Below are 72089 nucleotides of genomic sequence, written 5' to 3'. Positions count from 1 at the left end.
TACATTATCCCTAAATATAATTCAAACAAATTATATATTCAATTCAATATCGTGGACCTTATTTGTGGAAAAAGTTTCCTAATATTGCAAAAACGAAAAAAGTTAGAACACAACAGTTTAAAAATGAATCGAAACAGGTGTTATTACTTATGGATTTTAACATATCCGATTTTAAATGCTTCTTTTAAACTAAAAGTCAATCATATAAAATATGTCTGAGAACTTATCAACTTTTTTTTTTCATTATTTCAGTTAAGGTGTTTCCTCTAATCTTAAAAGTTATTGTTGAAATCTAATCTGAGTTCTTGAATATGTTTCGTTTTTTTTAAACTATTAATGAATTGTTATTTATTTTACTTTTATTTAAATTGGTTTTAAAATATACATAAATATTACGGTTTTTGTAAATTAAGTACTCTTTTATTTTGAATTTTTCGATCTTTATTTAAATATTACTTTATTCCAAATTGTTATATATTCCATATGTTCCACTACTAAATAATAATGATTTTCGTGCATGGTGTATAAAACTCTTTTGTTCGTTTTGTTTTATTTTTGTTTTTCGATGTATACAATAAAATTAAAATTAACGGTACTGCAGATTGTTTCATACCTCTAAAAGACCACAAAGAGAACTTCCAAGATAAACCAACTGTTAGACTTAAGGTGGTTCATCACAAAAAAAAATTTTTTTTGAAAAAATTTATTTTTTTGCTTTTAATTGCAAACAAACTATTATTTGCAGCAACTCATAAAAAAAAATTTCAAAAATTTTGTAATCTTGCTCAATTTTTTTTTACTTATTTAACAAAAATAGGTACATTTTGAGGAAAAATCATAGCAAACCTCAAACCTAATAACTCAAGAAAACCTAGTTCATTTTGAATAAAAATTTTCAAACCTTTTCTATACATATAGTACTAGAGGATGAGCGAAAAAAAAATTGAATTAATGAAGATAAAACTCATTTTTGATTCATTTTTGTGAATATTTTATTAAAAGTTGTTATTTTTTCGATTTTTTTTTGCATTTTAGTATAACAGTCACATAAGTATACAACAAAATAAAAAACTGCTTCGCTCATCCTCTAGATATTATTATTAGGAACATTTCCTGAAATTTTCAAGTGAATTAATAAATTTTTGACCGAGTTATGATGTTTGAAGTGAAGAAAAACGAAGAAAAATTCGATGTGTCATAAAAACCATTTTAAAAATAAAATTTCTTAAAAAGCTCCTGCAGAATAACTTTTTGTAACCTGATTTGAATCTTTAATGTCAATAAGTCCTTTTTTAATAGTTCTTATGGTTTTTCTGCGTTGTTTTGCAACATCAGTCGATTTTTTGTCTAAAGTTTTAACTCTTGAACTATCTCTGCCATATGAAAGTTTAAAAAAAGGTTGACTACATAAAATTCCATATTGTTTAAAGACTAAGTCTACACCAAAAGATCCTTCATTAAACTCCAGTATAGCTGAATAAACACCAAGTTCTAATATGGTTCTACTAACATAGATATTTTTTGGACATTTGTTCCAAATTATATGATTCAGTGCCTCATTTCAATTCTGAGTTTGACCGTGCAAACACTTTTTTAACAACTCATCGGAAGACAATTCTAAAAAAACTGGGCGAAGTATTAGGTGGATCCACATTGCAAAATTAATATTTGGTCTATATGTCCCATTTGTTTCCAGTTTCTTGTACTTGCACCAACTCGCACTATCTGTTGGGCAAAATTGGTGGCGGTATTTATCATCATCAAATTCAGTGCAATGCCATAATATTGCCAAAATCGACTTCATACTGTAGATTGCATTTTTATTGCTACGCATGGCCATTCCATAGTAATTCTGCATTGAATTAATATTTTTTTTGGTTAATTTTCCTTTCCCCGATAAAGGCGTCAATGTTTCTTTATATTCTTTGACCAGATTTCGTAGTCTTGTCCCAAGGCGCTTCTGGACATGACCTACGCACTCTAACTTTTCTGGAATGATACTATATTTCTCATATGGGTTACTTTTAACTACTTCTTTATATGATGAGGTATCACCATCTCCAAGGTATTGATTATAAATTAAACCATGCTTTTCAATTGAACGCCGAAACATTTCAATTGCGCCTACTGCTTCCATTGAGCAAGAAGATTTTGTATGATTTATGGAACATTTTCCACTTGATAAATGATCACGACTTTTTTTATCATAGTCAAAATTAATATTATTTTTTTTCAATGCATCATAAGTTGCACATTTTTTGCAATGCTTTGACAAGACATGTATGTCGATACATTTTCCTGCATTTATTGCTGTGACTATTCCATTCATCGAATTAAATCCATGTTTCTGCGATGTACCATCTACTGATACACAACATAATGGATATGGGTTAGTAAGCTCAAACAAATTTTCTTTTATCTGATGAGTAGCTTTTTGCATACTTTGTTCTGCAGCATTTTGAGGTATTCCATGAGAAAGTGGGACAAATTTTTAAGGTTTGTAACCCACCATCTCAGATTTCGTTCATACTTTGTAAAAATGGTCTTCTTTATAACATAGACTACCTTGCAAAATTTTAGAACTGGTATTGAATAGGTTTTGGAGATATTGTTATTTTAAAATCAGCAGTTTTTAGCAATTTTTTTTGTTCGGCGGCTATTTTGATTTCACTATAGTTTTTGTTTTACAAGTTACTGTTCAACTAAGCATGTAATTAAGCTGAAAATTAGCACCAGTATAGTTTTTAAGACGAGGAATCAGAATATGATATTGGTTTTTAATGAAAACAATTAGAAGTTTATCAATATTCGGATTGTACTTCACCTAGAGCTATTTTCGAAATTTTAACAAGGACAGAAAGGAGGTCTGGTAACCATGGTAGCATTAATTTTTTGAGAATTTTTTTATGTTTTTATTAAAATAGATATATTAAAGAGTTTTTTGGTACAAAATCGAGAGGTGGGTTTTTTAAGGATTTTTATAAATAATTAAACAAATTATAATGAAAAAGTATATTTGGATGTTACTTATTTAGAAATTGCTTATTTTGAAAACGTCAATTATAAGAAAAAAAAAACCCATTAACAATACTTAAAATAAAAAATTCATAATAAATGTAATATATTGAGTCAAAATAATCACACAAATACATGTTTTAAATAAAAAACTAGTCAATAAAAAAGCAGAACTTGCATCTGAATAATTCATAAATTGCTTATAAAAGAAAACTGGTGTAATATGATTGAGTTAGTTTAAAGATTGGATTTTGGGCAAATCATCTGTGTCTATCTGGTATATGCGCTCTGTTCTTGGAGATAATGGTTTTATTATCATAATTAAAATATGGGGCTTAGGAACCCAACAACAATCATCTCTACTTGGCCAGTGAAATGAAGTGTTAGGTAAATGAGGATGCATGAATTTTACAAGGGCATCGTCATTTTTTACATCAACTTCAAATACCAAACCAACCCAGTTAAACATATCATATTTGCAGATATCATATTTTCCTGCAATGATTTCTTGAAGATATTGATTTGAGCCAGTAAGGTTGAATGTTAGATTAAATTTCTCCTGCTAAGAGACTCTTTTGACATTTATGCTTGTTGCAACCTGCGGAATAAATTGGTGGAAATTTCTTGTACCAGGTAAAGTCTTTGCATCATTCAATCGGAGAGTCAATGATTTACGGACTGATAAAATATCTTTGCCTTTTAAAAAAAAGAAATGGATGCCAAATATGTTATCTTTTGAAAAATTGAACATTTCTTCAGCATTCTGAATTTGTAAGTTAATTGGACATTGAAGACTAACACTTGAAACAATTGTTTTAACTGTTCCACCCCTGCCATCACATGGCAACTTTCTATGTGATGATGCAAAGAAATTTCATTCACATTGCATCCCAAAATCTTCAACATGATGGCATAAATTTAAAAAATGTTTGCAATTTTTGTACTGGCCAGCACAACCATCAGAGAAATAGTGGATTTTATTGGTATTGGGAAACATTTCTTGTACAAATTGGACAGTTCTTTTTACTATACAATAATTAAATCCAACATCATTTGTTAAGTCATCAGATTTAAAACATAAAGACGTTGGTTGACTTTTAGTAGCACCCTCATTGTTTTTTTTATAAATAACTACAGGATATAGTGTGCATTGCTGTTGGTTCCAGTGGTATCTCTGGATTTCGTCTTGTATGACAAATTTAAAGTTTTCTGCAAAATCAACCAAAATAATAATTTCATTTATGGTTATAGATGACTTTAATGTGTTTAAATATTTACTTTGTGCTTTAGCAATATAAGAGTGAGATGTTATGCTATCAAGTTTTTCACTAAGACTTTCAATGAATTCGCTTACTGTAGATGTGTAAATTAGAAGCTCTGCTCTATCTGTTGTACTCCACTGTTTGTATTCAATTATTTCATCTTCATCAACTTTGTCATTATCTTCAAATGATCCTTCATTTTGCAATAGATTTGCAGTTATATAATTTATAATATTTTGAATTCCAGGGCAACGATTACATCTATGGACCAATCATTCCCTTGACTCTCTGTTTCAAACAATCTTCTCAATAAGTTCTTGGTAATTCTTCTCCAGTTTAACTGCGCTAAGCATAAGCTTTAGGTTTTGGTGTATTACACATATACAAACAGCATGGGTTCCTTTATGACCAGCATAAATACACCATTTTGGCTTTAACTGAGCAAATTTAGAAAATCCTATTTTGGATTGAGGGTGCTCTAGTTTGAATTCAATAAATAATTCCTTTAAATTGCAACGAAGTAATCGCTTTGATACATGTTTATTTTTGGATACACTTACAAAATCTTTTACACCTGTCAACTGCCGACTAATCATTACATTAGAAGCTTTCCACCTTATCAATGGTATCTAATTCAATTCTAACAATGTTAGTTTTTTCCGGAAGTGTTAATATTTCTTTTTCAAATTTAAGTTTTCTTGCTTTAGTTATGGTTGACTTTGATATATTAAATACTTCAGCTGTTTTCCTAAAAGACCATGAATCTGGAACCAATGTTAAAATCTGAATCTTTTCTCTTCTATTTGCTGTTTTAAATTTTTCTTGCATTGAAAGTATCAATCTATCAGGATCTTCAGCTTTCTTTTAATGTTCAACATTGGGCTCCTAAGTAACATCATTTTTCAGGTCTGTTGCGTTAACATTGAGGATAACTGATAGCTTTTTTGACATAACATCAGTAGCTTGCATTAATTTTCTTTTACCTAGAGAAATTTTAGCATGTTGTGGAACCCCATGAAATTTTACTGGTGATACATATAATTTATCAAAACTGGTTTTTATAAGTTCTTTTTCTTGTGCGATTTCTATGTCTTTATCAAAAAATGTTTGTTCCAGAAAATTATCTTCACCATTGTGGTCCTGTAAAGTAGACCAATCATCTATTTTTTTACCACTTCTTTTCGACATGAAGGACGCATTTTAAAACCAGGTGTTGTTTCAATACCAATTGAACACATACCTTTTGCCAGTTGAATATCAATTTCTTGCAAACCACCTATAAATATATTATAAATGAATAAAATTTGCCAAAATTAGGAAATAATAGTTTAGATAATATAATAATGTTAGAAATAAACTAAAAAAATTAAAATTTTTTAAACTAATTGAAAGTGTACTAGATGTATTTTTTGCAAAAAGATAGCACAATAAATTAAAAACATATAAATTTACCTTTTACATTAGTTTTATGCCTTTTAAATGGGTCGATGCAATTTTTTTGGGAATTAGCAAACCGGTTAAGTAAAATTTGCTCATGGTGTAAACAGATTTTAACATTAACGTTTAATATTGATAGCCCAGATCTCCATAATAATAAATTTCTGTTTTTCTCTGAATAGCTTGATAAATCTTTCAATCCAATTGATTTCATGTGCACCATTTTATGACATTGGTCATTTTATAAAATACCAACTGTACACAAAATCTTGTTCATTTTATTTTTTTCAATTTTTTATTTAGCTATAAATAAACACAAAATACACAGACATGTACATTTATTAAAAATGGAAAAAACTTTTATCATTAGTATTTTTAAATATGATAATATTTATTTATTATTTACATAATATTTATTATTTTTATTTAATATTTATTTATTATTTATATAATATTTATATAATATTTATTTATTATTATGATATATATTATTTATTTTTTACTTTTATTTTACTTCAATTTTTTTTTAATTTAATGATTAGCTACAGAGAACAAACAACAGCTGGTAAAATATCAGACTAATACTAAGTTTTTGCGTTTTAATATTGAGTGTTTCTTCTGTTTTAGTGAAAGACGACATTATGTGACATTAATTAAAAAGCAAAAATTTATTTTAAAAAGAAATATTTATTTGAATTAAAGTTTCTTTAAATAATAGGTTAAAAAGTTTTCTTTTGTATAATATTTGATGACTAATGAAAATTGTCAATGTCAATTTTCAAAAAATTATGAACACAGACTTATAAAACTCATTTTTTCACATATTACTCATATGTTTTTACAAAAAATTTCAAAAAACCCACCTCTAAATTTTGCATTAAAACACTCATTAAAATATCTACTTTAATAAAAACAAAAAAAAATTTACAAAAAATTAATGCTACCATGTTTACCAGACCTCCTTTCCATCTTTGTTAAAATTTCAAAAATATCTGTAGGTGAAGTACAATCCCAATTTTGATATAGTTCTTAATATTTTCATTAAAAAAAATGTCATATTCTGATTCCTCGTCCTATAAACTATACTGGTGCTAATTTTCAGCTTAATTACATGCTTAGTTGAACAGTAACTTGTAAAACAAAAACTATAGTAAAATCAAAATGGCCGCCGAACATAAAAAATTGCTAAAAACTGCTGATTTTAAAATAGCAATATCTCCAAAACCTATTCGATACCAGTGCTAAAATTTTGCAAGGTAGTCTATGTTATATAGGTGACCATTTTTACAAAGTGTGAAGAAAATCTGAGATGGTGGGTTACATGCCTGTCCCACTTTCTCATGGAATACCTCTTTTCATAAGCTCCATGTAAAGATTCTGAAATGGAATTATACATTTTGTGCTGAATTGAAAACATATTCATACATCGTGAAAAATTGACTAATGATTTGTATCCCCTACCAATTTCTCGAAAAGAAGCTACAGCTCGAATATTTATTTCAAATTTTATTCGACCTTGAACTTTATTGATATTAACACATTCAGTGGATGTATAAGTTTCTTTATTAAATTTGCATGTATTACAAGTCAAGCTTAACTTATGTGCATATCCCATTCTAGATGAAAGCTTGTCAACCAAACTAATATCACTTGAGCTACATTCTGGACAACAGAAACAGTCTTTTAAAAATAACTTCAATAGTTTAAGGTTCATAATAATATTGTAATTCTCATTATCATAACAACATGAGTGCAATCTGGATTTAATGTTAGCTCCTCTAAGGCTATTGAATTTAGAAGTGTTATCCTTTTCAGAAAGTGAGTTGTTTTCTTTCTTTTTATAAAACATGTTACGACGTTTTTTTCCTCGTGATACATTCTTACTATTTCCCATTTAAAAGCTTTAAAAATAAACTGTAAAACAATATGAAAATCACAGAAAACTATTTAATACAAGTAAAAACTTTACTCTAACAAGCACACTGTTAAACAACATTTTTGTTTTCAAATATCCCATAATGCAGTTTAAGATTAGTTATATTTCACATAACAGATTCAGAAAAATATATATCATTGAAAGACCTAATATAACATAATCTTAGCAATGAAGTAGATAGGTTTGGGTTTATCCAAAACGGTAACTAAGGCGTTGCTAAGGACTTATTTGTTTATGCACCTACTAAAAGGTTAAATATCACAAAAAATATAAAACAAAAGGTATATTCTTTTTCAAAAAATCAAATGTGACTAAAATTTTCTATCAGATATGATAATATTATTTTTTCTCAAAAAAAAAAATTTATTAACTTTTTTTTTGTGATGAACCACCTTAATAATCCTGCTAAAATTGAGATTCGAAGAATTTCGAAATCTATTTTGTCCAACATTAATTCTGAGCTGAGAAAGAAGCTATTTTTGAACCAATGGCAAAACACTTAAAATGTTATACATTGGTTTCAAACCATAAAAGAAAAACAATTGATATTAATGAGTTTTATCCATCAATAAATGAAAACCTACTAAAAAACGCAATAACTTTTGCAGAGCAACATCTAACAATAAATATTGAACAAAAGAGTTTTATACACCATGCAAGAAAATAATTATTATTTAGCAGTGGAACTGCTTGGATTAAGAAAAAGGGAGGATTATTCGATGTCACTATGGGGGCTTTTAAAGGCACAGAGATTTGCGAATTAGTTGGGATTTTTATTTTGCATCAAATCTCGCAGTTTAATGATTAAAGCAATTTCGGTATATATCGAGATGATGGACTAGCTATGTTTTGGAACAAAAGTGGTCAGAAAATGGAGAGGATAAAAAAATTTTGTACAAATTTTTAAAAATAACAATCTTCTTATCTCTATTAAATGCCATTTCAAAATAATTAACTATCTCTATTTAACGCTAAACATATTAGTTCTAATCATCCACCGAGTATAATAAAAAGTATTCCCAAGACTATTGAATTAAGATTATCAGCAGCATCATCAAATGAATCAATTTTTAAAGAAAGTATTCCTCCTTTTCAAGAAGCCTTGAAAAAATTAGGGTAAAATTGCGAACTTGCATACCATCCAAGTAAAAAATCAACAAACGGCAACCATAAACGCAAGATAATTTGGTATAATCCTCCTTTCAGTGCAAATGTTGTAACAAAAATAGGTAAATGTTTTATGAACCTTATCGACCGCCACTTTCCAGATAACCACAGACTTCGTAAAATATTTAATAGATCGCAACCAAAATAAGTTGCTCCTGCATGCCAAACATAATATCCATTATCAACTCTCACAATAAAAGCATTTTACATAAGGAGGAAAAAACTAATGAAACGAAGTGCATCTGCATCGACAAATCCAAATGACCAATGAACAACCATTGTCTTTGCAACAACATCGTTTATGAGGCCACCATCTATTCAAACAATCCGGAATATAAAGAAAAAGTGTATTTTGGACTCAGCGAAACATTTTTTAAAGTTCGGTATGCAAACCACTTAAAATCTTTTAATGCAATTAGATATAAGAATGATACAGAGTTATCAAAAGAGGTATGGAAATTAAAAAAAAAAACTTTACACCTTTTGTCAGATGGAAGATTGTTAAACAATGCAAACCATAGAACCCAGCATCAAGAGTTTGCAACCTCTGTTTGAACGAGAAGTTTGAAATACAAGGAGTAAAATAATCTCGAAATGTAGGCACAAAAATAAGTTCTTTATTTCCTCATTTGATACCAAAGATTGATCCTTGGTAGTTTACGACACGTTTACGTCACGTTATACTTTCAAAACATTGAAAATTTTGTTTCCATGGAGTCATTAGAACTCATGCCACCAGAATTCTAATTGTAATTTTAACGTTTAATTTTTAATTTTATAATATATGGCTGATAATTGCCGTTAGGCAGGAAAATTAAAGTTCCATAATAAAACTTTTTCTTTTTAGTTTTTAATTATATATATATATATATATATATATATATATATATATATATATATATATATATATATATATATATATATATATATATATATATATATATATATATATATATATATATATATATACATATATATATATATATATATATATATATATATATATATATATATATATATATATATATATATATATATATATATATATATATATATATATATATATGTATGTATATATATGTATATATATATGTATATCAGATATATATGTATAAACCATTGAAGAATCATTTAACAACATTTTTTTATTTAAACAATAAATATTAACATTTTTTTGTATAACAGTTTAATGAATGATTCGAAACTTTTCCATAAGCGCACATTCTGAAATGCTCCTTCCGTAAGGAACTGTTTCGCAAGTATTCTTTCGAAATAATTTGTTTCGCAAGTTTCTTTTCAAAAAGATTTATTTCTGAATTATTATTTTTAATTTTTTTTGTATGATGCTTTACGGAAGGTGAATTTGCGCATGTACAATTTCCGCAATAGCAATTTGAAATACGGAAGATAAAAATGCGAAATTTTCGTAAGTTTTTGTTTAAGGCGAACAACCTTAGTTTATACATATATATCTGGTATATATATATATATATATATATATATATATATATATATATATATATATATATATACATATATATATATATATATATATATATATATATATATATATATATATATATATATATATATGTAAATTATGTTAGTGTATTTTACAAATAGAGTGCTCAATGTTCTTAAAGAACAGAGCAATAATAAATAAATAAATAAATAAATTTATTTATTTATTTATTTATTATTTATATATATATATATATATATATATATATATATATTAATATATATATATTTATTTATATATATATATATATAAATAAATTATTTATTTATATATATATATATATACATATATATATGTATGTATATATATATATTTATATATATATATATATATATATATATATATATATATATATATATGTATATATATATATATATATATATATATATATATATATATATATATATGTATATGTATATATATATATATATATATATATATATATATATATATATATATATATATATATATATATATATATATATATATATATATATATATACAGTGACCTAAAAGATTAAAAATGTTAGGATGCAGGGGGTGGGGGCTGAAACAGAAATTAAAGGGGCCTAACTCAACTTTCAGCGCTTGTATAGTCCTGGTGAGCTTCTATGATAAAATTGTTTCCAGGGGCGAAGACCCGGAAAAGGGTTATATTGTACGTGTCCTCTTTTTTGCTACAAAATGTTGCAAATAATTTTTAACTGCTCTCCAAAATATCTAGAGCTTTAAAACTTTCAGCAGTTGTATAGTCCCAATAACGCTGGGATGTTGAAAATTAAAACACTTTCCAGGGCCAACGATACAAGGGGCAAAAATGCCCTTCCAACCTTCCCACCCTGATATTTTTTTTTATAAATGAAAACATTTTAGAAAAAATTATTGAAAAGTCTTTTAGAATTTTTTTAAATTTACTTGGTGTTATTGACGTAATAAAAGCGAAAGCGCATATAACAGGGCACCTTAAAAATAAAAAAAATTGAAACTGACTAAACATAAAATTATTCTATTGGAAACAAGTGAGAGCTATTTTCAGGCATTTTTTTATATAATTAAGTTTTAGCATTCATCACTTAAACTAGGTCTTTTTTTGATTTCAACAAAGGCATTGTTTTCAGATTACGCAACTGCATTCGTATGTAAACGTTGTTCAAGTTATCTTCACTATTTAATTCTTATCTATAAAATAACATTTTTAAAAGCATATTTTATGGAAGTCTTGATTTTTTTATAAAAGTTTAAAACTGAAACTAATCAATATCATATAAGAATTAATATTTTAATTACTTAGTTAATGATATGTATTTGATTCATAAAACTTAAATAAATAACACAGGTCAACAAAAAAATTTTTTTTTTTCTGGTGCCGAGCAAGCAATTTGTTTTTTGTATAGCATTTCTCATTTTGATTTCAAATATGCAACTCTTTTTTTACCATCAGGTCAAGTTGTAAAGACATTTAGGTTCAAATCTTAAGTATTTAGGGTAAAGTCCCTAATATTGTCGAAAAAAAAGTTATTCAAAAGTATGTCAACCTGGGTCTCAAAAGAAGCGTATTTTCATAGAGATTTTAAAAATGTTATTCATTTGTAATAAAAATAAGTATTTTGTGTATTTTTGGTGAATAACATTCTGTTGAATTTTTTTAAGAGTTTTTAGCATTTTTTCACATAATTTTTTTGTCAATAAATTTTAAGGAAAAATATTTATGTTTCTAAAATCTCTATATTTTTTTTTGTTGACCTGTGTAATAATTAAATATATTTATTGTGCAGCGTTTCGTAAGTTTTTTTCCGTTAGTAACTATTTCACAAGTTGCGGTGCATAAGAGTTTCGTTTCGAAAGAAATTTGGGTTTTATCATTATTTCAAAAAATAAAACCTTAAAATACTACTATGATGCAATACTGAAAAAAAAGTTTTATTATGAACATTTTGGTATATAAAAATTTAATTTTTTACAGTTATATCCGTTTGGCCAACAAAAGTTTTTTATAGACTTCAAAAAGTCGTTTACCAAAAAAACCTCGTTTCGCTAATGCGACTTCCGTAAGTGCTACTTTCGCATGTAGCAAAATAGAATTATTTTGTAATTCAACTTGCGAAAGGCTACATTTTGTAAGTAGTACTTGCGAAATGAACATCGATGGTTTTTTTGTGTGGTAAAATTCGGTAAGAAACAAAAAATTCCTGATTCTCAATATCTTTCCGAAAGAATTTTATTTTTCCGGAACTGCACGAATACTTCCGGTTAACAACTCTACTTTTGTCTGAACTAGCTTACGAGCGCCAAAAAAAATTTGAAAAACTGGCATAAGTGCGCCAAAAGAATTTGAAACATTGGCATAGGATTCGCACTTTTGCCAAATCGCGCTTACGACAATCTCTGAAACTGCTTCGCTCTTATGCCAGTTCGCACATACGCTAATCTTTGTAAATTCTTTCGGCGCACTAATACCGATTCGCAATTATGCCAATGTTTGCGTTATCTTTTGTTGGATTTATGCTAGTTCGCGCTTATAAAAATTGCACTTACTCAGCCACCAGATAAAAAAGACAATCGTATATGACATTCCCAATCTGAGTTTAAACGAAGCTTTAAACTCAGTGAAAATATCATTTTTAATAAGCTTGGTACAAATCTATCTATCTTAACTTCTAAAACTACCTCAGAAATACAAGGTATACTTAAGCTGTTTGTTTTTGTAATCTTTAGAATAATTTAAGAAGTATAACTTTTATACTAAATTATGATTAAAACACTTTGATGTATAACAACTAAGCGTCATAATCAAACAATAAATTTCAACAAGCACTCGGCAGCCGTATATTCGGTGCAATAGCCGATTATTTGGTACTCAGCAAACACATAGTTCGTGACATCTTTATTTAAACCGTTGATTACTGTTAATCTAGTTACCTTGTCAGAGGTTTGATTAATTTTTTTGAAAAACCGTGATCTTTTTTTTTGTTCAATAAAAACAATTAATTAAAAAACAAAAATATTCCATGAATGTAAAAAGCGTTGCTACAAATGCTATTTGTCTCTAAATAACTAAAAACTAAAATATAAAAATTGATTATTTGCCCACATTGCTTTAGCAAAAAAAGGCGGTAAAGGTGCTTAAACTCCTTAACTTGAATGGAGTATGGTTGTAGTAATATTGTCAAACATACTTTAAACTGTAAAAAACGTTTACCGAAAACATATTAATAATACTTTTAAATTTAATTGCAATTAATTTTAACATAAAAGCCAAATATTTACGCGTTATAAATCCGACAAGTAATCTAGTTGCTAAAATATAAATATGAACGAAAAATACATTTCACGAGTTTTTTGTTTTTTAACTTATTAAAGTAAAAATTATTTGAGCATAGAATTAATACTAAAACTTGTTTAACTTTAACATTTCTCTTTTTTTATATGATAAAAAGTATACAAAAAGTATTTTAATTCAAGTTAAGAATGCGCATTTCAAATATTGGTAACCTACTACCTATTTTTAAAAGCGTGAAAAACCGTAAATGTTTAAATTATTAAAAGCACAACAACAAAAAGTAACAAGTGATATAAGTTGTAAAATATAGCTCAGAATACTTCCGGGTTATAACATCTACTCTAAACCTCAACTTATGTTAGTTACAAATTGAATAAAAATAAACTTAGCATTTAAGTAATAATATATAACGACAGAGAAATCCAGTCAAGCTTGAAACATCTTTAATATTTATTTAAAAAATTCTTTAAAACTCAACGTACAAAAGTTCAATTCTAATCTATAATAAAAGTTTTAAAAATTTCACAAAAAAAATTAAAAAAAAAATCAATAAAAATTTATAAAATATTTCCACTTTTTGAAATTATCACCACTTTTCAAAGAGCCATGAAGTTATATAATTTATTATTTTGTTGGAGCTTTCTTTAAGACATATCTATTCATTTCAATCATGCGGTTAAATACTTCAGTAAACTCTTTTACCCACAACGCATTATCACGTGCAAATCGAGCTGCTTGTCGGTGAGCAGCTGAATGCTTACATTGTACTGTTTGCGAAGCTGGAGAACATAAAACAGATCCACTTTTATCAATCGGTTCAATAATCCAAGAATTAGCCATATCTGAGTTTAAAAGCAATGATGTCCTGTTAGACTCTGGCAACCGGTCATTGGGTATTGGGCTGTCTGGTTCTTGCCATTGCTTTTGTGTACCGTTGATGGTTACTTGGATCCACGGAACAACATCTATAATTTCTCTGTAGTAAGCATTGTCAAGAACGCTAGTTGGAGCTAGTGTGAATGGTCCCTGAGTAACTGTTGAAAATTGTTCGTCGACCCAGCTTCCAACAAAACCAGAGTTTTCCAGCTTGCATCGTCCGAGCGTGTGTGCTCCTAAAATGGTTACTGCTTCATTAACGCTAAATTTAAATTCGTCCTTAAAGAATTTAAACGTTTTTCTGGTTCCATCGGTGCCTTTTGGTGGATCAACACTTTGAACTTGATTAGGGGAGGTTTCGCAATCTCCTCTTCCAACTTTGAAGTCTTTTAGTCCTAAGTATTTAACTGGAGCATCAAATGTTGACCTTGTGAGAGCAACAACAGCGGCTAAAGCGTAGAAATCTGCTCTAGATATTTTCCCTTTATGTGAAGCGTCGTATAATGCATTAAGACGGTCGGTTATTGTTTTTAGTCCAGCGTTACCTCTGTTTGTATGATCTATGCATCCATCGCATTTGTATTTACCAATGCAATCGTGAAAAGCCAGACGTACACAGCCAGCAATCATTGGCAAGTCTCTATTTACTTTAAAAGATTCAATCAAATTGAGCAAGTCGGTTTTAGCTTTATTATAATCTTTAAAAGTGGGAAAAATTTGAACCGCCTCCATGCACGAAAACACCAACGCAAAATACTGAAGACCAAGTAAAAACAGCATGACTAAACGCAACAAGCATAAATCATTATTTAATTTATTATGCTAAACTATATTAAAAATGTAATATTTATGCTATAACTTGCGATAGACAAATTACAACATAATTTAACATAATTATAACATAAATTAACATAATAAGTAATGATATGTAATAGTAAAATAAAAAGAATGCATGTAAGAAATGTTGCAGAAAATTACAAATATTGAATTACCTATTTGAAATCGTGTTTTAGAACGACAATGACTTGTAACAGATACTTGCTATAGTAGTTGAAGTATTTTAGATTCGGTAGAAATTTGAGTGACTACTGCAACAAATAAATTATATATAAATTAAAAAGGAAGCATATTAAAAATTATTTTAATAACTACTATCATTAAATAGTCTATCCGTCATTGATGTTATGAAATTGTTTTATTTATTTTATATATAAGTTCAGTATTGCAGTCTTCTAACTACTTTCTATTATACTTTAATTACATACGTATTTTACAATTAGTATTTATAAATACTATTTCACACCCATGATGTTTTGGATAAGTTGTCACCTTAATAGAGTCAAACTTCACATTAGTTTTATGTCGATAAAATGGCAAAGGAAATTGTTTGTTTTACAATAAACTTCATTTTAAACTAGTTCCATTAATATGTTGACATAAAAATTTACGTGTAAAATTTATTCTCGTTTAAAGTGATAAAATATTGAAATGCCCTAGTTGCGAAATAATATTTTAAACACTATTGTGAAATGCGTATGTAATCGAAATTAAATTAAATGTTGTTCTAAGACTGTCAATACTAATATATATAATTATAGACAAAATAGATGTAGCAATTTTATAATGTCAGTGTGCAATAGACCGGTTTTTACTAAAAAAAAAGTTTTTTTTCAGAGTATTAAGGTGCTCTAAAATGTTCTTACAACTCGGGGACGCAGAAAAAGTTTTAACGATTAAGTTAGCGCTAATTTTCTTACAAGGTTGCTAATATCGCAGGCAACAAAACTAGGACTTTTTGGTTTTAAGGCGATCGGATTCAGTCACGATTGTATAGCTATTTATTTACAAAAGATAGTGACTTAACGTTATATTAATACACTGAACCTATATCTAAATGTTTTGCTTTGTTTTTATTTGTTTTTTTAACAAAATTAAATTAACCATACTTTCTTTGCTTAGCAACAAATGAAAAAAAAAGTTAAAACTTGTGGAAGAATGTGCTCGTTGTTAATAAGTTCACACTTTTTGCTTAAAAGGCCTTTTTTTATGTTAAAAAAATATCTATTTTTATAAATATCTAACGCATTTCACGTTAATAACAATCATATTTCTAAACCATGTTTAAAATATTTTTTTTCTCTTGTCGAATAAAGTTTTTACAACTGAGGAAATACCATTTTAATAAGTCTTTTCTCTCGGAGACCGTCTTTTCCTTCAATATGGGACAAAATTTTAGTTGAATCAAATTTTTAGTTTATTTTATTTGTGTTTTTTTATCTTTTTAGTTACCGTTCAACTATATAAATATTAAAAAACAGACGTTTATTCTTTTTGCGAGTTCTGTAAACTTGCGTCATTAAATTTCTCCCAAACTAGTTATAACTAACAACTGATTTGAAAATATAAAATATATTTTACAATAGCTATTGTTTCTTACTAAAACATAACTACAGTTAAAATTTCTTAACAAAGACTGTTTTTTTGAAGTCCAACCCAACTAGGATGTTTAGAAGTACAGTGTTTGGTCTTCCCCATACAAACGACTTGTACAGACGTGGAACTGATTTGCGAACTGCAAAAAATTTCTGAATGGTAATGGCAGCGTTAACAGAATTACCACTTGTGTAACTACTTTTTTTAATGCTGTTAACCCTTTTTATATGGTATATTATATTCTTTTTTTAATGAAAACAAGTTACGTATGAAAGGTTCAATAGATAAAATTTATTAGAAACTACCATTTTACTTGAATTTTTTATTGAAAACGGTAGACTTATCAAAAATACTCACTTTCTTGTTGCCAATTCGTTATTACTTAATTTAGCGAGATTGACAAAACGAAACGTGGCAATTTATAGTTATGGAAGACATTCACTTACTTTTTAACTTACCGTTGCCATCTCGTTATAACGATAAATAAAAAATCTAATCTCGCTTCATTTCAAGACCAAACGAGATTTTATTATAAAACCTCTAATTCTTTTGCTGTACCAAATTTAGTGAACAGCTCGCACTTAAAATTCATTAAAATTTGAGTTCAAGAGCAATATTGAGACAGAGTGGGACACTTATATGTCTATGAATAGATTAAAAACAGAGAAATGGTGCAATGCATTATAATGGTGGAAAAATAAGAAGGATATTTTTCATTTAAGTTGGTTATGCATATCCATTTCCTATACAATCTCTAAAAGGGTCTTCTCAGCAGGCGGGCAAATCGTTACAATTAAACGAACAAGTTTCAACCCGAGTCTTTTTGCATGTAGGTTTACATCCAGCAGAACTTCGATCGGGTGAAACTCGTTAATAGTAATAAAATAAAAAATTTACAAAAAATAATAAAATAAATCGTAATTTCGCGGTGGGATAGTATATATCTTTGAAACACTTTTTTAAGTTTTTAGGAAAGGTAAACAAATTACTTGTAATTTCTCAATAGAATAGTTTATTTTTTATAGTTTATTACGTTACGTTTATAGTTTATTACGTTAAGTAATCGTTACGTTGAGTAAACTGGGGTTAGAGTAATCGGTTTAGCTTCACATTCAAATATTTTTTTAAAGAAGAAATATTTAATGTTTATTTTTTTTGTTTTTATTTTAAAGAGAACTTTTTACATTATATAAATATTTAATTTTTATAAAATTAAGAAAAAATATTTTGAAAATCTTTGAAAAAATCGATTTTTATGAAGAAAAAAAACGTTTGCTTTTCCCCTTATAATTGAGGAAAAGTAAACCAGTTAATTTTTAATAAGATATTTTTAAGATATAAAGAAAATCAAAACTAAATAAGTATATTAAGAAAATCAAGCAAAATTAATTAAAAATAAAATGAAAACTAATCTTTTTTGAAGTTAAGTTTACAAATTTATTTTAATCTAATTTTAAAAAGTTTAAAATCTATTTTAATCAAATATACGAAAAAAAACTATTTATTAATTTAAAAAAAGAGTCCTTTCATCAGCAGAAGTAGGTTTGTGGCATTTTTTCATGCAAAAAAACTCTTCACCAATTTTGTATTTTTTGGGTAAACACGATCGACAAACCCAAGACTTGCAACTAAAAGCTTCACATTTGTGCCACATTTTGTTGTGAGTTGGCAATGCTTCTTCTAAAACTCTGCGACACTTTTTGCACCTCTTGATGTCTTTGTCTTGTCTCGGTTTTTTTGAACGTTGCACTTGCTGATTTTCACCTGAAGCTTTGCTGAAGTGAATTTTGCGTTTCTTTGATTGTTTTGACTTTTTAGCCTCATCGTCTTGCTTTAGTTTCTCGAGCACCTTAAATGTACTTAGACACTGGCCTTCAACTCTCGGAATGCTGACTCTTATGGGTTTTTTTTGCGTGTCAATATGGTTGCGTTGTAAAAGATTTTTCTAATTGCCTTTGAGTATTTCTGTAAAGTGTTGCAACATTTGATACGTTTGAGCAGGAGTCACTGATGTTGTTGTTAAATTTTAAAATTGACGAATCGTTGGAGTTTGATGCTGACTGATGTTAGATCATGATAAAGGCTAGAATGATAAGGATGAAGCAGGCTCGGTTGAGGATGATGAAATAGTCTTGCACGGAGATGATGAACAAGCTCAATTGAGGATGATGAAGCATATGATGCAGGCTGAAATGGTACTTGAAATGTTTAAGCAATTTGTAATTTTTTATATAAATAGCAATGGCTGCCATTTTTATTTACGTTTTAAATAATTAATAACTATTAATTAGTTTGCCCCCACTTGTCTTAATACATAAGTGTGAGCAATTAGCATGTTTACTCTTCCCCCGAAAAACATTTATATTGGTTTTTGCTCATAACTTTTTTCCGGAACTAGCAAATTCAAATTTGAAGAGAGAATTTTGATCGTCATAAAATTTTCTACAAAACGGTCTTTTTTGTTTTGTAAAATTTAATTTTAATTTTGGGAGTTTGGAAGTTGATTTTTTAGGAAAAAAAAATTTTTTTTTACGATGGCGAGAATTTTGAGGTTTGCTAAGGCGAAATTAAATTTTTTTAAATAATTTTCACACCTTTAGATAGAGCACAAAATTCTCTAAAAAACCATGCCTCGCATTTTTAAAGATTTTTTGGTTTAGCTTTCAATAAATGCGAAAAAAAAAAATATTGCTAAACAGTTCACTATTTTTTTCATTTACTCTTACCACAGTTTACTCTACTTATTAAACACTTTTTTAACATGACATTTAAGTAACTGTCATGTCAAAAAAGTGACATGACTTCGAGTAGTTTCAGTATATTTCCCGATACTAGCATAAAAAGCATAATAAAACGTTGATTTTTTCATAAAATAAAGTTTACGAAAATTGAATGAAGATAAACTTATATGAAATTTTCGAAAAATTCATAGAAGTTTAGAGAATAAATCTAGTTTGTTTCTGTTCGGTATTTTTCGAAATTATGATACCGTAAATAGCTTAAAAATAATCAGTAAATAATTAAACTAGATTGACAAATTTACATTATAATGAGCGGTTTATTTATTTAAAGAGGGATTTTCCCATTTAATATGGAGTGTTTCTTTGATTTTCAATCTGTTTTTGTTAAGAGCACGCTCCTAACAAATTTATAATAATATCCATATATAATATAATATCCAAACAAGTTGGATACTGCAGAATCCAAAGTTTTAGAACAACTATAGTTAGTTATATATTAAATATTGTTTGTCACTTGTAAGATGCTCATAAATCCTTGTTGTTAAGTGTCTGGAGGTTTCTCTAATATAACTGGCATTACATCCAGCACAAGAAAATTTGTTGGATTTGTGCAGCTGAGGATCTTTTATACCAAAACTGTTTTGTAATTTGTTGGTTGTGAAAATTGAATTAATTATGATATAAGTGATACAATATTTTTTATTGATTATTTTAATTTTAGATTCATTAAAATTTGAGTAAAATCCAATAAATGGAAGTTTATAATATCTTATGTTAGGATTATCAAAACTATTTATAACAGATGGGTTTAACTTGTTATCAAGAAGTAATTCTATTTCAGTGTAAATTATCTTTAGTGGATATTGGTTATATTTATAAAACAATTACTGATTTTTTATGTCCTGATCAAATCCACGCTGTGTGTTGTTGATTTTATATGTTCTTTCAATAAAACAACGTATAAGACTTACTTTATAATAATAGAGAACAAAACTGGATAATTTTTGTAAAAGGCCTGTTTATGTTTTTTTTTTTAATAAACTGATTCAGAGTTTGTTGAATTATAAACAGCAATACTAAAGTGGATTATTGAGTTATAAACAGTATTGCTGTTTATAATTCAACAAACTCTGAATTATAAACAGCAATACTATCATACATATAACGTTTATAGAAAATCGGTATGGAGGAAGAGTAATTACAAACCCATTTTTGTTCGTAAAACCCAATAAAAATATTAGCTAAAAACCCATGGCAACGCCATCCAATTAATCATAATATTTTTGTTAAATGAGAAATGAGAACTGAATATTGAGATTTGAACTGAGCTTTAGAAAAACATTTTAAATACGTTTCACCTTTAAAGTATAAATTAGAAGCTATATTTATAGTTTCTTTAAGTGGAATATTAGAAAATAAGCTTTAAACATCATAGGAAAATATACATTTGTTAGTTATATCAACTTGTTTTAAGTTCTCAACAACAAAAAAAGAACTAAAAAAAAAAATTGCTAATCAAAAGTATTGCTATTAATACTTTTTATTAGCAATTTTTGCTCAAGAAATATATATATATATATATATATATATATATATATATATATATATATATATATATATATATATATATGTATATATTTTATACTGCTGTTTAGGAGAGCAGAGTCAGATTAAAATAGCCTGCTGCCAGGGGCTTCAGTACATACATTAACTGACAAATAGCCTGACTCGCAGTGGAGTGCTGCTACGTCGACTGAGGGTTTGGGATGGGTCAGCAATCTTTTCATTCATTATTCTTCGTTTTCTTCTTCTTTTTCTAAAAAAGCCGTATCGATTTAGAAAAGCAAAAAAAAATGAGCAAATGCTCACATAAATATGCTATAGTAGTTATGTATATATATATATATATATATATATATATATATATATATATATATATATATATATATATATATATATATATTTATGTATATATATGTATATATATATATATATATATATATATATATATATATATATATATATATATATATATATATATATATATATATATATATATATATATATATATATATATATATATATATATATATACTCTTGCATGGTCGTCTTTAAGTTTTTACCATAAAATGTTAGATATAGGTTTTTTTCAATTTTAAAGACCAAAAGGACCTTTTTTTTTCTTTTTTTTTTTAATTGTTTGAAAGACTGCCAGCCCAAACCAAACTCTTAGTCGATGTAGCAGCACTTCGCTGCGAGTCAGGCTATAGGATGTCGATATAGCAACACTCCGCGCATGTTTTACAGTCTTTTAATTTGTGGTTTTGTAGTTTAACTACTTTATATATATATATATATATATATATATATATATATATATATATATATATATATATATATATATATATGCTGAAATCGTTGTTTTTGTATTAGTTGATTAGGTTTGATTGTTTACGACTGCTACGTTATGACTTTTATTTATGTGTAAATAAGCTCTGATACAGATGTAGGTAAACTAATTTGTTTCTCTTTAGCATTTATAAGTAACTTAGTTTAAGAACTTCCTATTACAAAAAAAATGGTCAATTAACCGCCTTCCTTTATGGCAGAGAAAACAAATATTTTTTAACAGACAGTCCGGGGGCATGATGTAGGGGTAAGATAGCGAGCTCGTTGTCTTACCCCGTGTTTCAAAATTTATTAAACTAACAATGATTATGAGGTGTTGTGTAGATCCAGTAGCTGTTGTATCAAGTATTAGTTAACTATTATATTGCAATTTACGAAAGAGAGCAACCACCTCGTAAAAGATTCGATACCAATCAGTTAAAGATAATTTCAAAAATTGTATTTGAAAGAGTTCAGTTAGGAATAGAATAAGGCAATAGAATTCGAGTTTCTTAAATATAAAATTAACTATGAACAATATACAAATGAGCTAAAAAATTTATTTAAATTAAATGTATCTTTTATTTATTTGGTTTTAAGTTTCATTAATTTAGTTAATTAAAACTTAGTCATAATTGTTTAATAATGATATATTGTATGGATAATTACATTTCAGAAATGGATAAACACTATAAAAAGAAAACTTCAAGAGGTAAATTGAGTAAAAAAGCTACAGCCTCTGTTCAAGAAAGTATTAAAAAAAACGTATGCACTGCTTGGGTGCTGCAAATGCGTTTAAAAAATTATTATGAAAATTATTATAAAAAAAATTTGAACCTTTCAATTAATTGACCTAATCTTTTAGTTTAAATCCTGTTATTAAATCTGTATTTAAATATGTAAAATCAGAGTCCTGAATTTTTTTTTCATTAATCTGCTAAATTTTATTTCAGGAGAAACCGGTTCATGCAGGAAGATTTAGAGAAGTCTTTAATACTGTGCAACAGGAAGATTGAAAATCCTACATAACAGCAATGGACAAAATGTGATTTGGATTAACAAAGAAACAGTGTAGAAAACTAGTTTTTGACATTACTGAGGAATATGGTATTTTTCATCCGTTCAAAAAGGATACAAAGATGGCAGGAGAAGATTGACTGGCTAATTTTACAAAGAAACATTTAGTGTACACGAACAAGTAGCTACATTAATTGTCAAAGCAAGGGGATTCAATAAACCAAGCGTAGACAATTTTTTCAACATTCAAAAGGAAGTAACGTGAAAAGTATTAACTCTCTGCTTCTTCAATCTACAATGCAGATGTGTCAGGTCTGTTCACTGTGTATAATAAGATAGAGCCCCACCAGGAACTGAAGGCCACTGTAGTGATAACGGCTGGAGTAACGAGGAAACCTTTTTATTATTTCTGAAGCACTCTTACAAGTGAATCCAAGCAAAGAGTATCCTGCTCCATTGATTATTGACAATCACAAAACTCACATAACTTTAGAGGCTACATTATATTACAGAAATAAAAACATCATCATGGTTGGGTTGCCGCCTTACACATCTCATTGTCTGCAATTATTTGTTTTTATTTTTTCTATTTTTTGATAAAAGCTTATCTTTGGAACATTTTTCCAAAAAAAGGAGATTCGCAAGTCTTTTTTTTTTCAAAATTATAATTTCCTAAATAAAAAATAAAAAAATTATAATTTCCTAAATAAAAATTGAGAGTTCTAAATATACTTATATTACTATTTTTAGTCTATCTTGAGAAAGAAATAATGAACTAGATAAAAAAAAAACAGAATGTTATCTACTAAAAACTGCATCTAAAACATGAACATTTTTTTTTCATAATACTTTAGTTTTGAAAAAAGTAGGAAATAATTTTTGAACTTTTTTTTTTACGCGATCATACCATTCGTATAAATACACGCCTGATTCAATTGGAAATTGAATTGTATAAATATGAATATTTTATCATTTATATATTGTTATTTATTTATGTGTTTAGCCACTTGAAGTGTCATGGCTCATTAAAGACCTACTGTAGCCAAGCATGGGATATCTTTAAAGTCGCTCATTCAGGACAACCTATTAAAGACAAAAATATTGTTGATCTTTTGAGCACCTCTTAGTTGGAAAATACAGTTAGAAATAACAGTTACAGTTGGATATGTTGTTAATGGGCGATTCCACCGTTACCTACGGGACATTTTAATTTTCTTAATGCCAACCTTTTAGTTATATATTTTTTATCTTAAAAATCAAATTAGTTAGCGTTACTTAGGGGGATAGAAATAAACGTTACTTTCGGGACGAAGCTTATTAGTAACCATAACAAACAGATTTTTTAATATGAAAAGTTAAAAAACTATCAAATAGTTTCTATACATCAACAATACATTACACATACATATATGTCTATAGACATATTTCTAAATATTACACCTGTATATGTTATCTATAAACATATTACATATGTCTAGACCTGCAATATATATTTATGAAAAAACTTTGTGTGTTTGATATTCATCATAAGCATCAAGAAAGATAATTTATCATCTATTGTTTTTTTCGTTGCATATACTTCTTCAATCCAATTTTAGGATTAGCTGTAGTATTCTAAAAAAATGATTAAAAATAAATAAAATTAAAGTCTAAAGCCTATTTTATTGTCTGTTTTGTGTGCATCCTAATTTTATACATTTTATAAAAATTCAAAAAACTAATTACAAAATGCATAAAAACCTGCATTCCCATTAATTTTGTTTTTTTGTTGTTTATTTTTCAACTTTGATTTTTGGAGTTGTTGCTTCTGACTCAGAGGAATATCGTTTTGTTTGTAGGCAATCATCCAAAAAAAAATTTGATTTCTGAAATATCTCTTGTAGATTTAATTCACTGCTTCTTTAATGAATATGGTCAGATAAAATTAAAAAAATTTGAAAATATGGGTTAGTATTTGAAACTACATGATAAAAATCTTCAGCATTGTTAATAATAGCCTTTCTGGTTAAAATCTGAAAAGAAGCAATTCTTTTAACAACTACTCCTAAGTCATCTATAGGTCTCTTTCCATGACTAGCTGCACTATAGTTCCATTTGATGGCAACCCGATATATTTTTGGGAGCTTTTAAGTACCTGCAATAATAAATCGGTTCTTGAATTGGCTTGATGGACCATCTGTCTAAACTCTAAACTCAAAAGCATCATTAGGTAGGCTTTGATTTTATCTTTAATTTATCAAGATATATTAATGATTTTCGTTTATCGTGAGTAGTACAATTACTAACAATTGCATGACAATTTTTTGTATTTTGAAACCAAGTCACAGAATCAAAGATAGTTACTTGCTGTTGATTCCAGTGTGCATTTTGAACCTCATCTTGAGAAAAAAATTTGTAACTTTCTGCGTAATCCATTTGTATCACTGTTATTCCACTTACCTCTTTTGTTCTGTTTTTGTCAGATTCTAAACATTTGTGCTGTTGTCTTTTAACAAAACTATGAGTTAAAAAGCTAGACATCAATAATACAGATGATTGTACAAGTGAACTACTGAAGTGCTTTGAACTAACAGCTTCATCCTTCCACTGTCATCTTGCCACTGTTTCCACTCAACAATTTTTTCCGAAGTATCACTATTAAAATGCAATTGATACTTTTTTTTGAAACCACATTCTTCATGCTGACACTCACTAAACCAACATGCTGGGTCATCTGGGCATTGAAGGCAAGAGTCTGCAAATTTGTTAAAATAAACAGATGTATTTGCACTGCAAACAAAAAGCTTTTTCAGTGAAAGAATTACATTTTGATGATAGATGCACGTGCATAAGTTAGCTGGTGTTTGTTGACTAAAGAGAACATGTAATAGCCTTAAACTTACAAGTTTACTTCTACTTCTTCTTTTTCTTTCGGCATTTCCCGTTTGGGGGTTGCCACAGCGGATCAAACTCCTCCATCTAGCCCTGTCATGAGTGTCCTCCACTGACACACCAGCCACTCTCATATCCTCCACCACTGCATCCATAAACCTCCTTTTAGGTCTACCTCTCCTTACCTGGATGTTCCATCCCCAAATCCTTCCTGCCAATATAGCTCTCCTGTCTCCTCTGTACATGTCCAAACCATCTCAATCTCGATTCTCTAAATTTACCTCCAAAACATGTTACATGTGCTGATCCTCTAATAAACTCATTTCTGATCCTATCTTTCTTTGTCACTCCAAATGAGAATCTTAACATCTTCATCTCAGACACCTCTATCTCCCTCACTTGTCTCTTTGTCAGTGCCACTGTCTCCAGTCCATACAACACAACAGATCTCACTACTGTCCTATAGATCTTACCCTTCAATATAGCCGACACCCTTTTATCACAGATCACACCAGACACTTTGTGCCATCCACACCACCCTGCCTGCACTCTCTTCTTTATCTCTCTTTCACTTCCTCCATTACTCTGCACCCTCGACCCTAAGTAGGTAAACTCGCTGACCTTCACCAAATCAACTCCTTGTAACTGGACCTGTCCACCGTCTGCCTTCTCATTCACACACATGTACTCTGTTTTACTCCTGCTCACTCTCATTCTCCTGCTTTCCAAAGCATACCTCCATCTTTCCAAGTTTACCTCTACTTGCTCCCTACTCTCACTACAGATCACAATGTCATCAGCAAACATCATAGTCCAAGGGGACTCCTATCTAACTTCGTCCGTCAGTCTGTCCATGACAATTGCAAACAGGAAGAGACTCAGGGCTAATCCCTGATGTAGTCCTACCTCCACTTTAAACCTGTCTGTCATTCCTACTGCAATTCTTACTGCTGTCACACTGTTCTCATACTTATCCTGCACCAACCTCACATACCTTTTCGCTACTTTTGACCTCCTCATACAATACCACAGCTCCTGTCTCGGAACTCTATCATATTCTCTAAGTCCACAAACACACAATGTAACTCCTTCTGTCCTTCTCTATACTTCTCCATTAACACTCTTAGAGTAAACATAGCATCTGCGGTGCACTTAGCTGGCATGAAACCATACTGCTGCTCACAGATCTCTACTTTTCCTCTAAGCCAAGCTTCCACTACTCTTTCTCAGATTTTTAGGCTGTGACTGATCAACTTTATTCCCCTGTAATTACTACAGCTATGAACGCCGCCCTTAATCTTGAAAATTGGCACCATTATGCTATGTCTCCACTCCTCAGGCATCTTCTGACCTTCAAAGATTTTGTTAAATAACCCTGTCAAAAACTCACTGCTATCTCTCCCAAACATTTCCATGCCTCCACTGGAATATCATCCTTCATACTGGAATATCACCAACACTTCATTCTTCGAATTGCAGTCCTTTCTTCCCCCTTTCTCACCTCGGGAACCTCCTGATTCACAACCTCTGTTTCTTCTAACCTTCCTTCTCTATCATTCTCTTTATTCATCAGTTCCTCAAAATACTCCTTCCACCTTCCCAAGACACTCTCCTCACTAGACAACACATTTGCATCTTTATCCTTAATCATCCTAACCTGCTGCACATCCTGCCCATCACGGTTTCTCTGTCTGGCCAATCTCTACAGATCCTTTTTCCCTTCCTTAGTGTTCAACTTTTCATACAGAATACTATATGCCTGTTCTTTGGCTTTTGCCACTGCTATCTTTGTCATGCCACACATCTCCTTGTACTTCTGTCTACTTACTTCATCTTGCTGAAAATGCCAATTCCCTTTCCTATTAAACTTTCCTGAACTTCCTTATTCCACCACCACGTCTCCTTGTCTATCTTCTTCTGTCCTGATGTCACACCAAGTATCTTTTTAGCCACATCCCTCACTGTATTTGACGTCGCATTCCAGATATCCAGAACACCACCACCCAGTGCTTGTCTCACCTTATCCCGGAACTTTACCCAACAGTCCTCATCCTTTACCTTCCACCACCTGATCATAGGTTCTGCTCTCACTTTCTTCTTCTTCTTCACCTTCAAAATTTTTTTCTACTAATCTTAATCTTGTTCACCTCCAAATTTAACTCTACTAATCTTGATATTTTCATTTTCTGCTATAAACAAGGCATGAATTTCATTTAGGCTCATGTACATGTGTTTTTTTTTAATATGCTCTTTATTTCCATTATTTCTGAAAAGCAACTCTATCTTTTATTCCAGGAGACATACGGCTAATAGCATCATTTTTTATAAAATTCAAAGACTTTTGCTTGATTTCTTCATTTAAGAAAGTTGCTCTTCTTTACCCAATAGAACTTTCTACAATTTTGCAATTTAGTTCAACAGCTAATTTTAGAACAACTGCTTTTTACTTTGAGGGGCTATTAGGTAAAATTGTTTTTATTTTATTTGCAACTCTTGACAGAGAATGACAAGTACTATATGACTGCCTGTAGCAAATAGTTTCATTAATTTTATTTGAAGTTTCTTTTCTCCACAAAGCTTTTTTTTCCCTTTCTTTAACCTTTCTTTCTGTATCAACTTTATGTTTTTTATCTTTTGGCAACTTTCTGTATTCTTCCCATTTTTTTTCTCTCGGTGTTTCTTAACATATTCTTTATTTTTTTCACTTGCTAAAATAGGATTCAATCGTCTCCGGACCAAAACAAACAATGTCTGAAGGCTCTAAGGAAATGCTTCAACTATCAGATTTTTAGTTTTAAATATAGAAAAAGTAGTTTATTGTGATTTTTATAATTCTTTCCCATATTGGATACTTTTTACAAAGCAAAAACTTAGTAAAAATGACATATTTGTTACTTACAGGACAGTCATATTGTTGGAAAACTAAAATAAATATTATATATTGTCAAAAAAATGAAGCTTATTAAAGTTTTATATATTTTTAAACTTCAAATATAAAGTATTAAATTTGTGGTAGTTTATTTTAAAAAAAACAGTTCCTCTTAATGCTATACGCTTTAATGAATAAGCAACTTATTTACAACTTAATTATATAAATTAAAGCACAACTTTAATTCGCAATTAAAAATACAAAACAAACACAAATAATGTTAACAAATCAAAATAAAGAATCTTTAAGCATACAGTAACACAAAGATAACTTGAGTTTTGATGGTAATTGAAATTTATTTTTGTAAAAGTAACTCATTCGGAATCGCTTAGTTAGTATTGAAAATCATAAAACTCACTTAACTTTAGAGGCTACATTATATTGCAGAAAGAAAAACATTATCATGGCTAGGTTGCCGCCCCACATATCACATTGTCTTCAGCCACTTGAAATTTCATAGCTCATTAAAGACCTACTGTAGCAAACCATGGGATATCTTTAAAGTTGCTTATCCAGGACAACCTATTAAAGACAAATATATTGTTGATCTTTTGAGCACTGCTTAAATGGAAAGACAGTTCGAAATAACAGTTACAGTTGGAAATGTTGTTAATGGGCTGTTAATGTGGGATCGAGCCTTATAATCCACTTATGTTTAGAAAACATGTCTTTGTTTCAAAAAAAAGTTAACAGTCAAGTTAAAAGGAAAAGTCACAATAAGAGGATGAGACTTAATTGAATGACGAGTAAGACAATAACGAATTTTAGTAGATGGCACAAGAGACGCTAGCTAGTTATGTAGTTATGCTAACGTGCGTTGGAATATTAAAATAAAAGTCGTGTATTGTGTTTACATTTTACAATGGCCACTGTCGCTTTAAAAAGTAAAACAAAATCAATCAAAGAAAAGAACTCTGATTTAAGGGAAATTGGATTTAAGGGAAACTAAATGAAATACGGCGTTCCAAAAAATACACTGTTAACATAGATCAAGCATAAAGAAAAAATTTTCTAACCTATGAAGATGCAAGGAAACAGTTTAAAACATATGAAAATTAAAGAAGGAACATTTTCAAATTTAGATCTTGTTTTCAAATAGCCTTTAAATGTAACGAATAGAAACGTAGCAGTATCAGCATCAATTCTAAAAAAAAAAGCGAGAGAACTTGCTGAAAAGATTAATATTAAAGTATTCTTACCGTTTGATTGTTGGCTTGATTGTTGGAAAAACTGATGTAATATTTTTTTTTTAAGACGGTATGTGGAGATAGTAACTCTTGTACAGCTGATATGACCACGTCATGGAAGGAAACAAATCTCCTTACAATTTTATCCAGGTATAAACTTGATGAAATTTATAATGCTAATAAATTTGTATTATTTTTTTGTATGCAACCTATCTGATGCTTGTATAGGAAAAGCACAGTAAAATTCGTCTTACTGGGATGGCAGCTGCAAATGCAGCGAGTTATAAAATTTCTATGTTTGTAATAGGTAAATCAAAATCACCTCGTTGCTTCAAAGGAGTTAAGCACTTACCTTGCAGATACAGAAATCAAAAGCTGGATGGATAGCTTACTGCTCGAGGAGTGGATACGGGAAATGGATACAAAGTTCACAAAAGAAAAAAAGAAAATAGCGTTTTAATAGATAACTGCCCAGCACTCTCGACGATTTATAATCTAAAATCTCTTGAGCTCATTTTTTTACACCCTGTACCACGTAAAAATTTCAACCAAAGGGCGTGAAACTCTCTTTGAAAGTTTATTACAGAATTTTGCATTACAAAGACTAGTTGTAGCAATTGATAAAAGAGAAGATCTTCCTAATTTTTTCAATTTTTGATGCAATGAAAATGCTAGATCTTGCACGGCAAAAAGTGAAATTGTTTTGAAAAATCAGGAGTTTCGGAAGATCAGCAGAAATCTTCCAATTTGGATGAAGACAACAACCCATTTAAAGAGCTTCAAAATCAGATAGAAAACTTAATAGTTTTTACCATCCAGTTACAACAGCTGAAGATGTCATTTCTGCAGATGCAAACTTAAAAAGATAATAATGATGATAATGCGATTAATCCAGTTTGCCCAAAAGTTACTGATACTCGGAAAGCACAGAAAGTTTTTTATGACTATATGCTCTTCAGTCTAAGTAGTGAAGATTTTCAACAAAAGCTCAATGCAGTCTCAATGATATTTAATAGAGACGTTTCATCAAAACTAAAACAGGGTGACATTAGAACATTTTTAAATTTATAATGTATTGTTTTTACCTTTGATATCAAAACTTTTGATTACTCAAATTGTTTTTACTTATCGGCAAAAGCTTGTGTTTGGGAATGCGATAGCTCGAACATTCTTTAACTCGAACTGTTTTCTTGTTCCCTTGGAGATTTGAGATATTGGGGGTTCACTATAGCTAAAACCTATTTATATATTAAAGATACCGAATACAATATCCAAAAAATACTAGTTAATTTACTATCCGGTCTCGGAATATACGGGACTCTATGAAATACATGGGATACTACTTTGTACCTTTTTTTAAAGTTCTCACGTTTTTTTATAGTTAATACAGGCGTTTGAATAAGTCTTTACTTAAAAATTTGATTCCATACTTGTTTTTAAATAATCAGCGAAAACGGCTAATATTGCAATAAAATGTTTTAATGGTCGCTGTTGTAATTACGTAATGATCACAAGTATATCTGTTTTTTTTATTTAAACTCACCCGTGCTCAAAGGGGCAGAACAAAGTTAGCAAAACTATAAGGAACCTTTTAATAAACACATCAAGATTTTCGGGAATAGAGAATTTATTTTTTTAAAATTTTCAATCAAAAATTTAAAGAGTTTTGCACAAAAGTTTTCTATTACGTAATCAAAAAAAAAATTTCATTTTTATTGTTTGATTTTTTTTTTTTTTTTTTGCTTTTAGTATACTTTATTAAAATTACATCTAAAAATTTTTTTTTCTCTCTTTTGATATTTCGGTATTGATTTTTACTCCATAAACTCCTTGTCTTTATTTAAAATAAAAATTAACTTTAAAGTAAAATTCATGAAAAAGATGGTCCAACCATGTACATATTTGTTGTAATGAGAAATTGGTCGTGTCCATCTATCTGAAGAAAGGTTTATATATATTGATTTTATTAATTTATTAGAAATTTTATGATTTACCGCTATGTGAAGTTGAGGTAATATTGTTTTAGAAAAATATTTTCTATTCGGCAAACCTGGATTTTTAACTAAATTAAATGGCTGGTTGTCTAAGGCCATCATCAACCCAATTTAATGATGAATAATTGAGACATAGAGTGGTTAATGCTCCATACTTTTTTGATTTTAAATATTCATCGTTTGAAGTATGCTTAGAAGTTTTTAAAACAACTTCATCTCTTTCTGTAGTACCAATTGAAAAAACTTTTGGTATGACTTTATTGATAGGCTGAGCTGCTTTTTTCTATTTGTTTTTTTTTTCGTTCTATATGATATTCTTTTTAATATGGCTATGCAGAGGTGTTGTACTAAAATAATTTTGCTGAGTCTCCATAATTGCACGTTTAATCTTTTTTTTTTTTTTTTTACAGATATTACAGTTTTCATAAACATCAATTGTATCCTATATATCAGATTAAGCTCTTCGTTATTACTTTTGTCTGAAGTATAAAACTATACGTGTTCACAACTGACATTAAATATATCTAAATATTAATCCTCTAGTTAACGTTTAATGTTTAACGTTGTTTCACTTTTGTCTTTAAAGTAGTTTGAATTAGTGACTAGGCTTTTCTGAACTTAAAAGAACTTGGTCATTGGAGAAAGATCTAGAAAGCGAATTAAAATTTTTTAACTTTTAGAATTTAATTACTATTTATTAGTTTAGAAATATTAAATAAATTATATTAAACTTTTAAAGATTGACTATCAACTGTTTTTTTTTTTTGTTTGTTTATTTGTTTAGTTGACAACATTTTCAATCGTTTGTTTCAGAAAATAATATCAAGAAAATATCGGAAAAAACGCTTGGTTATAGATTGTTTTTATACTTATACATAAAAATTAATATCTGTAATGTGCTAAGTTTCTCAATATTTAGAACCATCATACTTTTCATCACTGGGACCGGGTTTACTAACCTATTTAAATAAATAATTGCTTTGCATGCATGGTTTTGCAGACTTTGCAATTTTAGCAATTTGGTTTTATGGGTGCTGCCCCATACAATATTTGCGTACAAAAGCTGACTTTGAACAAGACTAAAATAAAGCACATTACGTGATTTACTATCGAGAAAAGGTTAGACTCATAAAAAACATCTATTACAGAGGACACCATTGTTTCAAGAAGACCAATATGGTTTGTCTATGACAAATTTTCATCAAAAAGTACTCCCAAAATTTTTTTATATTTTTCATGTTTAATTTTATTTTTATTATTAAGCAATTTAGGAAGCTTTAACGGAATATTAATTAATTGTTTGTTTTTTTATGAAAAAGAGTAAAGCTAGTTTTTTCAGAATTTGGAGTTCAATATTTATAGTTTCAAGCAAAGTCTTTGCATCAGGATGATTAAAAAATAAATTTGTATTGTCAGCATACATAATTGTAGATATATTTTGGGAAGCTTTATGCATATCGTTCATATATATTAAAAATAAATAATAAAATAATATATAGTTTTATTGAATAAACTATAAAACTATATAATGGCATTGAAGTTACTTATCAAACCGAACACAAATTGTTTTAAATTATAGCTATAACCAAACCCATTTTTTATATATATGGTATATTTCCTGTGTGTTCCCCAAAGTTCTATCTTGGGTCACTTTTGTTCTTAATCTTTTTAAATGACTTGAATAAAACCTCAAACGAGTATTATGTTTGCCGACGACAACATTTTATTCCTGACTAATAATGACATATCAAAACACTTTTCTACAATAAATGATGAACTTAAAAAAATTTTCAAAATTGCAGAAAGTAATCCTTTATACGGGTTATGGTTGGTCCGTTCATAATTAATTTATAGTGGCCGTTTTCCACAATTTAAAGTTGCGAAACCTCAACTAATACCCTTTAGACCGCGATCCGTGATATTAAAAGGTTATCAGAAAACAGTTTTTTTGACCTCCCTCTCAGAACTACTTTATTTTTTTCTAATTTGCGTTTTAAAGTATACTGATTCTGAATTTGAAAAGTTCCTAAGTTTTCCTCCTACAGTTTTCGAGAAATATACGATATATGAGTGAATCAATTTTTATCGTGTAAGTTAAAATGGTGATCTAAAAACTGTTTTTAGCAGCTATAATTGCATAAATACTAAATTGTACATAAATATATGAAATATTTTTAATATAAAACCAATTATACGTTCATTTACAAAGGTATATAAGAGTGAATCGATTTTTATAGTATAAGTCTAAAAGTTAATTTGAAATATCGTTTTAACAACTGATAAACTATTGTTCATTTAACTTTATTAAATTTATTTTTATTATTTTACAAACATAAAAGTTTACAATAATTGATTATCTATATCAGAATCAGAATCACTTGAAATTATTCCATTGTAAGCTGTCTTCGGCGAATTTCGAATTATTGTTGCTGCATTCAATGCATTGACATAAATCACCACACGTTTTATTTTAATACAAAACGTAATCACGTTTTGTATTAAAATAAGCCTACAATTAATAAAATTTAATACGCTATCGGGAGCAATTTCATTTGACAGCAATTTTATTTTAAATTTGTCGCCATCCATTGTCTAAACATGTTCCAACACTTGGCGTATTCAATAGAGGTATAGTGGCATGTTTTCAGATATAAGCTTGATAATTGCATCTGAGTGTTGTACTAATGCATCTGAAGTTGGAGGCAATTGCTCTTTACTATGTTTACCACTCTTGAAGAGTTCATATCTCAACTCATTAACTGAAGAAAGTATGTCATTACCATAAAGGTGACACAAAAGTTTCTCTATTTTAGTAAATAAATCTGATGCCATAAAGTGATTTTCACCGAGCTCTGCTAACATACCTTCATACTAAGTTTTTTTTGTAAGACCTTAAGTACTGAAGCTTTTCCTTTACCATATAATGAATTTGTAGTGTCGCATCCTAAAAGGAAAATACATTCAATTTTACAGTGTTTCAAATGTTTATATTATGGAAGTAAAACTTAAAAAAAAAGAATAGGAAATCTTGTCATAAAAGGTAGATTAATTAAGTTAACCAATTAATCTGTAAAAGAATGAAAGCCAGCTACAGCATTTACAAAAGATCTTCCCCAACAATGAGCTACTTTCCTTACATTAATTATACGTTTGTTGATTTCCGGTTGTAAATAATACATTAACAGTAAAATGTTTGAAAGTATGTAAAACAATGACAAATACATCAGTGTCAGGACCCCAAATAACATCATTTTGGTGAAATAAAACTGCATGATAACAGTGAGCCATTAATTGAGTATCTATTTCTTCATGATCAATTTTAAGAGAGATTATTTCAGATAATACCACATTATTTGCTGATAACATAAATTGATAACATTTATCTTCATTGGTTAAATAAACACTTTTATTTGAAAAATAAAATGTATTTAATGAACTCCAATGAGTAAATAAAAAAATTTTAAATTTCTTCTTTTTTTTTGCCAGTTGAAAAGAACTTCTTCCATTGACAAGGTATAAGCTGTAGTTTATTTGATATACAAATAATCGAAGCTCCAAGAGCAATTCTCTTTATTCGCTCTATATTTTAAAAACTATGATTAAAACACCTATCTAAAACAAAGTCAACACGCTGACACCCATAACAGCTGAACAGATTAATAATTTTTTTTAGTGGTGAATTAGCTGATATATTCAGCTAATTCACAAATTTTGACTCTAACTTGCAGTGTTTGTAACAGTGCCATTGCATCCACTAGTAAAGCTCCACTTTCAACAATTGGCAACACCAGTGAATCTTTAACAGGCTCTTCAAGAATTTATAACAAGTTTTTTTTTGATGTTTTTACTAAAGTTCCATTTACGGTGGCAAACATTGAGGGATGAGGTCGTAGAGGATAGTTTAAAACTTCCTTCATGTCAATTTCTCTGCTTTTTGCCAGCAAGATAACTTAGCAAACAAATTTGTGGTGTTCTTTATTTCCGCCATTTCCACTTTTTTATTTTTAGCATGCACTTTATTGAGCATTTGGAAAATGTAAGTAACATTGTTTTTTAATTGGAGAAAATATGTCTGGCTCTTTGCAAATAATATTTTTGTTAATAAAATTCTCAGCTTTTTGTTTTCCTATTTCCCAAAAACTAAGCATATCTCTTGAAATGTTTTCTGTGGCAACTTGCCCACTTGCTAACTGTAGAAGCTTTTTTCTATCATCGTCAAAAGGGTTTACCATTGTATTAATAGTCTAAAAAATAATATAAAAAAACTTGCCGCGGTAACGTTTTTTTAAAACGAAGCTTTTCAAGGTAAGGATTTCTTAGAACTTAAACACATCTAATTTTGATGAAACTTTCCTTATTTGTTAAGAAAAGGACGAGGTATCTAATGGAATCTGGACGTTTTTTAACATTTATACAAAAAATTTTAGTTAACAGCGTTTAAAAACTTCAAGGTTGATTTATATAGAAAAAAATTTTTTTTGAAAAACGTTCAGGTAGAAATGGCAAGTTTAGCCTTTCCTTTATTTAAAACAAGTATTTATTTAAGTTTACCTAAAGAATTGGTACTAAGGATTTGCATATATAAATTATGTGTATATATATGCTTTTCTTCGCGTATTTAATGACATTATCTATTTTAACTTAATTTTTAAAATTTTAATCAAATGAAAATAAATCTTATACTTTTTCCCAGGTAAAAAGTCTTCATTCTTCAAGAAAGTTAAAATCTTGATTTTTACTATTTTAACTACAGGTTGCTCTTATTTAAATTGTTTTTTTAAAAAACAAAAACCTAAAAACATTATTCAACAGAAGCTCACAAAAAAACGAGACCAGACGAGACGACCAAACGGTACATACTAATGCACTACACCATCACACCTGTAGACATCAACAGTCTCTAAAATCAGTTTATCAAATATTTGTTCTTTATTATATACTTTTGTTCGTAATCTTTTTTTGACCTTATCCTTGTAAATTTATTCAGATTTGTGTTATTACGTGTGAATGAGACCGCATATTTGTGAGAAGCAAAAGAGCGCGAAAAAATTTTTCACAAAATTACGTATTAGCGTATTTTTAAAACAAATGTATTCTTGGTTTGTATGTACTGAACTATACCACTAGATAAGTTTAGACATATCACAATCTCATAAGGTTTTTTGTTTCTTTTTTGTTTCTATCTAGTTTTCTTGATCTGACGTCGCTAAGTTAGTTTGTTGTGGTTTGCACTATACAGTGTTCACTAACGTTCGTTAGGTCGTTTTGTCAACAATATTGTTTTTAAACGTTACGTTTTTCAGTGGTTATAAGCTATTAGTATAAAATCGCATTTATTGTCTCATCTGTTTATTTTTTTGACTATTCTCTGCCTACTGATTATATGTCTGTATTTTTTTATCTCTGGCCAATCATTTTTTAATTTATCTGAGTCTGTTTTGTGTGATAGCTTTTGTCTCTACTAATCAGGCAAGATTTATATTTCTCATACTATTGGAGTCACCAGATTTTCTACCATATTTTCAACTAACTACTTTTATACTAACGACAAACATTCTGAGTTTCGATGATTATGAGTGATATTCACTTATTATATTTATAAGACACATTTCAGCCATAAAAGAAACGGTAAGTTACTCATAATTATTAATTTCTATTTTCTATTTGCTTTGTGTTATTTCTATACATTAAATTGTTTATTTTTATACATACGCATACATGCATGTGTACACGTTTGTCTTTTCTAATGTAAGTGTACATGATATTTATATGTATCAACATATTTGCTTATATTTACACCACGCGCATCCCTTACCACCCTCATGAGATCTCTAAGAATGTTGGAGCTGTATTAAAAACTGGGATAGGGATTGGGATTTTTGGCTTTTGTAGTGTAGTCCTGTTATATTGCAATATTGACTAGCATGACGTAGAGTGCAGGCGGTGAAATCTGTTGCAAGGACACGCCCCTGACGAGTGGCGTTAGTGCAGGTCTCGGGCTCTCCGAAACGTCATTGGTGATCGCAGTGCATTCCTGAGGAGGGGGATCACCATTATCCACTACTTAATTCTGATTGGTTACCATGGCACCAACATTTCTTTACCTCTTACACCCACGTATTACAGCGCTTTGTGAGCTTTATATTATGAATTTGTTACATTAACGACATTTATATACTTTTATCTCACACAGGTGATTATCAGTTTTCAGTTGGTTATCTAGAGTTTAGACCATATATAGTAGCACATTTACTAGCCTATTTTTTCTTTTTATATTGCTCGTACTCATATTTTTTATCATTTTACTTTATATTTTGTTATCTACTTATTTTATTGTTTTTATATGGTGCGATAATTTTAGCCATAGTTGCCTTTAATGAACCAGCGGATCGATATTGACTTGTTTACTCATAGACCATTGTTTTATCATTTGTTTAGTATGACTAGAGCGTGAGTTATTGTTCACCTAATCCCTGAGTCCTAAAATTTTCTTCCTCCTACAAAATAGTCTTTACATTCATTTATGATTCTCACCCAATGACATCATCTACAATCTACTTCTATTTTCACATCTCCCAGATCTACGTGACTGGACGGCTCCGTTGGTCACTTTTTGCGACCATTGTGTCGCATAAACAAACAAATTTATTCTTTGTGGCTGGTGAGCCCCGACTTCTTCCAATGTACACTACAACGACAAAACGGACATTAGGCTATCCCGCTGGATGTGGTTACGGCGCTCAATAACCTAATGGCTACGCTAACACTCACGCACACGTTCATTCGGAAGCTCCACAATGCACATCGGATCAGCGCTCGCTGACTATGTGCTCGGATCTAAAATCTCACTCCATAGCACATCATTCCACACCAGCACGGGGCAGTAGCTCTTTTGACTAAGAGCGATGGCTTGTGGCCTACGGTGACTAATGTGTGCATTCGATCAATTGAAATCCATTCTGTAGGTCTTACGTCTGGCTCTGATGTGCTAGCCCATAAGCGCAAGGAGTGAGTGTGTTTAGCTTTCTATTCACCCGATTTGAAAGTGAACGAAAACATAACGAGACCAGACGAGACGACCAAACGGTACATACTAATGCACTACACCATCACACCTGTAGACATCAACAGTCTCTAAAATCAGTATATCAAATATTTGTTCTTTGTTGCATATGTTCAACACTCAGAGTGACTAGAGCGTTAGTTGTTCCTCCCCATACCCCCTTATCGTCTATTCTTCGTTTTTCTACTTCACGAAAGTCTTGCCACACATTTTATATTTTCTTATGATTTTTATTTTTTATTCAATGACACCACCTACAATCTGTTTTTATTTTCACATCTCCAAGGTCTACGTAACTGGACGGCTCCGTTGGTCACTTTTTGCGACCATTGTGTCGCATAAACAAACAAAAATGGATTTCTTTTTACATTTATTTGCCTATTTTTGTTTGTTGGTTAAATAATATGAACTCTAGTAATAATTATTTTAATTCCCTTATTTTAGGTGTTGATATAAACAATAGTCTCAACAAAATGGTTGCTCCATCTTTGAGTCAAAAATGTAAGTCAAAATTATAAATTAGGAATACTGTAGCACAAATTTTTTTCACTTTAATAATTCTATTTATTGAAAGCAAAGTGTAATGATCCACCCCTTATTTTTCTTTATGTCACTTTAATTAAGTTTACATTTAACTTTAACATCCAACGCTGTTTTGGATCTAAATATTAATGGAGGCATTGTATCCATCAATTATCCAGATTTGGTTTTAACCAATCACCATTTTTTACATATTTGTAAAGAAAAAGATAAATTTACTTTGACATGGCCGCAGCTTTTAGTATTTTTTACATCCTTGTTTAAATATCTTATATCTAGAGTTATGCTGATTAAGTGCCTTCAAAAGGTAAAAGATTTGATTGCAAAATTAAATCGTGCTAAAAATTGTGTAGTTTAACAAAGTATTTTTTAAGCTCTGTTTTCTCTTTGAATGTTGAATTTTTTGATGTTGATTTGTATCTTTTGATGCTTGTTCTACCCCTAATTCTATCCACAATAGTGAAATTGTTCCAAATCAAGTTACTGATTTTGTATCTGCTGATGTAAACTTTTTTCTCCATTTGATTTTGATCACCAGATAACATATATTTGATTTTGATCACCAGATAACATAGGTAGTTTTTTTATTTTTGGATTTTTTATATATTGGAAACTGGGAGGTTCTCTTCATTAAGCGTTTCAAGAAAAAAATTATCAGAACCATTTTCTAAAGGGATGTGTACAATAGAAGTTGGGGTAACAGAGTATGAAAAATCATCATTGGCAATCTGCAAGTTTAAGTCAGAAGATACAAAATCAGAAACATAATTTGGAACAATTTCACTATTGTGGATAGAAGTAGGGGTAGAACAAGCATCAGAAGGCAACATCATCAAAATCAATCAACATCATAAAATGCAACATTCAAAGACTAAACAGAGCTTGAAAAATTATTTGCTAAGTCACACAAAAATTTTTTTTTAACATCTTTATTTCCAACTAGGAGACAAGCAGCCACTATTAGAATTAGAAGATACTGGAAGAGCCAAGACGAAGTTTATATAGCAAGATAACAATTAACACATGACTTGAAAGAATGCAAATTATATGAATCAGTAAAACGAGATAAATGAAGCGAATTCCAAAGAACTGATGTGCTATGAAACTCTGAAAGTGTTGCTATTCATCAATATAAGAATATCAATAGTATTGCAAAGACATTGTAAAGGCTTTGATAGATACAACATGAAGAAGACTTATGGGTAAGTCCATCATGCCAGACTTTATAGAAAGTTTTTGATGTCCAGAGCAGTAGAATTTGTCTTGCCCTCTTTATCTAATGCGATGTAGAATCCTTATGTAATAACAGTTTGTAAGTCAGCTCTAAAATAAAATTCTTGTTTCGACTTTGCATTTCGCTAGAATAATAGCATTTCTTTTCTTGAGGTTGATGGATTTTCCGCTTTCAAAATTCATTTTCAGAAGTCAATTTCACTGCTCTTTCAACTGTTTGTGAGTGGCACGGAAAGTTAAGAGCCTTTCCTTGATTATGAATCAACTTTAAAAGCTCCTCATTTGATATATTTTCGATACAAGGGGGCTCAAAACAGTCTATATCATACACATTTATTAATTTTGACCAGTTTTTGCATTTACAATCAATTATTGGAATAGAATTAATACCCAAAATGTAATACAAGAATGTTTGAACTTGACTTAGGTATTTTTGTTCCGAATAGGCTCAAAATCTGTTTTTTCTTCATATATACGAAAACATGTAATAAACGATCTTATTGAACATATGTACGAAAGATAGTTCATTGCACGTTATCATTTGGACGTCTGTCAGTATTTCCAATATGAACCAAAATCGTACTTAAAATGTACGTCCAATTTAGACCAAAAATGAACGTCCAATTTAAATATTTTAAATTGTGCGTTTAGATTTGGACGTAATTCAGTATTTCCAATCTGAACCGAAATTGATCTAGAATTGTACGTTCCATCCGGACGTACAATGTATGTACAATGACGTTAAATAGTGTATTACTACCCCGCGGGCACGGGTATGTACATACCCGTGCCCAGGTGGTAGTAATACACTATTTAAATATTATTCGCGAATCATCTCAAATCATTTGCATTAGTTAAGTATGGAAATGACACAGAACTATCTAAGGAAATATGGAGTTTAAAAAACAAAAACATCAAGCTAATTATAAAATGGAAAATTGTCAATCTAGCAAAACAAAAATGCCACCTTTGTCTCTAAGAAAAATATGTTATTTTATCAAAAAATGAACAAAACCTACTAAATAAAAAAAAAAAACGAAAATGTATCACAGTGTCAACATTCAAAAAAATTTTATTATCTTTATTTTAATCAGGAGACTAGTAAACTATAACGGCTTTTTGTATTTTGATTTTGTTTTAAGTAGATTTGTTTAGGTATCCATAATCCAAATTATTTTTGAAAAACAGAAGGCAATTTTCAATAAACTTGTTGGGCTATTTTAATCTATTTTTAATTAGGACTCTGCAAAGAAAACTTTTTATCTATTTTGTTTTGTTTATTGTGAAGGTTTGCACTACGTAATTTATGAGCGATCCCCTATAACGTCAGAAGTCATTCAACAACAATCTTTATGTTTTTGAACGGTTTGTTTACGCTTTTTTTGTTTTAGCGACATTTCTTTCAAAAAGCGACGCTTTTTATTTTATTAATGCTTTCGGGCATAAATTTTTAAGTCACGCTAATCAGGTCAATAAAATCATCTAAATAAACATATATATATACATATATATATATATATATATATATATATATATATATATATATATATATATATATATATATATATATATATATATATATATATATATATATATATATATATATATATATATATATATACAGTATCGGACAAAACGAGTGCGACCAAATAATGCTAATTTAGTTTCTTTATATAAAAGTGCTGCATTTTTTCAATTTAGAGAAATAACAATGTAACTGTTTAGAGACAAAGTTCTTCAAGTTTTATTCATCACAAAGTTCATTATTTGTACACGAAAATTAATAAATTAATCAAAAGTATTAAAAAAAGTTGATTTTCTTTCGGACAAAACAAGTGCAACTCGACAAAATGTTGACCAAGCTGTATTTCGCTATCAATATTTCGTGGCGAATCCATTGTTGTCGATCACAGCCTTGCATCTTCGAGGCATAGATTCGATCAGGTGATCAATGAAACTTTGTGGAATCGCTGCCCAGGCCTTTTGGATTTGTTTAAACAGTTGATTCTTATTACGAACACCTTCACGATTAATTTTGCCATTGACGATCTCCAACAGGTTCTCGATAGGGTTGAGATCCGGAGATTGAGGCGGCCAATCTATCACCGATAGGTGGTTGTCTTGATACCACTGCTTGACTACTTTTGCAGTGTGTTTCGGAACGTTGCCTTGCTGAAAAACCCATTTTATTGTCATATTCTATTCAGCATGAGGTAACATAACATCTTTCAGGATATTTTTATACATGAAACGGTCCATTATTCCATCGTTTCGATGTATTGGACCTAGACCGTTAGCAGAAAAACACCACCAGACCATTACATTGCCTCCACCATGCTTCACAGTCTTATGGCAGTAACGTAAATCGAGGCGTTTTCCGGCCGGTCGACGTACACGGCAAATGCCATCGCTTCCAATGAACTTCGATTCATCACTGAACAAGACAGTTCGCCATTTCGGCACATTCCAGTCAATATGAGATGTAACAAACAGGAGTCTTTTCTTCTGGTTTTTTAGTGAAATTAGCGGTTTCTTTGCAGGACGTCGAGAAAACAATCCGGCTTCAACAGCACGTCGTCTGGTTGTTCGGTCCGATACAGGCAGCTTTAATTGCTTTTGTATCTCGACTGATGATATCCAGGGACCCTTCTTGACGGATCTGACGATCATAGAATCCTCTCTAGAAGTGGTGGAACGGGGTCTTCCACCTTTGTTATCTGCTGCTAACTTCCCCGTAGAACGATATTTGGAACATAGTCTTGATACGGTCCAATTTTTCACGCGATATTTATCACAAATACTTTTTTGTGACATTCCACTTAAGTAATCGCCAATGATTTTCTTTCTTAGTTCCAATCCAAGACTGTCGGGAGCCATTTTTGCACTTGAAATCATAAAAATAATAAAAATAAATAATCACGCTTCTCAAGGCTTACCGTGTTACATTTACCTTGTGATGATACAATAATGCTCTGTGGAACACAACGTCTTGGTTGGATGTGGACTGTATTGATGTAATGAAACACTTGTTGTATTTCACTTCTTGTATTGATGTTCTTCGATAAAACTCTTTGATAAAACTCACTTCGATAAACTGTCTTGATAAAACTGACTGATTGACTTTCATATACTGACTGAATTACATGTCGATTTACATGTCTCTTATATAGCAAAATGAACCTGTGTGAACCTGTTCTGGAAGATTCTAGATGCTTCTTTTCGATGCTTCTGGAAGCTTCTGGATGCGTCTGGATGCTTCTGAATGTTTCTATATATATATATATATATATATATATATATATATATATATATATATATATATATATATATATATATATATATATATATATATATATATATATATATATATATATATATATATATATATATGTATATGTATATATATATATGTATATATATATATATATATATATATATATATATATATATATATATATATATACATATATATATATATATGTATATGTATATATATATATATATATATATATATATATGTATATATATATAAATATTTATAAGTTAAAACTAAGCAATAAAAACGCTCAATTTATTTTAAACATTATTCGCAAATTAGCGATCACCAAATCAGGGGCGTTTTTGTATTTTATTTAGAAATCAGTTGGTACTTTTTAAGGATTCACCCCTTCATATTATTCCTAAATTCATCCCTGCATGAGCTACAGACAAATCTTAAAAGCGTAACGACATTTTTATAAACACATTTTAAATTGCAAAGTTATGTTGATTGTTGAATCGTCAGACTATTTTATTGTCCATTTACTATTTTCTTCACGATTTTTTTTGCAACGTTGACAGATAACAAATTTATTAATAATCATTGACGCATATACATATGGTTTAGTTATTTTAAGTTATCTTTAGTGTTATTCATGTTATTTATATTAATTAATTCTTGCTTATTTAATGACATTTTAGAAGTATATATTATGAATACCGTTATTTAGTTATTTATAAAAAATTTTATATGCATTTGATACTTATGAATATCAATAGATAAATAGCACCTAGTTACTTAGTTAATTAAACATTTTTGATATGACACATTTTTACTATACTTCCTTCTCATTTTTAATATAATTTACTTTCTATATTAGTCACCCAAATTTAAACAGAATCTAAAATACTTCAAATACTATAACAATTATCGATTATAAGCTATTGTTGTTCTATAGTACAATTTCAAATAGGTAATTCAATACTTTTATTTTTTTAAACCTTTTTTTCATATAAACATTTTTTACTTTATTTTTATCTATCATTACTTGTAAATACAGGTTTTATTCTATTTTATTTTTTTCTCTATAAAAACCACCAGTTTATTGCATATTATAGCATATGTACTATATTTATATCAAAAGCTATTTTGTATAGTTTAACATAATAATTTAAATAACAAATTTCAATTGTTGCATTCTAAATTCTTACATGCATTCTTTTTAATTTACTATTTATATATACTATAGCATAAATATTACATTTTTAATATAGTTCAGCATAATATTTATACTTAAGATTTATACTTGTTGCATTTAGTCATGCTGTTTTTACTTGGTCTTCAGTATTTTGCGTTAGTGTTTTCGTGCATGGAGGCGGTTCAAATTTTTCCCACTTTTAAAGATTATAATAAAGCTAAAACCGACTTGCTCAATTTGATTGAATCTTTTAAAGTAAATAGAGACTTGCCAATGATTGCTGGCTGTGTACGTCTGGCTTTTCACGATTGCATTGGTAAATACAAATGCGATGGATGCATAGATCATACAAACAGAGGTAACGCTGGACTAAAAATAATAACCGACCGTCTTAATGCATTATACGACGCTACACATAAAGGGAAAATATCTAGAGCAGATTTCTACGCTTTAGCCGCTGTTGTTGCTCTCACAAGGTCAACGTTTGACGCTCCAGTTAAATACTTAGGACTAAAAGACTTCAAAGTTGGAAGAGGAGATTGCGAAACCTCCCCTAATCAAGTTCAAAGTGTTGATCCACCAAAAGGCATCGATGGAACCAGAAAAACGTTTAAATTCTTTAAGGACGAATTTAAATTTAGCGTTAATGAAGCAGTAACCATTTTAGGAGCACACACGCTCGGACGATGCAAGCTGGAAAACTCTGGTTTTGTTGGAAGCTGGGTCGACGAACAATTTTCAACAGTTACTCAGGGACCATTCACACTAGCTCCAACTAGCGTTCTTGACAATGCTTACTACAGAGAAATTATAGATGTTGTTCCGTGGATCCAAGTAACCATCAACGGTACACAAAAACAATGGCAAGAACCAGACAGCCCAATACCCAATGACCGGTTGCCGGAGTCTAACAGGACATCATTGCTTTTAAACTCAGATATGGCTAATTCTTGGATTATTGAACCAATTGATAAAAGTGGATCTGTTTTATGTTCTCCAGCTTCGCAAACAGTACAGTGTAAGCATTCAGCTGCTCACCGACAAGCATTTCGATTTGCACGTGATAATGCGTTGTGGGTAAAAGAGTTTACTGAAGTATTTAACCGCATGATTGAAATGAATAGATATGTCTTAAAGAAAGCTCCAACAAAATAATAACTTATATAACTTCATGGCTCTTTGAAAAGTGGTGATAATTTCAAAAAGTGGAAATATTTTATAAATTTTTATTGGCTTTTTTTTGTTAGTTTTTTGCGATGTATTTTTATTATAGATTAGAATTGATTTTTTTTACATTAACATTAGATTTTTTTACACTATAGATTAGAGTTGATTTTTCTTTACACTTCTTTGCACTGACCTTTTTTTTACACTTCTACACTTAAAATTTTTTTATTAATAATTACAAAAGATATTTCAAATTTGACTTGATGTTTCCGTTGCAATACATTATTATTTAAATGTTTGTTGAAGGTGTTAAATGAAGGTGGGACAAGATGGCGAACATTTTGAAAGCCCTAAGTTATTGAAAAACTATCAGTCATGAAACACTAACACTTTGTCAGTATGTTTATGTTATCATAATGATTCATTTCCTGCGTGAATTTTCTGTTTAGAGGTAGAGAAATTTGAAATGAAAATTAAAATAAAAAGTTCATAAAGAGGTCATTTGGTCACGTGAACGAAGCTAGATGACTTATTACGCAATATCTAACTTCAATTTTATAAAAATTTAAGAACTACAAACTAAACACAAATTAAACACGCGACGCAAAAAAATATTCCTAAAGAAGTTACAACCGAAGAACACCATTCATTACGCAGGTCTGCAAATTAAAATTTTAAATTTTTTCTTAGCAATAGTAATGGATAAATTATATGTATTTCAGTATGCTGAATTCGAGAATGTCATCCATTTTGACTAATCATGCAAAGATTTTCCGCATTGTGGAAATTGAAATATAGGCAAAGCCTGCATTACACTACTTCTATCGAGAATGTTCAAAAGAAAAAAAAAATTTAAAAAAATGTACAAATTTTATTAATTTTAAATCATAAAATATTTTATTTACATTATATAAAATTAAAAATGTTTATAAAATCTGTTTTTTTTTTAGTTTCGAAGCTTCATTTTGCGCTTTTTCTTTATATTTTTATATTTTCCCTATGCAGCATTCAGCAGTAGTCACTCCATCATATTTGTATCCCATCAACCTTGATACCTTCTCTCCATTTTATTGATATCTTGGTGAACCCTCTCACCTTTCTCTTCAATAACTTAACCAAGATTTTCCGGGAAGTAATCCAGGCGGGAGTTTGAACTCATTGAGCATCCCAAATTTTTAAAATTGCAACAACATTTTTTAACAATATTTTAAAAAAGAATTCGATGCTGACCTTTCAACATTATTCATCGCATTTTCAAATTTACTATCTTTCATCAACGAATGTCAGGACCAACAAAAACTCTTTCAGCTTTGCTTCAGACAGACGAGGAAACTTGCTTGAAAGGTATTAAAATGTCTTGCCATCTTTTGCCAAATGCTTTCACAAACTGCTTCGTCATGCCAAGTTTGATATAAAGCAGTGGTTGAAGGACCTTTTTAGGATCAACCAAAGATTCAACGTGCACGTTTTTCTCTCCGAACTTTAATGTTCTTTTTGGCCACAATTTCTGGTTTCAGTGTTTAGCTTTAGCACAAAATCTATCCTATTCACAAAGAAAACAGGGAAAGTTTGTGTAACAACCTTGCTGTCCAAGTATCATAGAAGTTACTTTATCCTGGCCCCTATCTTCACACTAAAATACGCAAAATACACTTTTTCAACAAAATTAGTAATATTACTTTGTTGTTTTTTCACTACAAATTCACCACAAATATTGCAAAAACTCTCAGAAGAATTTACGCAACCTCTTGAAGCCATTTTTGAAACGCATGATACAGAAGTTGGAGCATAAATAAATGAAAGGGCATGGAAGGGAGTTTGGGAATTCCTTGGGAAACCCAAATTCCATTTGGGAACCTGCTTTTTATTAATTTTAACATTTACGTTTTTTGCGCTTTCGTTTTTAAATAAAGAACTAAATCTAACATATTAAAGTAAAATAAACTTTACTTCAATAAGTTAGAAAATTAAAAATTTTCTTGAAAGCCTTGAAAACTTCTAAAAACTAAATTGAAACTAACACTAAAACCTCTTTCAGAGACAAAGTGGGAAAGTTGAATAGGAGCAGTAAAAGCTATACTTTTGTAGTTTGATAATATTATCGAATGTGTGAATGACTTGAAAAATAAATCGGCCGATTCGGAAATTATAAGCGATTGCAAAGCAGTTTCGAACGAAATTTAACTTTCGAATTTATTTTTGCTATTCACGTGTGGTATGAGATTTTATTACATATAAATAATATATGTAAACTATGGCAATCAATTCCAGTAACCTTAAAAGTCTCTGTTGATACTTTAGGTTCATTATGTACTTGGATTGAAGAACTCCGTGATACTAGATTTAAGACAAGCGTTGCTGATGAAAAACTGATGAAAAAAAATGCTTACGAAATTGAGTCACAATTAAAAGAAAAAAGATTAGCACGAAAAAGCCAATGTTCGGTTATGAACACATATATGAATCTTTACAATCTGCTGAAACACAGTACAAAGTTTAAATTTTAGTTTTCACTGAATGTCGATTCAAGGCGTTTAATGAATATTTTGACTGTTTTGGTTTTATTTACGGTATCAATTATTTAAAATTTTTGCCAAGAGAGGACCTGCTCAAACATTGTAATAACTTAGGTAAAATACTTCGGGAAGGTGAAAACAGCGATATAGATCCTTTCGAATTTTATGAAAAACAGCAAGTTTTGAAATTCACTTTACTAGAAAACATAAATGATGCAAAGCAACTTATACAGTACATTTTAGAAAGTAATTTTGAAGAAATATATCCGAATCTTTACATAACAATCAGAATCATGCTCAAAATTCTAGTAAATACAGCTTCTGGTGAGAGAAGCTTCTCAAAGTTAAAACTGATTAAGACCTACTTAAGAAGCACGATGAACCAAGAAAGACTATCTGCTTTATCCATTTTGTCCATTAAAGTTGAAATAGTAGCGGGTGTTAGCTATGACACAATTTTAAAAAGATTCAGCGAGGCTAAAAGCCGAAAAGTTCTTCTTTTTTAATTTATATTTTTTCGTGTAATTATTGTTATTAATTCATATCATATTTAACAATAAAACTTATATGCTCCACCTAAATTTTTCAATCTAAATTTTTAAACTTATAATGAAACCTAATATTTAAATATTAGGAACAAATAAGTGTGAATACCTATATCAAAATTAAGTGTAAAATAAATATGTTTAAAATAATCAACAATAACAGCTCTGACTTGTGTTTATAACTTTCAATAAAATATAGTGCTCAACAAAAATTCAATCCCGGAGATTCGGCTAAATCAGGGTTTTTTTTAACAGTTGTTTTTTTTACATAAAGCTAATATCGCTGACGTCCACGATTTGCCAAGCGCCGCCGCTGTCCAAGATTATCAAACTGCAGAAAATTTTGTTAAACAATTAAAAGTAACAAATGATTGCGCTGAATAGGGAATGATATTTTTTAGTGATTTCCGAAAGTGTGCGCAAAAAGAAGAACAACGACAGTTTATCATACAAGTAACTTGTTGTGTTAGCAACCGTTGTTGAACAACACAGAAAGCAAAATCCATCTTACTCAAAATCAAAAACAAGTTAATACTTTAAACTAATTAACACTTTATAGTATTTTTTATATTACTAGTATCTACTTTATTAATTGTTATTCTTAAGAAAAGCTAAAGCTTTAAAACATCCTGATTGACTTGGAATTTTATTTTTATTAAGAATTTAAAAAATGAAAGGTTTTGGAGCTTTATATTTTTTAATACGGCGACCTCTAAATCAATTTTTCTGAAAATTTGACCAAATGTTTATCTAATAACGTTTTATATACACACCAAGTAACGTAACATAAAATTAATTATATTTTAAGTTATTCAGTTTTAAAGATAAAAAAAGTGTAAAAAGCGCCATTTTTTCTTGATGGCGACTCTAGATGACATTTATAAATGTTAAATTTACGGACTTATTTTTTTACCCATTAATTACACCGTTATGCATGAAACCTAGCCATTTTCAAAAAATTGTCGGTAATGAAATATCCAAGTTGAGTATGGTTGCAGTAATTTTATCATATCATATTATTTTAATCTGTAGAAATATTTACCAAAGAATTACATTTAGATTTGATTACAACTAATTTTAATTTAAAAGCCGAAAATTTCCGCATTATAAATATATCGGGTAAAACTTGTCGGGTTTGTATAAATCCGACAAGAAAACTAATTGCTAAAATATGAAGATGATAAAAAAAGAAAATTTTTAATTTTCTAACTTATTGAAGTAAAGTTTATTTTACTTTAATATGTTAGATTTAGTTCTTTATTTAAAAACGAAAGCGCAAAAAACGTAAATGTTAAAATTAATAAAAAGCAGGTTCCCAAATGGAATTTGGGTTTCCCAAGGAATTCCCAAACTCCCTTCCATGCCCTTTCATTTATTTATGCTCCAACTTCTGTATCATGCGTTTCAAAAATGGCTTCAAGAGGTTGCGTAAATTCTTCTGAGAGTTTTTGCAATATTTGTGGTGAATTTGTAGTGAAAAAACAACAAAGTAATATTACTAATTTTGTTGAAAAAGTGTATTTTGCGTATTTTAGTGTGAAGATAGGGGCCAGGATAAAGTAACTTCTATGATACTTGGACAGCAAGGTTGTTACACAAACTTTCCCTGTTTTCTTTGTGAATAGGATAGATTTTGTGCTAAAGCTAAACACTGAAACCAGAAATTGTGGCCAAAAAGAACATTAAAGTTCGGAGAGAAAAACGTGCACGTTGAATCTTTGGTTGATCCTAAAAAGGTCCTTCAACCACTGCTTTATATCAAACTTGGCATGACGAAGCAGTTTGTGAAAGCATTTGGCAAAAGATGGCAAGACATTTTAATACCTTTCAAGCAAGTTTCCTCGTCTGTCTGAAGCAAAGCTGAAAGAGTTTTTGTTGGTCCTGACATTCGTTGATGAAAGATAGTAAATTTGAAAATGCGATGAATAATGTTGAAAGGTCAGCATCGAATTCTTTTTTAAAATATTGTTAAAAAATGTTGTTGCAATTTTAAAAATTTGGGATGCTCAATGAGTTCAAACTCCCGCCTGGATTACTTCCCGGAAAATCTTGGTTAAGTTATTGAAGAGAAAGGTGAGAGGGTTCACCAAGATATCAATAAAATGGAGAGAAGGTATCAAGGTTGATGGGATACAAATATGATGGAGTGACTACTGCTGAATGCTGCATAGGGAAAATATAAAAATATAAAGAAAAAGCGCAAAATGAAGCTTCGAAACTAAAAAAAAAACAGATTTTATAAACATTTTTAATTTTATATAATGTAAATAAAATATTTTATGATTTAAAATTAATAAAATTTGTACATTTTTTTAAATTTTTTTTTTCTTTTGAACATTCTCGATAGAAGTAGTGTAATGCAGGCTTTGCCTATATTTCAATTTCCACAATGCGGAAAATCTTTGCATGATTAGTCAAAATGGATGACATTCTCGAATTCAGCATACTGAAATACATATAATTTATCCATTACTATTGCTAAGAAAAAATTTAAAATTTTAATTTGCAGACCTGCGTAATGAATGGTGTTCTTCGGTTGTAACTTCTTTAGGAATATTTTTTTGCGTCGCGTGTTTAATTTGTGTTTAGTTTGTAGTTCTTAAATTTTTATAAAATTGAAGTTAGATATTGCGTAATAAGTCATCTAGCTTCGTTCACGTGACCAAATGACCTCTTTATGAACTTTTTATTTTAATTTTCATTTCAAATTTCTCTACCTCTAAACAGAAAATTCACGCAGGAAATGAATCATTATGATAACATAAACATACTGACAAAGTGTTAGTGTTTCATGACTGATAGTTTTTCAATAACTTAGGGCTTTCAAAATGTTCGCCATCTTGTCCCACCTTCATTTAACACCTTCAACAAACATTTAAATAATAATGTATTGCAACGGAAACATCAAGTCAAATTTGAAATATCTTTTGTAATTATTAATAAAAAAATTTTAAGTGTAGAAGTGTAAAAAAAAGGTCAGTGCAAAGAAGTGTAAAGAAAAATCAACTCTAATCTATAGTGTAAAAAAATCTAATGTTAATGTAAAAAAAATCTAATGTTAATGAAAAAAAAATCAATTCTAATCTATAATAAAAATACATCGCAAAAAACTAACAAAAAAAAGCCAATAAAAATTTATAAAATATTTCCACTTTTTGAAATTATCACCACTTTTCAAAGAGCCATGAAGTTATATAAGTTATTATTTTGTTGGAGCTTTCTTTAAGACATATCTATTCATTTCAATCATGCGGTTAAATACTTCAGTAAACTCTTTTACCCACAACGCATTATCACGTGCAAATCGAAATGCTTGTCGGTGAGCAGCTGAATGAACACTGTACTGTTTGCGAAATGCTTGTCGGTGAGCAGCAGGTGAACACTGTACTGTTTGCGAAGCTGGAGAACATAAAACAGATCCACTTTTATCAATTGGTTCAATAATCCAAGAATTAGCCATATCTGAGTTTAAAAGCAATGATGTCCTGTTAGACTCCGGCAACCGGTCATTGGGTATTGGGCTGTCTGGTTCTTGCCATTGTTTTTGTGTACCGTTGATGGTTACTTGGATCCACGGAACAACATCTATAATTTCTCTGTAGTAAGCATTGTCAAGAACGCTAGTTGGAGCTAGTGTGAATGGTCCCTGAGTAACTGTTGAAAATTGTTCGTCGACCCAGCTTCCAACAAAACCAGAGTTTTCCAGCTTGCATCGTCCGAGCGTGTGTGCTCCTAAAATGGTTACTGCTTCATTAACGCTAAATTTAAATTCGTCCTTAAAGAATTTAAACGTTTTTCTGGTTCCATCGATGCCTTTTGGTGGATCAACACTTTGAACTTGATTAGGGGAGGTTTCGCAATCTCCTCTTCCAACTTTGAAGTCTTTTAGTCCTAAGTATTTAACTGGAGCGTCAAACGTTGACCTTGTGAGAGCAACAACAGCGGCTAAAGCGTAGAAATCTGCTCTAGATATTTTCCCTTTATGTGTAGCGTCGTATAATGCATTAAGACGGTCGGTTATTATTTTTAGTCCAGCGTTACCTCTGTTTGTATGATCTATGCATCCATCGCATTTGTATTTACCAATGCAATCGTGAAAAGCCAGACGTACACAGCCAGCAATCATTGGCAAGTCTCTATTTACTTTAAAAGATTCAATCAAATTGAGCAAGTCGGTTTTAGCTTTATTATAATCTTTAAAAGTGGGAAAAATTTGAACCGCCTCCATGCACGAAAACACTAACGCAAAATACTGAAGACCAAGTAAAAACAGCATGACTAAATGCAACAAGTATAAATCTTAAGTATAAATATTATGCTGAACTATATTAAAAATGTAATATTTATGCTATAGTATATATAAATAGTAAATTAAAAAGAATGCATGTAAGAATTTAGAATGCAACAATTGAAATTTGTTATTTAAATTATTATGTTAAACTATACAAAATAGCTTTTGATATAAATATAGTACATATGCTATAATATGCAATAAACTGGTGGTTTTTATAGAGAAAAAAATAAAATAGAATAAAACCTGTATTTACAAGTAATGATAGATAAAAATAAAGTAAAAAATGTTTATATGAAAAAAAGGTTTAAAAAAATAAAAGTATTGAATTACCTATTTGAAATTGTACTATAGAACAACAATAGCTTATAATCGATAATTGTTATAGTATTTGAAGTATTTTAGATTCTGTTTAAATTTGGGTGACTAATATAGAAAGTAAATTATATTAAAAATGAGAAGGAAGTATAGTAAAAATGTGTCATATCAAAAATGTTTAATTAACTAAGTAACTAGGTGCTATTTATCTATTGATATTCATAAGTATCAAATGCATATAAAATTTTTTATAAATAACTAAATAACGGTATTCATAATATATACTTCTAAAATGTCATTAAATAAGCAAGAATTAATTAATATAAATAACATGAATAACACTAAAGATAACTTAAAATAACTAAACCATATGTATATGCGTCAATGATTACTAATAAATTTGTTATCTGTCAACGTTGCAAAAAAAATCGTGAAGAAAATAGTAAATGGACAATAAAATAGTCTGACGATTCAACAATCAACATAACTTTGCAATTTAAAATGTGTTTATAAAAATGTCGTTACGCTTTTAAGATTTGTCTGTAGCTCATGCAGGGATGAATTTAGGAATAATATGAAGGGGTGAATCCTTAAAAAGTACCAACTGATTTCTAAATAAAATACAAAAACGCCCCTGATTTGGTGATCGCTAATTTGCGAATAATGTTTAAAATAAATTGAGCGTTTTTATTGCTTAGTTTTAACTTATAAATATTTATATATATATACATATATATATATATATATATATATATATATATATATACATATACATATATATATATATATGTATATATATATATATATATATATATATATATATATATATATATATATATATATATATATATATATACATATACATATATATATATATATAGATATATATATATATATATATATATATATATATATATATATATATATATATATATATATATATATATATATATATATATATATATATATATATATATATATATATATATAGAAACATTCAGAAGCATCCAGACGCATCCAGAAGCTTCCAGAAGCATCGAAAAGAAGCATCTAGAATCTTCCAGAACAGGTTCACACAGGTTCATTTTGCTATATAAGAGACATGTAAATCGACATGTAATTCAGTCAGTATATGAAAGTCAATCAGTCAGTTTTATCAAGACAGTTTATCGAAGTGAGTTTTATCAAAGAGTTTTATCGAAGAACATCAATACAAGAAGTGAAATACAACAAGTGTTTCATTACATCAATACAGTCCACATCCAACCAAGACGTTGTGTTCCACAGAGCATTATTGTATCATCACAAGGTAAATGTAACACGGTAAGCCTTGAGAAGCGTGATTATTTATTTTTATTATTTTTATGATTTCAAGTGCAAAAATGGCTCCCGACAGTCTTGGATTGGAACTAAGAAAGAAAATCATTGGCGATTACTTAAGTGGAATGTCACAAAAAAGTATTTGTGATAAATATCGCGTGAAAAATTGGACCGTATCAAGACTATGTTCCAAATATCGTTCTACGGGGAAGTTAGCAGCAGATAACAAAGGTGGAAGACCCCGTTCCACCACTTCTAGAGAGGATTCTATGATCGTCAGATCCGTCAAGAAGGGTCCCTGGATATCATCAGTCGAGATACAAAAGCAATTAAAGCTGCCTGTATCGGACCGAACAACCAGACGACGTGCTGTTGAAGCCGGATTGTTTTCTCGACGTCCTGCAAAGAAACCGCTAATTTCACTAAAAAACCAGAAGAAAAGACTCCTGTTTGTTACATCTCATATTGACTGGAATGTGCCGAAATGGCGAACTGTCTTGTTCAGTGATGAATCGAAGTTCATTGGAAGCGATGGCATTTGCCGTGTACGTCGACCGGCCGGAAAACGCCTCGATTTACGTTACTGCCATAAGACTGTGAAGCATGGTGGAGGCAATGTAATGGTCTGGTGGTGTTTTTCTGCTAACGGTCTAGGTCCAATACATCGAAACGATGGAATAATGGACCGTTTCATGTATAAAAATATCCTGAAAGATGTTATGTTACCTCATGCTGAATAGAATATGACAATAAAATGGGTTTTTCAGCAAGGCAACGTTCCGAAACACACTGCAAAAGTAGTCAAGCAGTGGTATCAAGACAACCACCTATCGGTGATAGATTGGCCGCCTCAATCTCCGGATCTCAACCCTATCGAGAACCTGTTGGAGATCGTCAATGGCAAAATTAATCGTGAAGGTGTTCGTAATAAGAATCAACTGTTTAAACAAATCCAAAAGGCCTGGGCAGCGATTCCACAAAGTTTCATTGATCACCTGATCGAATCTATGCCTCGAAGATGCAAGGCTGTGATCGACAACAATGGATTCGCCACGAAATATTGATAGCGAAATACAGCTTGGTCAACATTTTGTCGAGTTGCACTTGTTTTGTCCGAAAGAAAATCAACTTTTTTTAATACTTTTGATTAATTTATTAATTTTCGTGTACAAATAATGAACTTTGTGATGAATAAAACTTGAAGAACTTTGTCTCTAAACAGTTACATTGTTATTTCTCTAAATTGAAAAAATGCAGCACTTTTATATAAAGAAAATAAATTAGCATTATTTGGTCGCACTCGTTTTTTCCGATACTGTATATATATATGTATATATATATATATATATATATATATATATATATATATATATATATATATGTATATATATATGTTTATTTAGATGATTTTATTGACCTGATTAGCGTGACTTAAAGTTTTATGCCCGAAAGCATTAATAAAATAAAAATGGGCGCTTTTTGAAAGAAATGTCGCTAAAACAAAAAAAGCGTAAACAAACCGTTCAAAAACATAAAGATTGTTGTTGAATGACTTCTGACGTTATAGGGGATCGCCCATAAATTATGTAGTGCAAGCCTTTACAATAAACAAAACAAAATAGATAAAAAGTTTTCTTTGCAGAGTCCTACATAAAAATAAATTAAAATAGCCCAACAAGTTTAATGAAAATTGCCTTCTGTTTTTCAAAAATAATTTGGATTATGGATACCTAAACAAATCTACTTAAAACAAAATCAAAATACAAAAAGCCGTTATAGTTTACTAGTCTCCTGATTAAAATAAAGATAATAAAATTTTTTTGAATGTTGACACTGTGATACATTTTCGTTTTTTTTTTATTCAGTAGGTTTTGTTCATTTTTTGATAAAATAACATATTTTTCTTAGAGACAAAGGTGGCATTTTTTTTTTGCTAGATTGTAAGGTTTGCAACGTTTGACAATTTTCTATTCTATAATTAGCTTTATGTTTTTGTCTTTTAAACTCCATATTTCCTTAGATAGTTCTGTGTCATTTCCATACTTAACTAATGCAAATGATTTAAGATGATTCGCGAATAATATTTAAATAGTGTATTACTACCCCGCGGGCACGGGTATTGTACATTCATTGTACGTCCGGATGGAACGTACAATATTAGATCAATTTTGGTTCAGATTGGAAATACTGAATGACGTCTAATTCTTAACGCACAATGTAAAATATTTAAATTGGACGTTCATTTTTGGTCTAAATTGGACGTACATTTTAAGTTCGATTTTGGTTCATATTGGAAATACTGACAGACGTCCAAATGATAACGTGCAATGAACTATCTTTTGGACATATGTTCAATAAGATCGTTTATTACACGTTTTCGTATATATGAAGAAAAAACAGATTTTGAGCCTATTCGGAACAAAAATACCTAAGTCAAGTTTAAACATTCTTGTATTACATTTTGGGTATTAATTCTTATCCAATTATTGATTGTAAATGCAAAAACTGGTCAAAATTAATAAATGTGTATAATATAGACTGTTTTGAGCCCCCTTGTATCGAAAATATATCAAATGAGGAGCTTTTGAAGTTGATTCCTAATCAAGGAAAGGTTCTTAACTTTCCGTGCCACTCACAAACAGTTGAAAGAGCAGTGAAATTGACTTCTGAAAATGAATTTTGAAAGCGGAAAATCCATCAACTTCAAGAAAAGAAATGCTATTATTTTAGCGAAATGCAAAGTCGAAACAAGCGTTATATTTTTAAAACTAAAAAAGATTATGCGTTGTAGTTGTTAATATATTTTTTTGATGTTGATATCGGTTTGGTTAAACATTAAAATTTTAATGTATTTAGTAGTTTACTTAAAATAAAATGTTTACTTAATCCAATGAAGCTTAATAAAATGTTGTTGGACTAAAAGAAGAATGATTCGGATAGAAGTAAAAAATATTTTGACTGAAATAAAACAAGATGAAATCGTTATCGATGGCCTGATCGATGAATAATTATGATTACATACGCAAAACTGGGTTTTACTTTCCTCAAGCTATTGACACTTTGTCCTAGACAGTCATTCAAACAAATTGCTATAACAATTCAGATAATGAAGTTTCCAACTCTACTGCTCTGGATGATAACCCCAATATTTCTTTCAAAATCAATAATGAAAATAGAGAGATTGAAGTTTTATCTGATAGTGATTCAGATATAAGTAACAAGCATAATGCAATAGATGAACTTGAGCATGATTTAGCGTTTTGGTCTTCTCAGCATAACATTACACAACGAGCATTTAGTGATTTAATTTGCATAGTGAGCAAATTTGGTTGTCAAAAAGTTCTGGTTTGTCAAAAAGTTCAAAAACAATAATGAGAACAGAAATTGCGAAGCGTGAAGGGTATGAAGGTTTCTATTATTTTGGTATGAATCAATAAATTGCCAACTTTGTGTAGTGATAATGAAATGGAAGTTTCAACAATTTCCTTTTAAGTCAATATAGATGGCCTTCCATTATTTAAAAAGTTCTAACACACAACTTTGGTCCATGTTTATACTAATAGAACAGTTTGAAAATAAACTTCAACGAATTAGGGAACCATTTGTTATTGAACTATACTGTGGAAATAGTAAGCCAGTGAATGTTAATAAATTTTTAGAAGATTTTGTGAAAGAAGAAAAGAGCTTCAGTTTAATCGTCTTATTATTAACAATGTGCATTACAAAGTAGAACTTTCTGCTCTTGTGTGTGACACCCCAGCTAGAGCTTTTGTTAAATGTATAAAGGAACATAGTGCCTATCATGGGTGTGATAAATGTGAACAGCATGGAGTCTATGTTGGGTGTGTCACCTTTCCAGAAATTGATGCAGTTCTTCAAACAGATTACTCTTTTGCCAGAATGACAGATTGTCATCATCATATTAGTGAAAGTCCACTTACAAATATTTCGATAAAAATAATATCACAAGTGCCTGCTGATTATATGCATTTAGTTTGTCTTGGGGTTATGCAAAAATTAGTATATTTATTACTGAAAGGTCCTTTAAAGACTAGACTTGATCAGAAAATCTCCTAAATTTAGGAAATTTTATCCCATTTGAATTTGCACGTAAACCTAGATTGTTCAAAGACTTTGAGCATTGGAAGGCGACTGCATTTAGACAATTACTGTTGTACACTGGCATGGTGTGTTTTTAATGTATACTACTCACTGCATTATATAATAATTTTATGTTACTGTCAGTTGGTATGAGTATCCTGTTAAGTGAATATTTGTACAATAAATATGTTGACTATGCTCACAATTTGCTATTGTTGTTTGTTAAACATGTTGGTGATATTTATGGCAGGGAAGTGATCACATGCAATATGCATGGGTTACAGCATTTAGCTAGTGTTTCTAAAAGTTTTGGACCTCTAGATAATGTATCATCATTTCCTTTTGAAAATTATTTTAAAAAATTAAAAAAACTTGTACGAAAGCCTCATTTGCCATTGCAGCAAGTGGTCAGAAGTTTATCAGAAAGACAAATAATTGATAATAGACAACAGTTGAATTATAAGGTGAAAGGTTTTCCCTACTTTAAGAAAGAGCACAGTAATGGACCTGTATCAAGAGAACTAAAAATAAGTACTTGGTTTAAAGAATTGTTTGCTAAACATTTTTGTATAAAAATTATCAATGGTGATAATTGCTTTACCTTAAATAATGAAAAAATAATTTTATGTTATTGAATGTTGTGAAAACGATTGATGATAATGTGTGTATCATATATAGAGTGTTTGAAAACATTGAAAATTTATCTATATACCCATGCAATTTATCAGCCATAAACATTTTTAAAGTATCATGTTTGAATGCAGCATTGTTTTACTGTTCAATGTCGGAAATAAAAAGGAAATATGTTCTTTTACCTTTTAAAACTAAGTATGTTGCTATACCCATGTTACATTTTTAACATTTTTCCAAATAGTTTTTTTACATTTTTGTTTGTATATATTGGTTACTACAATAAAGTTATTTACAATAATGTTTGTTTATATATATATATATATATATATATATATATATATATATATATATATATATATATATATATATATATATATATATATATATATATATATATATATATATATATATTTATGTATATATATATATATATATATATATAAATATATATGTATATATATATATATGTATATATATATATATTTAGATATATATATATATATAAACATATATTTATATATATATATATAAATATATATATATATATATATATATATATATATATATATATATATATATATATATATATATATATATTTATATCGTCTGTTCACAAAAAATCTGGACTGATTTCAAATGTACACAAATTGTTCTAAATTTCGAATTTTCGATTCGAAATTTTTAAATTTAATCGGTCAACAACAACAGTTTCATTTTGTGGCAAAATTGAGTTTAAATAATTAATTCAAATAAACATGGAGCATCTAAAAGAGAACAATGTTAGAAATGTGATTGGAAATTTTTATAAACAAAACATAAACAGTGGAAAGAAATTTACAGTGGATCATTTTAAGAAAATGGGAATCGCTAAATCTACAATTTATGACATAATTAAAAGGTCTGAAAATAATTTGCCAATGAATAGAAAAATCGGTTGCGGCAGAAAACCTTTTAAAATTACACCAGAAAAGAGAGAGTCCATGATTGCAAGAGCAGAAGAGAGAATCGGGATTTCGCAAAAAAAATTGGCACTAAAATATAAGATAAGCGTTTCATACGTAAATAGGTTATTAAGTATGCATGGACTAAAGTATACCAAAAGAAAAAATGCACCAAAAACAACAGAAAAGCAAGAAATTAAACAAAAGAAAAACTTATTAAAACTTTCAAAAACTTTTTTCAAGCCATCAAATGAGTTTGAAATCATCATGGACGATGAATCTTATTTCTGTGTAAATGGTGCAAATTGTTCACAAAACTCTGGCTACTATACAAAGGATAGTTCTCAAACTGATCCTAACATTAAATTCAACTTCAAAAAAGAGTTTGACGAGAAAGTTCTCGTTTGGATTGCAATCAGTCGTTTTGGTCATTCATCGCCTTATTTTGCTGTGAAAAACTGTGCACTGGATGCAAAAACTTATTCTAAAGAATGTATTACAAAAAGACTTCTTCCATTTATAAATTCCAAGCATCAAAACATGAAAATTTTATTTTGGCCTGACGGAGCGAGATGTCATTATGCAAAACACACATTAGAAACTTACAACACTTTAGGTACTAACTTTGTCGACGCTAAAAATAACCCCCCAAATGTACCGCAGTTAAGGCCAATTAAAAATTTTTGGGCACATTTAAAAGCAAAAGTTTATGGAAATGGATTTACTGCGAAAAATCTTGACCACCTTAAGAATAGAATTCGATTAAAGTTAAAAGAGTTTGATCCAGACTACTTTTTCAACCTAATGGATTCAGTCAAAACTAAAGTTCGAAAAGCCGCTGATTTAGGACCACTTTCGGTTATAAAATAGTTAACAATGTCCAGTCACTCATTTTAGTTAAAATTTTTGTCAAAAATCGATTAATTTTGTATTCAATTAAGAACAATTTTTCATTCCGGATTTTTTGTGAACAGACGTTATATATATATATATATATATATATATATATATATATATATATATATATATATATATATATATATATATATATATATATATATATATATATATATATATATATATATATATATATATATATATATATATATATATATATATATATATATATATATATATATATATATATATATATATATATATATATATATATACATACATATATATATTTTTTATTTCAGCAATAATAAAAGAGTATTAATAAGTAAAATGTTTTTTGTTATTTCTAATTATTTGTTTTATTGCATTAATAACTCTGCATGATTTTTCTGTCTGACTTTTAATTTTAGACTGGTATAAACGAGCAATTTAAAGATTTTTTGGGAAAAAAAGTTAAAATATAACAATTTCAATACTTTTGTTAAATAGGAAGTCAATTTGTCTGACTTCCTTATTTTTGATTGATTTAAAAAGATCGATTTTTATCCATTCATTATTGAATCCATTGAAAAAGTTTAAGGTTTGTTGAATTACATGTTTTATTTTGATTTTTTTATTTTGATTGATTTTTTAAATGTTATTATTTTCTAATTTATATAATCTTCTAATTCCTCTGTAAAGTTTTTCTTTAATAGTTTATATATATATATATCTTTTATAGTTATTAATAAAAGAATTAATATATATATATATATATATATATATATATATATATATATATATATATATATATATTTAGTACATAAATTTAAATCCCGTTACTTTAATATAATGGTTTTATGCTGTGTTATTAATTTTTCTACAATTTTCAGAATCCTATGGGAAGGCTCGATTTTGCTTTTGTACTGCTACTGTCACATCAGATCTGCAGAGTGACGCCGAAAGTCAAAGATTGTCCCAAACAGCGAGCTATTATAATTTATATGTAAATTTGGTACACACCATATTTATGATGCGAAATGTATTGGTTTGCTTGTTGCACAATATAGTGGCGATTGCTCAATACTGAACAATGTTACAACACATGTTTTAGCAGTAATTTAGTTACATGATATTGTGCAGGTTGGTTCATAATCCAATAAATATAAGAATTTAATCCATACATTAATTTGCAAGTTTGAATAAATTTACTTGTTTGTTGCAAACTATTTGGTTGATAAAACATAGCCAGGGCTGCATAAATAATGATGCGTCCCGTGATGAAATATCTGTTTTTTATTAAAGTTCACATTATGTATGTATTTATTCCACCTTTATTTTATCTATATATATTTTTTTATTTGGCGTTATGTAAAACAAATGTTTTACTAAGTTTATATTATTATTTGTTGACTATGTATTTTTATGTATGTATACTTATTTACTCAGTTAATGTTTAACCTTGAAACTGTTTTCACTGCAGTGTTATAATATCTTAAGGTATTATATGGCATTTCATAATGTATACTTTAGGGTATTTATAAGATACCACAAGATCGATTTCTTTTTAATCATGTTTAAACATATGATTTTTATGTTTAGAATACAAAAGTATTCTGCTGAAAATTATGATAGTGACTCAAGATTATTATGAACAACCACAATTTAAAAAATCTTATCTGATACCACCTGCTCCTATAGTCAATAAAGAATGGAACATAATTGAAAAAAGTGATCGAACAGCAAAAAAACAATTAACTCTTTCTCATGCACCAACACCTCCTCCATTTCCTGATGCAAATCAAACATTAATAAAAGCAGTTGTTTCAAAAGAAAAATTGTTAACCAGCCAGATTCAAAATAATTCCTCAAATGACAGTAATAATAATGTTAATAGAGCTTAACAGCTTATTGAGTCTGAGTTTGTTAGCAATGCTGAAACTGTTTCACAAGTTTCATCAACTACTGCCTTTTCATCAACGAATGCCACTTTGAACAAGATTATTCTTCTTCAAGTGGAACTTAAAGCTGCAATGAATAATCTGCAGAAGCAAGTGAACAACAACACTGCCATGTTACAGACTCTTACACAAGGTGGTAAAGATGATGATGATGATATATTTGATTCTCTTGATTTACCGGTTTGTGACATCGAACAATTGCAGCAACTTGAGGTGCACTAAAGCTGGATAAAATTGTTTTTATTAAGCTTGTAAGTTTTAGAATCGTTTCAAACATGATTTTAATAATTATTTTTCCAAACTTAATAGTTTAAGTTCTTTTAAGTTAAATTTCACATCTGTAATTAATTTGTAGTATATGCAAATTTTTTTAGGTAAAGGGAGTTGCAGTAAAAGGTGGGCAAAATCTCAAGGAAACCACAAAGCGAATTATATCATCCGTAATAAATAACGAAGTGGCAAAAAAATTGAATTGGACGGGACAAGGTGAACTTAATAAAAAGTCTTTCCGAGCTCTTAAATTTTGTCAAGTTATTGAAAGTAAGCTATTGTAAGTTATTAAATATAAATATTTAAAAGCAATTGTACGTAATTGTTATTTTTTACTTAAATGTCATTTATTTAATTCTAATCGTTGTCATATACTAAAATCTTTAAATATGTTTGACGTTATTCAGAATATTTTGTGAATATTTTAAAGATTATTTAGCTTCCTTGACTATTTATGGATGTGTTATTATTTAAAAAATGAAAAATTGTCTTGTTATATATACAGGGTGCGTAAAAAGTTCCCGCACTCCTCTGGCAACGACGTTATTTCCATTATTTTAAAGCATACCGTTTATTTTTCTGCATTATTTATGCTCTTCTCTAATCTTTGAATATGTTTTAATATTGAAGTTTTTAGGTTCCAAGACGAAATCAAGAGATTTGCGGCCGGCAATCGAGAGGCTAGCTAAAGAGAAAAAGAAAGCATCGGAGATCGCTCGTCTTCTGAATGTTCCGCGGCGTACGGTTTACGATTGCTTGAAGCGACTTGAAGAAACTGGTTCCATTAATGATCGTCGACCTTCTGGAAGACCAAAAACTGCAACTTCGGGTAAAATCGTCAAAAAAATCCGCGACAAGATTCGGTACAACCCAAAACGATCGATGAGACAAATGTCCAAGGATGAAGGGATTTCGGAAGGTTCACTTTGGCAAATCGTCCACAAAAAGCTCGGAAAATACCCGTACAAAATTCAAAAAGCTCACGGACTTACTGATTGGATGAAAGCCACTCGTTTGGCCCGTTGCAAGGAGCTTCTCAAGCAATTCAAGAAGCCGGCGAACGCCTTGACGATTCTCTTCACGGACGAGTGTCTCTTCACTTTCGAGCAGTTCGTGAACCATCAGAATGACCGGATAATCGCTGGAAACGTTCAAGAAGCAAACCAGAAAGGTCGAATTGCTTCAAAGACACCTCACCCCCAAGCAGTGATGGTTTTCGGAGCGATTACAGGAGACGGCAAGATGCCATTGGGTTTTGTCGATCAAGGAGTGAAAATCAGAGCTCAAAACTACCTGGATGATATTTTGACGACAGAGGTATTAACTTGGACCAATTCACACTTCGGACAGCGGTTTTAGACGTTTTAACAGGATTCCGCCCTAGCCCACAAAGCAACGGTTGTCCAGGATTGGTGCAAAGCCAATTTTCCGGGTTTCATCACACAAAAAGAGTGGCCTTCAAACAGCCCGGATCTTAATCCCCTCATTTGGGGAATTATGAAGGCCAAGGTTGGAGCTGTTCGTCATCCAAATTTGAACTCTCTACGGCAAGCACTCGAAAAAGAATGTGCCACTCTTGACGATGATATGGTGTCCGCCGCGGTTGAAGCATTCCCCAAGCGCCTCAGGGCGTGTATCAAGGCAAAAGGAGGACTTTTTGAGATCTGACTTTTTTTTGTTGTTTAGTATGTTATCAAGAATAAATGTTTAAACTTTTGGCACATTATGATAGATCTATGTGTTTTTACGTCGTAAATACTGAGTGCGGGAACTTTTTACGCACCCTGTAATATAACATTTATCAATTGAAATGATAAATTTATATTAGAATATCGTACATCCCTTCATTACTGCATGATTAGTTTTACTTGCATGAACTTGTTTAGTATTTTCATTAAATTAGAATGAATATATAATAATAGCCTGTGCAATAGACTGTAAATTTATTTTTCTGTTGTATTTATACTACATTATTTCTACATAACTGTTATTTTTTTAAGTTGTAATTCGACCAAATAGTTATTTGTTCGAAATTTACTTATAAAAACTATGAAATAAAAATTTAACCAAGTTAATATTACGTATAGTATAATAAATCTATTTGTACGTACGTAAACAAAGGCTATATTATTTGTAAAATTTTTTGTGAAAACACTTCGTATATGACTATTTATAGAAGCAATACGAAGAAATTTGTCAACAAAAGATGCCACAGACAGCGAAATTCAAAAGGCAATTGTGGCTTTCTTATCTGGAGCTCTCGACAGAAATGGAGGCAGAAAAGAAAGAGCGAGAAGAAAGTCCATTCAGAAAGCCAGTTTAACAGAAAGTCGTGGTAATTTTAACCGCACCGTCCAACCATTAACACGAAACCTTTACCGCAATTATCATTACCACAATTTGACCGCTCTATTTCTAACGAATTTGACAAAGATTAATGTGCTTAGGGTGTCTTACATGATCTATTTTATATGTTTTGTATGTTAATTGTATATTTGGCATTATTTTACAAATTTTTCTATTATTAATGATATATGAGCATATAACTTGTTTCTTTTATTTATTTATTTTGAATTTCTTACTTTTAAATTAATATACCTAAAAAGTGCATAATTAGGAAAACATTCATACATTGTTGAGTAAGTTATTAACCCCTTTAAACTATTTTTTATTGTTAACTTACCGACTTATTAAAAAATGTAAAAATAGGCATTGTAAATATAAATATAATAATTAGGTAGTATTTTTATATAATTTATTTGTAATTATATATATAGGAAAATAGGGAGGATGGGGTAAGATGACGAATGGGGCAAGATGACGACCTACCATTATCTTCAAAATTCAACTAAATATGAAAGCTGACTGTAGCTGAGAGCGATGTAGATTATATCTACAAGATTTATTTATGTTTTCTTTATAAATATTATTTTCTGGACGAAAGATAAGTATTAAATAAGGTTTTTCCGATATTAGGAAAAAAAAAAATTCACTTGCATTTGATTTTTTTCATCATTACATCACCAGCTAAAGGTAAGCGAGAATTTTTAGTTTAGCTTGTTCAAATTGAAAGCCATACGAGTAGTATTAAGGGGGCAAGATGGACGGGGTAAGATGACTCGTTCGTCGTTTTGCCGAAGTACATGTTTTACTATAAACTGTATGTACACTGTCTCTAGTTTTGTTTAACTTAAATCTTGTTGCCTAGTTGTGTTTAACTTATAACAATACACACAATTATAATAAAATAACTTAGAATAATAATTAAAGTAACTTTAAAGTTAAATAAGTTTAGTTATGTTGTGAATATTTTTATTTATGCATATGTCAATTTTAGTTAAGTGTATATCCGTTTGTAAAATAAGCATAGCTAATATGATTAGGGTTAACTTTACTTTATGTTTATATTTAATCTGTTTTATACATACATATACATATGTATATATATACATATTTATATATATATATATATATATATATATATATATATATATATATATATATATATATAAATATATAAATATAAATATATATATATATATACATATATATATATATATATATACATATATATATATATATATATACATGTATATACATATATACATGTATATACATATATATATATATATATATATATATATATATATATATATATATATATGTGTGTGTGTGTGTGTGTGTGTGTGTGTGTGTGTGTGTGTGTGTGTGTGTGTGTGTGTGTGTGTGTGTGTGTGTGTGTGTGTGTGTAAAGTATATTTCTAATATGGTACATGTATTTGCATGTTATTTGTTTATATTGACCCATTAAAATATGATAGTTAAATATAATAAGTTCTGATATAGTTGCGAACCATTTATTAAAATGGTTCGCAACTATATCAGAACTACAAGTAGAGGTGCCAATGGAAATTGGACAATGCAGAACATGACTCAAGCTATTGAAGCTTTCAATTCCAATGCTTGCAGCAAGAACCAAGCTGCTGTAAATTTTGGAGTTCCAGAAGCAACACTAAGGCGTTACCTTAAAAAGTTTTCGGATCAATTTCCAATCAGCAATTGAAGGTTTCGTCTTATATTTTCAATGGAAATGGAAAAATTACTTGCCGAATATTTAATTGAGTTGAGCAAAAGATTTTTTGGTATGACCAAAGTACAGCTCAGAAAATTTGCATTTGAATTTGCAGAACATAATAATGTTCAACATAATTTTAACAGGGAATTAAAAATTGCTGGTCTTGACTGGTAAAGTGGATTTTTGAAACGCCACAACAATTTTTCATTACGAACTCCTGAAATGACGTCTTTGGGTAAAATTCAAGGTTTTAACTCCCCACAGGTTGCAATATTTTTTGATTTACTTCGAGATCTCTTGAGAATGCATAAATTTTTACCTTCAAGAATCTTAAAAGCTGATGAAAGTGGGTTACCCACTGTACCAACAAAAATCCCAAAAGTATTTTCAGTCAAAGGCATTAAAAGAGTGGGCAAAGTTGTTTCTGCTGAAAGAGGAAAAACCGTAACCATAGTTTGTAGCATAAATGCTGTTGGAACTTACATACCTCCAGCTTTTATTTTTCCACGAAAAAGAATGCGGCATGATTTTCTGGACAATTCTCCACTTGATTCAGTTGGCTTTGCCCATAACTCTGGTTGGATGACGCAGGAAATTTTTGTAGATTATTTAAAGCACTTCGCTTATCACACAAAACCAACTATTGCTGATCCTGTTCTGTTAATTGTGGATAACCATAACTCACACATAAGTTTTTCAGCCATTGAATACTGCGGAAAACAACCAATTGTAATGCTAACATTGCCACCACATGCCACCCATATGATGCAACCTCTGGATGTTACCTTCTTTTCACCATTCAAAACTTACTACAGTCAAGCTTGTGATAACTGGATGGTAAATCACCCAGGTAGACCAATCACTGAAGCACAGATTCCTGCACTTGTAAGACATGCATATGACCGATCAGCAACAACTGGCATTGCAAGAAAAGGATTTGAAGAAACTGGAATCTGGCCCTTCAATCTGCAGATCGTTTCTTTAACTGACTTTGCACTATCATTGACCAGTGATCGCCCAATACCAAAAAATCAGATTATATCAAATAATCAATCAGGAATAAGTATGTAAATTATATATTATTTAGACAGTTCAGTTTTTTATTTGTTTCTTAAAACTAAAAGTTGAAAAATGTTTGTCTTTGTTTTTTTTTATCTACAAATCTTTACCTGACAATTTATAATTTAAATAAGCTAATAACTTCAGCCTATCTATAATATTGGGCAATTATGCTAAAGAATATGAAGTAATGTAAAATTAACCTAAATAATTTTATGATGATTTTTATGACATATGTTGTATAATTTTTTCTGTAATATTTTGTTCCAGTAGTTGAAGATCGCCAGCAACATTCAACATCAAAGGTGAAACTTAATGCAGTTACATCAGCATTGACCATATTATTTAACAACAACAACTCTTTATCATTGCCAACTGTTAACATTGAACCAAAATGCATTCAGTCGAATGCAGATGCAAATGTTGATAGAACCCAAATAGAGTTAAACGATGTGCCAAAAACTGTATCACCTGAGAACATTCAACCTTATGCTATTGCTTGTAGGGTTACAAATAGTGCTAGCCGTAAACGAAAATTTAAGCGAGCAGAAGTGGCAACAAGTTCCCCTTTTAAAGCTGCAGTTCAATTAGCTACACTCGAGAAAAAAGAAAAATTGATGAATCAAAAATTAAAGAAAGCTGTTAGAGAAAAGAAGGGCCAGCTTAAAAAAACAGCTGTAACTTACGATAGAAAGAAAAATGACAAAGCCAAAAAAAGAGCGAAAAAAAATCCAAAATTCAAGTTTCAAAAATAGTTGACAAAACTGAAGAAATTTCATGTTGGTATTGTGAAATTATCTATGGTGATCCTAATGATCCATTGCTTGATGATGACTGGGATATGTGTAAATCCTGTGAACACTGGTGTCATTTAACTTGTGGGCAATATGTTGAACGCAAATTTACTTGTCCTGTATGCTACTCTTATGTAGCTTAGCAATTATTACATTGTTTTATTGCGCATTAAAATATTTTGTTTGACATTTGTTTTATTTTGTTGTTTTGGAATTTACTATGATTAGCAGGTTTTTTGGCATAGCCCTATATCAATATATAAACTTAATTTTTTTTAAAAATTACACCACTATTTATATCACTTATTTTAGAAACTAGAATTTATGATACTGTGATATTTAAGACAGTAATGGTATCATGGAATTAACTTATCTTAAAATCGTCATCTTGCCCCGCAAACGGGGCAAGATGACGGTTTGAGGTAACATCGGTTAATGAGTTTTTTCCAGACGATTTTCAACTTTTATAAGGTTTTTTTGATACATTAGTAGCGCATGATAATTTTTAATCACTTCTTGATAAAGTTTTACTTATTGGAACACTTATAGACTAAGATATAAGTGCTTTTCAAAACGTTCGTCGTCATGCCCCATGTTCCCCTATATATATATATATATATATATATATATATATATATATATATATATATATATATATATATATATATATATATATATATATATATATATATATATATATATATATATATATATATATATATATATAGTATCGGACAAAACGATTGCAACCAAATAATGCTAATTTAGTTTCTTTATATAAAAGTGCTGCATTTTTTCAATTTAGAGAAATAACAATAAAACTGTTTAGAGACAAAGTTCTTCAAGTTTTATTCGTCACAAAGTTCATTATTTATACACGAAAATTAATAAATTAATCAAAAGTATTAAAAAAAGTTGATTTTCTTTAGGACAAAACAAGTGCAACTCGACAAAATGTTGACCAAGCTGTATTTCGCTAACAATATTTCGTGGCGAATCCATTGTTGTCGATCACAGCCTTGCATCTTCGAGGCATAGATTCGATCAGGCGATCAATGAAACTTTGTGGAATTGCTGCCCAGGCCTTTTGGATTTGTTCAAACAGTTGATCCTTATTACGAACACCTTCACGATTAATTCTGCTGTTGACGATCTCCCACAGGTTCTTGATAGGGTTGAGATCCGGAGATTGAGGCGGCCAATCCATCAACGATAGGTGGTTGTCTTGATACCACTGCTTGACTACTTATGCAGTGTGTTTGGGAACGTTGTCTTGCTGAAAAACCCATTTTATTGTCATATTCTATTCAGCATGAGGTAACATAACATCTTTCAGGATATTTTTATACATGAAACGGTCCATTATTATATCGTTTCGATGTATTGGACCTAGACCGTTAGCAGAAAAACACCACCAGACCATTACATTGCCTCCACTATGCTTCACGGTCTTATGGCATTAACGTAAATCGAGGCGTTTTCCGGCCGGTCGACGTACACGGCAAATGCCATCGCTCCCAATGATGTTGAACTTCGATTCATCACTGAACAAGACAGTTCGCCATTTCTGCACATTCCAGTCAATACGAGATGTAGCAAACAGTAGTCTTTCCTTCTGGTTTTTTAGTGAAATCAGCGGTTTCTTTGCAGGGCGTCGAAAAAACAATCCGGCTTCAACAGCACGTCGTCTGGTTGTTCGGTCCGATACAGGCAGCTCTAATTGTTTTTGTATCTCAACTGATGATATCCAGGGATCCTTCTTGGCGGATCTGACGATCATAGAATCCTCTCTAGAAGTGGTGGAACGCGGTCTTCCACCTTTGTTATCTGTTGCCAACTTCCCCGTACACAGTGGGTCAGAAGCCGGCAAAACC

At 29.6% G+C, this 72089-nt stretch overlaps 4 protein-coding genes and 1 long non-coding RNA gene across 6 annotated transcripts; 2 read left to right on the top strand and 3 right to left on the bottom strand.

Annotated features, from left to right (window-relative positions):
• Positions 1 to 3003: 3003 nt before the first annotated feature.
• LOC136079790 (uncharacterized) lies at positions 3004 to 6034 on the bottom strand. Its single transcript, XR_010638224.1, has 2 exons — positions 5730 to 6034; positions 3004 to 5553 (listed from the first exon to the last, which is right to left on the bottom strand). It is a non-coding gene; the product is annotated as an uncharacterized LOC136079790 (long non-coding RNA).
• An 8178-nt stretch (positions 6035 to 14212) lies between these two features.
• LOC136079074 (putative ascorbate peroxidase) lies at positions 14213 to 15276 on the bottom strand. The gene has a single exon (XM_065794799.1). The coding sequence runs from the start codon at positions 15273 to 15275 to the stop codon at positions 14244 to 14246; it is 1032 nt and encodes a 343-aa protein (XP_065650871.1). The 5' UTR covers position 15276; the 3' UTR covers positions 14213 to 14243.
• Positions 15277 to 37317: 22041 nt separating this feature from the next.
• Positions 37318 to 46645, top strand: LOC136079789 (putative ascorbate peroxidase). Of its 2 annotated transcripts, XM_065796196.1 has the most exons (5): positions 37318 to 37683; positions 39563 to 39619; positions 40602 to 40860; positions 45031 to 45123; positions 45470 to 46645. In XM_065796196.1, the coding sequence occupies exon 5, from the start codon at positions 45472 to 45474 to the stop codon at positions 46501 to 46503; it is 1032 nt and encodes a 343-aa protein (XP_065652268.1). In that variant the 5' UTR covers positions 37318 to 37683; positions 39563 to 39619; positions 40602 to 40860; positions 45031 to 45123; positions 45470 to 45471; the 3' UTR covers positions 46504 to 46645. The 2 variants fall into 2 exon arrangements, with proteins under 2 accessions (XP_065652268.1, XP_065652267.1); XM_065796195.1 differs by lacking the exons at positions 37318 to 37683; positions 39563 to 39619; positions 40602 to 40860 and having other exon boundaries at positions 45019 to 45123; positions 45470 to 46596.
• A 5993-nt stretch (positions 46646 to 52638) lies between these two features.
• Positions 52639 to 54305, bottom strand: LOC136079788 (putative ascorbate peroxidase). Its single transcript, XM_065796194.1, has 2 exons — positions 54201 to 54305; positions 52639 to 53854 (listed from the first exon to the last, which is right to left on the bottom strand). The coding sequence occupies exon 2, from the start codon at positions 53850 to 53852 to the stop codon at positions 52779 to 52781; it is 1074 nt and encodes a 357-aa protein (XP_065652266.1). The 5' UTR covers positions 53853 to 53854; positions 54201 to 54305; the 3' UTR covers positions 52639 to 52778.
• Positions 54306 to 58876: 4571 nt separating this feature from the next.
• Positions 58877 to 59582, top strand: LOC136079377 (uncharacterized). The gene is made up of 2 exons (XM_065795112.1): positions 58877 to 58905; positions 59165 to 59582. The coding sequence occupies exons 1-2, from the start codon at positions 58877 to 58879 to the stop codon at positions 59580 to 59582; spliced, it is 447 nt and encodes a 148-aa protein (XP_065651184.1).
• Positions 59583 to 72089: the final 12507 nt, after the last annotated feature.

This window comes from Hydra vulgaris, chromosome 04, assembly GCF_038396675.1.
Source record: "Hydra vulgaris chromosome 04, alternate assembly HydraT2T_AEP".
Classification (NCBI taxonomy): domain Eukaryota; kingdom Metazoa; phylum Cnidaria; class Hydrozoa; order Anthoathecata; family Hydridae; genus Hydra; species Hydra vulgaris.
The sequence above is the reverse complement of the archived record's forward strand: the minus strand, read 5'-3'. Positions and strand labels throughout refer to the sequence as shown.

What these genes read in the sequence shown, in the direction of transcription:
- LOC136079377 (XM_065795112.1), top strand. Translation starts at nt 58,877, where the DNA reads ATGAGAACAGAAATTGCGAAGCGTGAAGG. An exon ending in GAAATTGCGAAGCGTGAAGG is followed by an intron (nt 58,906 to 59,164) that starts GTATGAAGGTTT and finishes ATAAATTTTTAG; the next exon opens with AAGATTTTGTGAAAGAAGAA.
- LOC136079074 (XM_065794799.1), bottom strand. Translation starts at nt 15,275, where the DNA reads ATGCTGTTTTTACTTGGTCTTCAGTATTTTGCGTTGGTGTTTTCGTGC.
- LOC136079789 (XM_065796196.1), top strand. Translation starts at nt 45,472, where the DNA reads ATGCTGTTTTTACTTGGTCTTCAGTATTTTGCGTTAGTGTTTTCGTGC.
- LOC136079788 (XM_065796194.1), bottom strand. Translation starts at nt 53,852, where the DNA reads ATGCTGTTTTTACTTGGTCTTCAGTATTTTGCGTTAGTGTTTTCGTGC.